Source organism: Zea mays, chromosome 4 (assembly GCF_902167145.1).
Source record: "Zea mays cultivar B73 chromosome 4, Zm-B73-REFERENCE-NAM-5.0, whole genome shotgun sequence".
NCBI lineage: Eukaryota > Viridiplantae > Streptophyta > Magnoliopsida > Poales > Poaceae > Zea > Zea mays.
Genome location: NC_050099.1, coordinates 12,294,720 through 12,366,808, shown reverse-complemented (window position 1 = coordinate 12,366,808; position 72,089 = coordinate 12,294,720). Strand labels below are relative to the sequence as shown.

Here is a 72,089-nt window from a genome sequence, read left to right as displayed (position 1 = left end):
CGGCGGCAGCCGGGTTCAGTGGAGCATTGTATGCCAAGGCGGTGAGGCCTGGACGCGAACAGGGAATCGATGGGGACGGTTGACATGTGTGGGGTCGGAGTACCCTGACATATCGTGTGTTTAGGTTTACCGTGCAAGGATAAAAACCCGATTCGAATCGTCTGCTTCTCGCAACTAATGAGACTGCTTGACCCCTTGTACTACAATGAGTAAGAAGTGAAATGAGGTTACATGAGACAATTTGTTGATTGAACTAAATGCTTGTTACCATGTATGCTTAGAAGGAGCAAACTTAGTAAAGCTAATGATGCTAGAAATGGAAAAGCTAAAACTTGATTTTAAATACAGCTAGTGCTTTTGGCAAACCAAACCCCTCAGCCAAACAGCTGCATGGTCTAGAGGTAGAGGAGTAGATTCCTCACACCGGGTAAGTCTAGCTCAGTATTAGTATACTCAGCCTTGCTTGTGGCATAATTTTTGCAGGTATGCTTTAGGATATGGTTGATGGTGTGACTTGGCCTACCACTCTGCCACCGGGTTGGACGGTCGAGTGGGATGCTGCTCCGGCAGGAGAGGAGCACCAGGAGTAGTGGGCTAGGCCTTGCCCATTCCCTCGCTATCGACGACATCGATTATCCGCTGCATCTTATTTTATGAACTCTTATCAGCAACTTGAAAAACTCCGATTTATGTAATAATTCAGTACTTTAATTTGAGGTTTCCTGCTTTATTGTATTTCTCCTGTGACTCACCTTCGAGTGAGATTCTGGAATTTGATCCTGGTTAAGTGGCTCCATCAGACTAGATCTGAGGGACTGACGGGTTATTCCGATTTAAGTGTGTTACGGCCCCTGAGGCGTGACTTAGGCACTTAAGCTAGAATAATTCGGGCGGTTCTGCCACAGCTGGTATCGGAGCAAATTCCACCACAGAGAAGGACAATAAACCATGAATACCAATTTTCAAAATCTGAAACTTGCTTAGAAACTGCTAAGAATCGTCAGGACTAGACCGCTAGACCTAGGACGAAAGGCCTTAGGGATAGTGGGAGAAATAGGTGGCTAATGAAGTAGGCCCTGTGGGCCAGTACTTAGATTTTTAAAGATGCCTTAAAGCACCTTATATTCGGAGAGGAGACGTTACTTTCAGCATGCATGCATTATAAAAGCTAAAAGGAATTAATACTTGAGCTAACCCGCTTCCTTTTAAAACCATCCAGGCTCTTTTATTTTTCTTCCTTCCACCATAATCTTTAGCTTTGATACCCTTCCGCAGATGAATTCACCCACCCCCGCCAGCGGAGGAGACACTCGTTTAAGCTCTGACTTCCTTTCTCACGATGGCTTTCCTTCCATCTTGTGGGAAGTGCTTAACTCCGCTGGTTACCCTACGCCCCCTTTGTACACGGTGCAGTTGTATGAGGAGCATCAAGTACCTCGTTGCCGAGTCTGGCTGACTTTGGAGGCTCATCCCCTTCAGCCGGGTTGGCGTTCTCTTGACTCCGAGACGATTGGATTAGGAGGGACGACACCACTAAGGCAGCAGCCATGAAGACTCTGACGACTTTCTGTGGCTACCATCCCTTGGAGATGGTGATGCACCCCTTGGGACTCTTCCCTGCTGAGAAGAAGGATGACCCCATGTCGTGTAACCGTGTGAGCCATGTGAAAGATGTGTGGACAATGTATCCTGACTTGGTTGGGAGGGTCACTATTCAGTGCATGAGTGCGCTGTATCGCCTTCAGGCCCTGCAGAGCGACGCTATGGCACATCTTGCTAACATCGCTCAAACCACCAAGCTCACCCTTGACAGCAGAGAAGATTTTGTGGTTGACTTATCCTCCAAGTTGGTGGAGAAGGATTTGCAGGTGGAAAGGCGAAGCCAGCGCATTTCCACCTTGGAGCAGGAGGTGGAGATCCGAGACAACACTATTGATGTCTTGGAGAACCAGCTCCACGATGTGCAGCGGGAACTCGAAGAGGCAAATGACCACCTGGACATGCACCACTTGGAGATGGAGGCCAATGAGGTCGAAAGCGAGGGAGAAGAGGCTCCCGAGGAGTTAGGACCAGCCCCTGGTGCCAATGGGACTACCTCCGCGATGCCCCCTTCACCCGCATCCAGTGTCGCTTCCACCGCTCAGGGTTGATCAGTCACTTTGACGCTTTAGGCAGATAGAAACCTATGCGGGCTTAGTTAATGTTAGATTTTGGACTAGGCTTACGGGTACTTTCCCCTAATTGATGTAACCCTTGTGAACTTTTGAAATCTGTGGGATGTTTGTAACCATGTTATCTTCATTTCGAACCTAATATTATGATTATGGCAATTTTCCTTCTATATGAGATAATAGCTTGTTGTTCAAAATTGTGAGTTGGGATAACAATGGCGACAATCTCTATTTTCAGATGGCAGCTAGGCAGCGTTGCGAGCATAATGAGCAGGTTCCCCCGCCACCTCTTCCAGCTCCCACAGTGCAGGAGCTGATGGCCCAGCAGAATGAGATTCTGCGACAGCTCTTGCAGCACCAGCCCCACCCTCAGCAGCATGGTGGAGGCTAGCATCAGCGACCTCCGTCAGCGGCAACCTACCAGGAGTTCCTGAGCATGCAGCCACCCTTGTTCACCAAGGCAGAGGATCCGTTGGACGCCGACGTGTGGCTCCACGTCATTGAGTCCAAGTTTCCCCTCCTCACGGGAGACTGCCCTGATGATGCCAAGGCTCGCTTCGCCGCGCAGCAGCTTTGCGGCCCTGCTCGGACTTGGTGGGACCACTTCCGTGCTATGCTCCCCGCTGATCATGAGTGTCTTGGGAGGAATTCAAGACTGCTTTCAGAGGGCACCACATTCCAGCCGGGATTCTGGATCGCAAGCTGGATGAGTTTCTGGCACTTAATCAATGAACCCGCACGGTATTGCAGTACGCTCAGGCCTTCAACGACCTGTGCCAGTATGCAGGTTACCATGCTGATTCTAATGAGAAGAAGAGAGACCGCTTCCGCAGGGGTCTCAACACTAAGCTGCGGGAACGTCTTAACACTGTCCGGGCAGATAGCTTCAATGAGTTGGTCAACCTGGCCATCTCCCAGGAGGATTGCATTGTAGCTCACCGGGCAGAGAAGAAGAGAAAGGCACCAATGGCAGCACCATGCGCTCAGGCCCAGAGGTTCAGGATTGTTTCTCACAATCAGAGCAGGGGATTTTAGCAGCAGGCAGGCAGATGGGTGATCAGGCCACCTCAGCAGCAGCAGCCGACACCCAACCGCTTTCCAGCTCTGGCTCCAAGGAACAATCAGCCTCCGCAGCAGCAGCAGTTCCGCTAGGGCAATGGGAACAAGTGCTTTACTTGTGGCAATGTGGGCCACTATGCCAAGAATTGTCCAAGGAATCAGCAGAGGCAGATGCCAGCACCAAATCAAGACAAGGGAAGAAAGCAGAAGGTACAAGTCAGGCAAGGGAAGCTCAACTTCACTACTCTGGAGGAAGACCCCGAGGGAGCCCCCATCATGACCACTATCTTTTCAGTTTATAATCAACCTGCTTTAATTCTATTTGATTCTGGTGCATCTCATAGTTTCATTAGCCAAAAGTTTAGTGCTAAATGTCAACTGTCTTTCTACCACTCAAAAGGGTCATTTATGATAGCCACACCTGGGGGTAAAATTGCAACTAATCAATTAAACCAAAGTGTGCTTATTCAACCGGGAAGCCACATTGTCAAGACTACCCTTCTTGTTTTGGGTTTAGAAAATGTGGATATTATTCTAGGAGCTAATTGGATGACCCTGCACCAAGTAGTGATTGATGTAGCCAGCTGTTGGGGACTTGTTCTCAAATGCTAAGAGTTAAGAACAAGGCAACATAAAAAGTGTTAAGTGTTAAAGTCCTTCGTCCTTCGAAGCATTATGTTCCTTCGGGAAATAATGAGTTTCGGACGAAGGTCATGAGAGACATACCTTCGTAAACATAACAAGTAATGACGAAGGATTCATATAAAGCATGAAATATAATATAAGCATCATCATAGAATCATTTCTATTTTATTAACATGGAAAAATAGAAATGATTTCAAATTACAGATGTACCTTCGGTCCTGAGAGAAGATAAAAAGTACAAGCGTGACGCAAAAGCAAAATGCCAAGTCAGCGTGAACAGTACGGGAGTACTGTTCATCTATTTATAGACGCGGGACGCAGCCCACGTAAAATTACATTTATGTCCATTACATTTGTCAATGACTTATGAAAATCTGACAAGGCCCACGTAGTCTTTTCATCTTTAAGTCGGTTCCCCTCTCTGCTATCGCGACGAAGCTTCCCTGCGCACAGCTTCGGCTGTGCACCATCCTTCGTGGAGCTTGGTAATCAGCCCGTCCTTCGTCTGGTTCAGGCTTCGTCCTGACCGCACTTCATGTTCGTAATTCTGAGTCCGAAGGTACCTGTTCACATAATCCACTTGGAAAACATTGTCAAATCATGTTTTTGAGGACCTTCGGAGGACGAAGGCCCCCAACAGTAGCCCCTCGCAATATTAATTTGTTAATGATAAATTCAGATTGCGAAATGGACGAAGGCCTTGAGCCGAAGGTCCGAAAAAACACCTTCCCTTTGCTAGAATAGCAACTTTCACTGACAAGTGGGGTCTTTCAATTTTCAACGCCCTGGGCGTATAAATAAGATCATACCACAAACTCATTTGGTACGCACACTTGCCATCTGCTTCGGCCCACTAAATTTTTAGCTCTTGTGCACTAAGATTTGCTGATCTTTTTGATTTTGAAGCTTCGGCCTTGAAAACAGTTTTTTAGTGTTTCCGAAGATGTCTGAAGCTGCTAAGAAGGCTGCTGCTGAGATGAAGCTGAGTCTTGATGAAGAGAAGAACTTAGGGTTTCTTATAGCAATGTCGAAGACCAACACAGAAAAGATCACCAGGGAAATTCTGGAAGGGCTGTCTGAAGATACTGGTGACAGTGAAAGTTATGATGTGGACAGCGGTGGCGAAGACTCCGAAGATCGCCCCTGGCGACCAAGCCATTCAGTTTATGGTAAATCAACTATCAAAGAGAATCATCTTGTTAATATGAGAGGAAGGTATTTCCGGGATCTGTCCATTGTGAGGGCGGACGAAGGGGAAAAAACTTGTCCACACCCTGAAGAAAATGAAGTTGTGGTGTACCGAAGCTTTTTGAAAGCCGGATTGCGATTCCCCTTGAGCAGCTTCGTCTCTCGGTCCGGGGCAAGCTGTCCCGTACCATCCTTTCGGAAGAGATGGCCCGGGGATTGGATGACAGAATGGTTTTATGTGAAGAATGACTTATCAGCACGAGAAGACATCAAAGGTATAATTATGCGTCCTATTTGGCAAAGCTTCGGCCTTCGGAGGCCGAAGGTTGAAATGAACGAAGCCGCCGAAGAGTGCCAAAGAGCCTTCGGCGTTGTCTGCTCTTTTATAGGAACAAGGGACTTAGTACAAGAGCATATTGCCTTCAGGGTGTGGCCGCTTGCGGAGAAATGGGAAATGCCACAAGAAATCGTTAAAGAGGCCGACGAAGGTGGACTTGTCAGGTTTAAGTACACTTTTAAATTTGAAGATAAATTTATTGAGCCAGACGATGAGTGGTTGAAAAGTATTGACAATTTAAGTGATGAGCTGCTTGGGACATACTCGAAGGCCGAAGATACTGCAATGTCAGCAGCCTTCGGAGGCCGAAAAAAGAAAAGGCTGAATCGGGTATTTGATGCCATCGGGTTTGTCTACCCTGACTATTGCTACCCCATTCGCAGGCAGAAGAGAAAAAATACAACCTCTGCAAAAGAAGAAACTGCAGCTGCTCCTAGCGAGCCAGAACCGAAAAGGAAGAAGATAAAGGTTCTTACTTATCGACCGCGTTATATTGAACCAGCTTCGGTGCCTGAGTTTACCGGAGAGACTTCTTCGGCCACCGAAGCTGAAAAACCAGCCGAGCCAACTTTGCTGCCAGAAGTCACAGAAACAGCCGAAATACCAACGAAGACAAAATTGGAGCAATCAAAAATTTTGTTATCAGAAACGAAAGAGAAGGCCGAAGCGCCATTCACAGAAAAAATGGAAGAGGTAAAGGAAGCAACCGAGGACTCCAAAACATCAGAAGTTTTGAGTCCTGTGGCAAACATTGAAACAGTAAGTAATCAAAAAGTGCCAGCAGTGACTCCGAAAAGAAGGAGAATGGCTAATGTGCTAGATGTGCTGGAAACGATCAAATCTTCAAGCACCCCTCCGAAGAAGGCTGCCGTCACTCCTGAAACAACAGTCGAAGCTTCGGGTTCTAAAGCTCCAGAGCAAGATACTGAAGCCGAAGCTGGGCCCTCAGAGCCCTCAAAGGCAAAAACCTTGGAAAGTGAGGCAGAAAAAATAACAAAGCCAACTTTTGCTGAAGGAACTGGTGTTGTTACCCCCGAAGCATCCAAAATTCGTGATTATATTTTTCGTCATGCTTCGGGGAAAAAATTAACAGAAAAAGAAGAACAAGAGGCCCAACACTATGCCCAAAAGTTGAAATATCCAAAGGGGGCGTTGATATTTAATGGCAGTGGAGAAGAAGATTTCTTGTATTGCCTCCCCGACAGCAAGGAAATTTCTGTCTGTCGGGAGATGAGCAGAAGCTTCGGATTTCCAACTTTAGAAGACGGACTTTCGGTGCTGTCAAAGAACGATCTGGCTGACAGCCTAGCTTACAACAGTTTAAAGGTGCGACAAATGGAATTCTTGTATTTTTGTTGAATTCAAAATTTTTCGTTTGTTTAAAACTATTGACACAGACATATTCCTGTCTGCAGGGCCTGATACTCAGCAATGCCCTCAGAGCACAGAAAGATGCTGAGGACGAAGGATGTACTATAGCCCTGAGCAACCTTCGTTCCGAAGTAATTGAACTGAGGAACGAAGGTCTCGAAAAAGACAAAATATTATACTCATTGATAGATAAAATAAAGGAGGACGAAGCTGCTTTCAAAAGTCAAGCTGAAGCTCAGAAACGCGAAATTGAAGACCTTCGGAAACAACTGGCCAGAGCCAAAGAAGAACGTATACTTGAAGAAACAAAGCGTGAACTCAGCGATCAATGGGCAGATCATCTAGAAGTGACTGTTGAAGAGCTTCGTTCGTCCAAAAAGAAATGCTACAATAAATCTGTAGATTGTGTTAAAAAATTAAAGGCTAGCTTCGCCAAAGTCGGCGCATTCTCAAGTGAAGAAAATTTTTTGAGGGGCAATCCCGAAAGTGTCATTGAATGGATTGACCACGAAGCTGAAGCCTTCGAAGAAATTTTAAATAGCCGAGGAGATATATGTGCCTTCTCTGGCGCCAGAGGGATTGCCACCATTTTAGAGAAGAAGGGCTGTGAGCATGTGAAAATTTTAGCACAGTCCGAAGCTGCTTTGTCCTTTGAAGATACAAAAGATCCTTCGGCCGAAGCTAGCATAATTGGTGGAAAGTTTTTTACTGATATCTGGGATAACGGTGGCCGAGAAATGGCAAGAGAAATTATTCAGAGAAGTGAAAAGGGCATCCATGATGCTAGAGAAGTAGCCGAGGCTGCTGAGAAAAACGCAGAGCCCGAAGGGCAAATAGGTACTAACGAATAGTTTTCATTGCATTATAACTTTTAATTTTATAGTTCGTTCGCGATCTGTAATAATGATGTAATAGTATCCCGTCCTCACTCAGATCCTACTAAAGCATCTTCGGGCCCTCAGCCTAAAGATGACGACGAAATTAAAAAGATGGCCGAAGCTATCATGGATCAGGTTGTCGATCAACTGCTGAACGAAGCTGCAGAGATAGTACTTAGGGAAGACTAAGTGCTATTGCAAAAAACATTTGATATATGATTTGTGTAATATTCTGTAATCATGTATGTAATATACTTGTTTTATGATTCAATTCTTTACGATGCATGAAACTTTAAACACGTACCATTTTTGAGTCTTCGACGAAAAAACACCTTCCCTTCTTTTCATGCTTCGTGAAGAAGAATTTATCATTTATCACGACAATATCCATAGTGTTCTGATAAGAAATATCCAAGCTTCGTAAAAATAATCTCCGAAGCTATACCTCGAAAATCAATATTGTTTCTCCCTGTAACTTGGCATGATTTGCCCTTTTTCAAAGCATTTTCCGAAGATCGATAACATGCCCCCTTCTTGTGCCACATGCAGCATGATGTATGATGATTATGCTATGCAAAATGATGTGATGATGTTATGTTATGCAAAATGATATTTTGTGCCGAAGATACGCACATTCCTGCAATGGGGCACAATCTTTTGTATCAATACTGACTTTTTCATTATAAGCCTCCCTTAGGAGCTTCTTCGCCTTTTACTTCAGCGGAATCAGCGTTTATTTTTCGCTGTAAGTTCTGCATCCCCTTAGGAACGTCTTTGGAACTTCTTCGCCTTTTACTTAGGCGGTATAAGCTCTGCATTCCCTTAGGAACGTCTTTGGAGCTTCTTCGCCTTTTACTTAGGCGGTATCAGCGTTGACTTTTCGCTGTATGCTCTGCATTCCTTTTGGAACGACTTTGGAGCAGAAAACTTACACTGCGCTCCCTTCGGAACGACTTTTTGTGACTTCGTCAGACTTACTCTGCGTTCCTTAGAACGACTTTTTGTTGCTTCGAAGGATTTTCGATAGTCCGAAGGTCCTTTTTATTATCACAAACCTGTGAAGAAAACATATTTTTCTTGTAAGAATCAACGAAACTAATTACATGAAACCTAAACAATGTCCTTTATTACAAAAAATAAAACTGAATGAAAAAGATTGCTATTAAGGTAGGATATTTGTCAATAGATGTGTTTTGACTCTGGCACGGTGCTGTTGACCGTGCGAGCTTCGGATTGTTCTCTGAAGTCCCTTTGATGTGGAGCATATTGGCTCCCTTCTGGCTGCTGGCCTTGTTGCAACGGAGGTGGAGGCGGGGGCTGTTGCCAGGAAGCTGAAGGCTGACTTGCCGAAGCAGCAGAGACTGCAGGATGGTTGCCCACATATTATGGGATGTAGGGCGAATGATACGAAGCAGTGTGCATGACCTGCTTCGGCTGAGCCTGTTGCGCGGCAGCTTCGGCTATCTCTTTTTGCTTCTGAATGGTAACATGACACATCCTGGTAGTATGACCTTTGTTTTCACCACAGAATAAGCAAAATATTCTTCTGGGTTGATCCCCGAATCTTCCGCCGAAGCCCCTGGCGCCTCTGCCTCTTGGAGCTGGTGGTCGGAAGGAGCTTTGCTGTTGCCCCGAAGCCTGTGAGGAGTACTGTGGCCTTTGCTGCTGGCTCCCCTTATCATCATTTTGATTGGAATTATGAATTGATCTGACATGCCTCGGATAGAATCTTCCTCCGAAGCCCCTGGTCATCTCAGAAAATCTGAAGGCCTCCTCCCTTCTTTGGCGAAAATCATTGTCAGCTCGAATATATTCATCCATCTTCTGGAGCAGCTTCTCCAGCGTTTGTGGTGGCTTCCTGGCAAAATACTGCGCTGATGGCCCTGGCCGAAGCCCCTTGATCATGGCCTCAATGACAATCTCATTGGGCACTGTCGGCGCCTGTGCCCTTAGACGCAGAAACCTTCGGACATATGCCTGAAGGTATTCTTCGTGGTCCTGGGTGCACTGGAAAAGGGCCTGAGCAGTGACCGGCTTTGTTTGAAACCCTTGGAAACTAGTTATGAGCATATCCTTCAGTTTCTGCCAAGAAGTGATTGTCCCTGGCCGAAGAGAAGAGTACCAGGTCTGAGCAACACTTCTGACGGCCATGACGAAGGATTTTGCCATGACTGCCGTATTACCACCGTATGAAGATATTGTTGCCTCGTAGCTCATTAGGAATTGCTTCGGGTCTGAATGGCCATCAAATACGGGGAGCTGAGGCGGCTTGTAGGACGGAGGCCAAGGTGTAGCCTGTAACTCAGCGGACAGGGGAGAAGCATCATCAAAAACAAAATTCCCACGATGGAAATTGTCATACCAGTCGTCTTCGTTGTGAAAGCCCTCCTGATGAAGGTCTTGATGCTGAGGCCTTCGGTGTTGCTCATCCTGAGCAAGATGACGAACTTCTTCAGAGGCTTCATCTATCTGCCTCTGCAGTTCAGCTAGCCTGGCCATCTTCTCCTTCCTGCGTTGAACCTGCTGCTGAAGGATTTCCAGATTCTGAATCTCCTGATCTAGATCATCCTCCGGATGTGTTGGACTGGTAGCCTTCCTCTTCTGGCTTCGTGCCTCTCTGAGAGAAAGGACGTCTTGATTGGGGTCCAGCGGCTGCAGCATGCCAGCCCCTGGTGCTGAAGCCTTCTTCGGCGGCATGACGAAGCTGATGCTTGCCGAAGGTGTCGAAAAGCTCAGGAAATGGAAGTGAGTTCACCGGAGGTGGGCGCCAATGTTGGGGACTTGTTCTCAAATGCTAAGAGTTAAGAACAAGGCAACATAAAAAGTGTTAAGTGTTAAAGTCCTTCGTCCTTCGAAGCATTATGTTCCTTCGGGAAATAATGAGTTTCGGACGAAGGTCATGAGAGACATACCTTCGTAAACATAACAAGTAATGACGAAGGATTCATATAAAGCATGAAATATAATATAAGCATCATCATAGAATCATTTCTATTTTATTAACATGGAAAAATAGAAATGATTTCAAATTACAGATGTACCTTCGGTCCTGAGAGAAGATAAAAAGTACAAGCGTGACGCAAAAGCAAAATGCCAAGTCAGCGTGAACAGTACGGGAGTACTGTTCATCTATTTATAGACGCGGGACGCAGCCCACGTAAAATTACATTTATGTCCATTACATTTGTCAATGACTTATGGAAATCTGACAAGGCCCACGTAGTCTTTTCATCTTTAAGTCGGTTCCCCTCTCTGCTATCGCGACGAAGCTTCCCTGCGCACAGCTTCGGCTGTGCACCATCCTTCGTGGAGCTTGGTAATCAGCCCGTCCTTCGTCTGGTTCAGGCTTCGTCCTGACCGCACTTCATGTTCGTAATTCTGAGTCCGAAGGTACCTGTTCACATAATCCACTTGGAAAACATTGTCAAATCATGTTTTTGAGGACCTTCGGAGGACGAAGGCCCCCAACACCAGCCGCATCGTGGAAATCAATTCCCCATTTTGTGGAGTTTCACCTTAATTTTGCCCAGTCAAGGTTCTACTCAGTCATGTGCTTTCTCTATGACGGAGTTACCTCTGAAGAAGATTCCAGTGGTCTGTGAGTATGCAGATGTCTTCCCTGATGAACTGCCAGGAATGCCACCAGACTGGGATATTGAATTCGCCATCGAGTTGCAACCGGGAACGACACCAATTTCCAAGAGGCCTTACCGGATGCCACCCGCTGAGTTGGCAGAATTGAAGAAGCAATTACAAAAGTTGCTGGACAAAGGTTTTATTCGCCCAAGTACTTCGCCTTGGGGATGTCCAGCCCTGTTCGTGAAGAAGAAAGATGAAAGCTTGAGGCTATGTATAGATTACCGCCCTATTAATGCGGTGACTATCAAGAACAAGTATCCTTTGCCTTGTATCGATGTTCTTTTTGACCAGTTGGTCGGGGACAAAGTGTTTTCCAAGATAGACCTTCGCTCCGGCTACCATCAGATCAAGATATGAGCAAGCGATATTCCGAAGACGACTTTCTCAACCAGATATGGGCTATATGAATTCTTGGTGATGTCTTTCAGGCTGACTAATGCACCAGCATATTTTATGTATCTGATGAATTCTGTTTTCATGCCTGAATTGGACAAATTCGTAGTGGTTTTCATCGATGATATCTTGGTGTACTCGAAGAACGAAGAAGAACATGTCGGGCATTTGCATGTAGTGCTTCAACGTCTGCGAGAGCACCACCTTTATGCCAAGTTGTCAAAATGTGATTTTTGGCTAAAGGAAATCAAATTCTTGGGTCACACTATCTCTCATGCAGGAATAGCTGTTGATCCTGATAAAGTGCAAGAGGTGATGAACTGGAAGCCACCAACGACTATCTATCAGATTCAGAGCTTTCTGGGATTAGCAGGTTATTACCGAAGATTTATTCTGGATTTCTCTTGAATTGTGAAGCCCATAACTGAGCTGTTGAAGAAAGAAGCCAAGTTTGTTTGGGGTCAGAAGTGCGAAGATGCCTTCCATGCATTGAGGCAACATCTGACCACAGCACCGGTGTTAGCGCAACCCGACAGCAGCAAGCCTTTTGATGTGTATTGTGATGCCTCTGGCACTGGACTAGGTTGTGTCTTGATGCAAGACAACCGAGTCATTGCTTACGCCTCAAGAGCACTCAGGCCTCATGAGCAGAATTATCCCACTCATGACCTTGAGTTGGCAGCAGTGGTTCATGCATTAAAAATGTGGAGGCACTATTTGATGGGAACCCACTGCAACATCTTCACTGATCATAAGAGCCTTAAGTACATCTTTACTCAGGCTGATCTCAACATGAGGCAGAGAAGATGGCTAGAGCTGATCAAGGACTATGACCTGGAGGTACATTATCACCCAGGAAAAGCCAATGTGGTAGCAGATGCCTTGAGTCGGAAGTTGCAATGCAACTGTGTTCTGATGGATTCTCGCATTAACACCTTGTGTGATGAGTTGAGCAAGATGCAGATTGAAGTAATTCCTTTTGGTGCTTTGTCTCACATTTCCGTTGAGCTAGCTTTGCAAGACCAGATCATCATGGCCCAGCTCAGTGACAAGGGAGTGCAGATTATCAAGGAGAATCTCCATCAGAAGGTTGAGAAGTATAAATGTTTCCGCCAAGATGGAAATGGTATATTATGGTTTGAAAGCAGATTGGTGGTTCCTAAAATCAAGGATCTCAAGAAGAAAATCTTGGATGAAGCCCAACTCTCCAAATTCTCTATGTATCCGAGAAGCACCAAAATGTACCATGATTTGAAGTCTTTGTATTAATGGACCAGAATGAAGAGGGAGATAGCCCAGTATGTATCAGAATGTGACACCTGTCAGAGGATAAAGGCCAGCCACTTGAAATCAGCTGGAGCCTTGCAACCCCTGTTTATACCTTCATGGAAATGGGATGACATCAGCATGGATTTCATCGTGGGTCTGCCCAACACCTCTCGTCATCATGATTCGATTTGGGTTATTGTGGACCGACTGACGAAAGTGGCACATTTTCTCCCTGTGCACACCACTGATAAGGCTCAAAAGTATGCATAGTTGTACATTGACCGGATCGTGTGTTTGCACGGATTGCCGCAGACCATTGTTTCTGACCGAGGAGCCCAATTTGTTGCTAGATTTTGGGAACAACTGCAAGAGTCTTTGGGAACCAAGCTAATCAGATGTTCAGCTTACCACCCACAGACTGATGGTCAGACTGAGAGGGTGAATAAAATTCTTGAAGATATGCTGAGAGCTTGTGCAATCAATTGTGGCAAGAACTGGGATAAGAACCTCTCCTTGGCAGAGTTTGCTTATAACAACAGTTATCAATCCAGCCTAAGGATGGCACCCTTCGAAGCTCTCTATGGGAGAAGGTGTAGAACACCACTCAATTGGTCTCAGCCTAGAGAAATAGAAGTTTTCGGACCTGACTTAGTGACTGAAGCCGAAAGGAAGGTCAAACTAATCAGGAAGAATCTAGAAGCTGCTCAGGCCAGGCAGAAGAGTTACCATGATAAGAGAAGAAAACCTCTCCTGTTCGAGGTGGGAGATTTCATGTATTTGAAAGTATCATCCACCAAGGGAGTGCAGAGGTTTGGAATCAAAGGCAAGTTAGCCCTCGTTACATTGGACCTTATGAGATCATAGAAGCATGTGGGCCCGTGGCATATAAATTGAAGTTACCTCCAAAAATGTCTGCCATCCACAATGTGTTCCATGTATCTCAGCTGAAGAAGAGTGTTCGATTGCCGACCGAGATCATAGCAGAGCCAGAATTGGAGATAGAGCCAGATCTATCGTACCAAGAGTACCCTTCCAAGATTCTGGATTGCAAAGAAAGATCAACTCGGGCAAAATCGATCAAGATGTATAAGGTCCAGTGGAGTAATCACTCAGAGGAAGAGGCTACTTGGGAGACTGAGGAATTCTTGCGATCCAACTTCCCCGATTGCCTACCTAAGAAAATTGGTACATAATCATACCCAGCCCCTCCTCCTGCCTTTCGAATCTAAATTTCAAAAATATAACCTTAAATCAGAATGAAGTAATTATGAAACAAAACTTAATAGGACTTCCTTCTGAAGTTGCAAAGAGAATGACATTCGAAGAGCAATTTGCCCTAATAATAGAGCACCCACTTCCTGTAAGTCTCACCCTTCGCTTCACCCTGGGAGGACTCTGACCCGAATCTCGGGATGGGATTCCTTTAAGGGGGGAAGGCTGTGACACCCCAGTGTCACCTAGGGTTTCTCTCAGTGCCAACCCAAGAATTAACATTTCATGTGAACCAAATTGAGCATGAGCATCAAATTAACTTAAGAATAAAAGATCTACTAAGTGTATATCTAAAGAATCATGTTTCAAACAAATAAGATTTTTCAAAAGAGCAAAATGTTGAAACCCTAATACCAACCCTAATTGAGCTCTTTAAGTAGAATTGAAGAAAAGGGGCAAAAGACTATGAAAAATATAAAATCATGGCTTAGGCCAAATATAAACATTGAAGTATACTAAATAAGCAACAATAAAGATTATGAAAGATTGTCCAAAATAGTTTAATAAAAACTCTAAAACAAGCTTAAGTGAGGGTTCAATGGGGATTTCTGAAATTCAGAATTCTGAATTTCAGCCCTTGAGCTAAAGACCGAGCGTGTTCACCTTTATCCCTAGCTCAAATCCTAATGACCCCATTGTCAAAATTGTGCCTAACTAATCCCTCTGTCACATGCCAGAAGATGGCATTGGGACGCGAGCCCTAGACACGACAAAACCCAGGATTTGCCTCGGGCTCGGGTAGGGAGATAGACCAGATTTCAGGGCTCCAAATCTTTGAAACCAGTATGCAAAATCCTATGACCCCCACACAAGATCGGTAGCTTGTAGGAAGGAGAAGAGGTTTTGTGCACTCACCAAGGCAATAGCAGGCTCGGATGAATGACCACACGCGCCAGAACTTGGGCAGAATGAACGCGCACACGTGTTCGACCCTGGTCGGCACACCGGCGTTCGCCCAACCCGCACGCGCGCTCACCCCAGCGTTCGGTCAAGTCCGCTGCGCGCCCTCGCCCTCGGTCGTGCCCGCTCATGCCTTTAAAGCCTTCCCGGGCGCGCCTCACCTCACCCGTGCTCACCTTCGCCGGCCAGACGCCGCTCCTTAGCTCCGGCGAACTCTCTTCCACCCGCCATTGCCACCCAAGCCTCGGCCACCGTGGCCAGCCCACTCCAGTTACTTCCAAGTCGTGCCAGCCGCTCGGTTAGCTTCGCCAATAGATTGTGAAGCTTTCCCAGCCCTCGGACCCGACAGAACTTCACCGGAGAACCAAGATCGTCCTCGCCGGACTTCGGCCGCCCGCCTGCGCGCGTAGACCGAGCAATCCGGTGAGCCGTTCTTCAATTCCTCGCGCACACACCTTCCTTGATCCCTGGTGAAGCTCTCTGACCCTTGATCCTTGGTCAATTGTGCCCTGGATAGGTCGGACTCCTCGCCGCCGACGAGCTCCCCCGCCTACGCACGTGGACCGTCCGACTCCGACCATCCCCGACGGCGACCCGCACATCGCCGTGACCCTCAGGACCTCCCCTACACCCTCGACCACCTCACCGGAGCAGTCTAGCCGCCGGTAAGCCCCTCCGCCGCGGGTACTGTTTGATTTGGGGGAAGGACCTCGGGTTAGGATTAGAAGAATCCAGGGGGTTTTCTGAACTGTCAGCGACTCACTTGAATAGTAGCCCAAGGACTAGTCTGTAAGGAAACTTCAAAACACCCGCCAGGGACCCCGTTACAAAGTAGTTTTCCATTTAATCATTTCTGTTTAATCTTTTTAATGAACAGAGAACTTAGAAAATTCATGACTTGAGAAATACTTAACCAAAAATTGTCAAACCAATTTTGTTGGATTCTAAATATTATGGACTACCAACTAAAAATACTGAACTCCATGCTTTCTGTTCTAAATTTTAGAGTTTAGAATTAAATAAAGAAACTGATCAAACCTTGTTTAATTAAAGGAAATTGGTTATGCTTCTGTGCTGAACCTAAGAAAATTTGTAGATGTTCAAACCCCATTTAAACACTGTTCAAAAATAGTGGGAACCCCAGTATTGAAAATTCAAGTAGGGATATCTATTAAAAGCCATTTTTACCCAAAACTTAAGAAAATCAGAAAGGCATTAGGAATTAATGAACAGTGAGTGAAATTATTTTTCCTAGCCTACTTAAGTAACAGAAAACATAGGAAAAATAAAAAAGACCACTAGTCCAGAACAGAATTAAAGTGGAATGTTTTATTTAGCATTATTCCAACTAGAAAATAATTATTGGAGTTATAAAACCAGACTCAAATTTGTTAATAAAAATCCAGTGGACTTGTAACCACCAAAACCCCACTGCAAAAATGATAAACACCCCAGCCCATCATTTTAAGTAGGGTAAACAAATAAAACTTGATAATGAGTCATATTTCAAATAAATCATGAGTAACCCAAAAATAATGCAATAATGGGCAAATATAATTTTGTAAGATCAATAATAAGATAGGCCACCAGAGAAAAATGCAAACCCTTTTGAAAGATGCAAAATAATACCAATTGCCAATACTTCATGAAAAAGGCCATTTAATCCAAATAGTTCCTACCACCCCTCCCTTAAGCAAAAAGATGCCAAACTTTAGAATGATTGCTCTTGCACAAAGAATAAGCTAGGAAAAATCAGAAATCTGTTGTTTGATATTTTTCAATTATAGTGGTAGTAGAAAGCACCCCTTTGGCTAGAAACTTTAGAAAATCATAGTAAAATAACTAATAAGTATTAATGTCTAGAACTTTGTGCAAAGTCATGTTATAACATCTAAATGCCAGCAAAAATAAGTCTTAGAAAATTACCTACTGTTAAATGGTAGTTGTAGTTCAAACCACCCCTTTTGCCCTAACATTTTATAATTTTGTCCAGAGAGAACTATTCACTTTTTAAGCCCCAAATTTTAGGACAGAGAATACACTAGTAAATAAGCCACTGTAATTTTTACATAATGTTTGGAAATTTATTAAGGCAACTTGTAGTTCAAACCCACCTTAAAAACGTAAAAGAAATAAAGGGAAAGAAAGGAAAGATAAACCTCGCCCCAATAAGTTCAACTTGAAATCTTGGCAAATTCTCACTAAGGCTTTAAAAAGAATTCAGTGGAACACCAAAATGAACTTACCACTTAGTTTAACTGAGTGTGATCTAAAATACTAAGTATACCACCAAAAATCTTTTGTAACAAGATTTAACTCTATCTAATTTAAGTGGATCATTCACCATCAAAGTTTAACCGCTAAAGCACATAGCATATCATGCATGTATCTCACTCATTACATTCATTAAATTGGAATCTCGCTGACAGAGAGTACGTGCTCATCCCCGAGCAAGGGACTGTCCAAGAGGAAGACCAGGAGCAAGCTTCCGAGACTGCCACTGAGGATCTCCCCGCAGCCCCAGCAATTGAAGGCAAGCCCCGATTTTTATGCATAACCGTATCTATATATGCTACTTTACTACACTTAATGTTTGTAGGATTGTAATGTGCACTTAAGTGTAGGAATTGCTTGAAACCTCTAGTTGCATGAACTTAGGATTCCTTTTGAGATGGATACTAGTATGCTAGGTCGAGTATCTGCTTTGCTAATCAGGATCTCGGTAGAAGTCGAGTGATTTTTCTAGCACTCGCGCGAGGTCAGGAATTGATTGTATTCATCTTGATAACGGGATCTATGTTAGTCTATGGACTTGGATCCAGGGAGGATGCCTTGTCCATGAGATGGGAAAAAGGAATTAAGGATTAACGTGTGGATACCTGAGTCAAGCTTTTGAACGTACTAAGCACATGTCGGGAAATATGGTAACCGGTAAACCTAGTACCTGAGTGAAGCCGGGCGCGGACTTTATCCCTCACGCGACCTGAGATTGGGTCTCCCATGCTAGCTATGGTGGGTACAAGTGCGGTCACTGCACGGCGGCAGCCGGGGTCAGTGGAGCATTGTATGCCAAGGTGGTGAGGCCTGAACGAGAACGGGGAATCGATGGGGACGGTTGACATGTGTGGGGTCGGAGTACCCTGACATGTCTTGTGTTTAGGTTTACCTTGCAAGGATAAAAACCTGATTCGAATCGTCTACTTCTCGCAGCTAATGAGACTGCTTGACCCCTTGTACTACATTGAGTAAGAAGTGAAATGAGGTAACATGAGACAATTTGTTGATTGAACTAAATGCTTGTTACCATGTATGCTTAGAAGGAGCAAACTTAGTAAAGCTAATGATGCTAGAAATGGAAAAGCTAAAACTTGATTTTAGATACAGCTAGTGCTTTTGGCAAACCAAACCCGTCAGCCAAACAGCCGCATGGTCTAGAGGTAGAGTAGATTCCTCACACCGGGTAAGTCTAGCTGAGTATTAGTATACCCAGCCTTGCTTGTGGCATAATTTTTGCAGGTATGCTTCAGGATATGGTTGATGGTGTGACTTGGCCTACCACCCTGCCACCGGGTTGGATGGTCGAGTGGGATGCTGCTCCAGCAGGAGAGGAGCACGAGGAGTAGTGGGCTAGGCCTTGCCCATTCCCTCGCTACCGACAACATCGATTATTCGCTGCATCTTATTTTATGAACTCTTATCAGCAACTTGAAAAACTCCGATTTATATAATAATTCAATACTTTAATTTGAGGTTTCCTGCTTTATTGTATTTCTCCTGTGACTCACCTTCGAGTGAGATTGTGGAATTTGATCCTGGTTAAGTGGCTCCATCAGACTAGATCTGAGGGACTGACGGGTTATTCCAATTTAAGTGTGTTACGGCCCCTGAGGCGTGACTTAGGTACTTAAGCTGGAAAAATTTGCACGGTTCTGCCACACCGGCCGTGTTTCACACCACCCGCGCGGACTCGGTATTTCTCCCTGGCCAGCCACTCTGCTCTACCACTCGCCCACTCGCCCGCGCTGACCTAACTCACCCTCTCTGCTCTTACCACTGATGGGGTCTCACCTGCCTTGACCTAACTCACCCTCTCTGCTCTTATTGCTGATGGGGTCTCACCTGCCTGGACCGAGTCTCTCGCCTGGGAGCTCGCCAGGGCCGTTGAGTTCGGCTGGGGTCTTCGCCGCGGTGTCCGCGACTACCGGGCGCCCATGAATAAGTAGTGTGTGTGGTGTTCTCTTCTCCCCACTTGCTGCACGATACCCGCACCGCGCCTAAAACCTCGGCACCGTGTGCAGGAGGGAAGGAATCGCCACCGCAAAGACCCCGGACATCGCCTCCGTCGCTCGAGCCTCTCCACGCGATCCGGTCGTGACAATCGAGTCATGCGGGCGCATGCGTAGTTCACCCGAACTGGAAGTAGGCCCGGGGAGAGGCGAGAATCCTTCACCGGCGTGGGTCTACGGCACCGTGCTATGGTGGAGCGAGGACGCTCTTCCTGGCGCCATCCTGGCCTCTGGTAAGTACCCTGGTCTGTCCAGCACATCCGTAGGATCGTGTGACACCAGTAGGGTAGCAGTTGGATCAACGGTTTGCCGGCGATTGCTCACCGGAACTCGTCTGTGCCGCGGGGCCGCCATGGGAGGTAGATTGACGCCGGCCCATTGCGATTTAGCGTGTGAGGTGGTCGCCCAGCTTGGGTGCAATCATAGCTTCGTCTAGAGCATGTCCAATCGGAGATTGGGGGGCTCGGTGTGTGGAACGGGTCTTCCCCGATGAGGCCACCACCGCCCAATCGCTCGCCGGTGTTGGGAGTTGGTCGGAGGAATGGGAAAAAGCGTGTGGCCGTCGATTTCGTAGGTAACGACTGCGATTAGATCTGGGTTCCCTTCTCGCGCGGTCAATCTCTGCCCTCCATCGGAAATCGGTCGGCGGAGAGTGTGTCTTCACTATTTTAAAATCCGGACCGTAGTTGGCTAATCGTAGGGCTGTAGCGTGATCGGTGAAGTGAATCGATCTTGGCCGTTGGATAGAAATCGGGTGGCTACGGGTTCGTACTGGTTCACAATCTAATCCGAACCGCATCCTGGTGATCGGACGGCTAGGAGTTCACGATACACGTTCGTGATGGCGGTTTTTGTTAAAAGTCCCTGACAAAAGTGCAAATCAACCCGTGGTCCAGGCAGGAGTTTTCTGAGTCTAGTATTCCTTGCGCAGAAGCCCCTGCATTCTTCTGTTTTTGCGCACGCAGCCCAAAGAGAGATATAATCAGGGATTTATTTAAGAAATGAATTTTCAGATATAAAAATAATTCCAGAACTTGTATAATTCATAGAAATTTCATACTAGCTCCTTTTTAACCCATTCCAGTTCCTATAATTTTGTTTTAATATTGTCTATAAAATAGTAACACTGTTTAGCTCTGAAACTTGAACTAAAATTGTTCATTTGAATTAATCCATTCTAAGTACCTAATAACTTCGAAAATTCATAATTTCTCTGTTTTATCTCCGATTTGATTCGTTCAAGTTGCGTTAGTTTTGTATAAGTATTTACTACGCAGTAACAACATTTAATACCATGTCTCATTCTTTTATAATTAGTTCTTTATTTAACTTAAATTGGTTAGTCTTGTTACTCTTCTTGTCATTATAATCTATTAAAATCTGATTTATGGTCAATTTAAAATTTATATTAAAGTTAAATTAACTATTACTTTAGGTTATCTTTTCTCTAGAATTATAAAATAAACATACAACCTAATTTTTAATCACATCATAACTTGGTGACCGTAACTCCGATCTTAGTAGCTCTCGATCCCACGATTTCGTAGCTTCGCGTAGATCATTTTTATGCAGTTTGTTCTTATGTTTGGTGTGATGTTAATTTTGTCTATACCATGTTTGTTTGTATTGCTACGACTACCGTGAGGTCACGAGGATTTGTAGAATCATTCTGGTAATTGGAATCTCAAGTGCCAGGCAAGTTGTGCCCTTGATCCACTTTTGTTACCCAATAATGTTCTTTATTATCACTATTCAATGCATAAGTTTAATTTTGATGGGACCCAATAGGTCACCCTAGTTTGTTTATCCCGTTTACCTTGTTTGCCCCTGATTCACTTTGGTAGTTATGCTATTGCTTTATATGGTTCCGGGTTAATATTTCATTATATCCATGTTCCTATTACTTTGTTATGTTATTTATGTTCATGATAAGATCATTATGTTAATGGGAACATGGAGCGACCACCCGGGAAAACAGTGCTACCACAAGGGTTTAATGGGACGCCCTTGGCTGATTAATTAGGAAAGCTAGTGGATGACTACCTTACCTGAAAGGGGCAAGGGCAGTAGGGGAGTGGTCAGTGTAGGGAGGTCCTTGGGTTGATTTTGCTGCGGCGATCAGGCAAGGGATTCCTGCACTGGAGCTTCCTATAAACTGTAGCGGGTTTTCTGAAGCTAGTGGAACTTTGTAAAGGCCTCGTAGTGTTACCCTGCCTCGCCTCCTTGGTAGAGGTGTATGGGATTCATAACCCCTTGGCAGATGGGTAACATGACTTGTGGGTAAAGATGTGCAACCTCTGCAGAGTGTAAAACTGCTATACTAGCCGTGCTCACGGTCATGAGCAGCTCGGACCCTCACATAATTAATCTATGGAATTAAAACTCAATTTGTCATTTGCATTTGCATGGGATTATTTGTTAATTTTGTTCTATTCTTTATTATGGTTTGGTATTTACTTATACTTAGTAATTGCTAATAAAATTTTGACCAACTTATAAAAGCAATGCTCAGCTTTAACCCCTACTGTTGATCAGCTTTACACATCACATGAACTCCCACCTTTGGTGAGTTCATGCACACTATTCCCCATAACTTGTTGAGCGATGACCATGTGTGAGCTCACCCTTGATGTCTCACACCCCCACAGGAGAAGAACATGTGGTTCAAGTGGAGCCACACAGCGAGGAGTTCAATTCGATCTAGGTGGCATCTCCGAGTTGGCTTTCTGGCATCAAGGATAGATTTTAGATCCTGCTATATTTACCTTTTATTTTTGTAAGTCTTTCGCTATGTAATAAGTACTCTGATTATATTGTGATATTTATCTCTATACACTCTGTTATTATATATGTTGTCTTCTTTGGCGCATGTATGAGATGCACCTGGCTTTGTCCTTTAAAGCCCGGGGTGTGACAGCCCGCCGAGAGGAGATCTAAGCATAATTTCAGCAATGGCTAGTTGGGGGGTTTGATCTATAAATAGCCCCATAACCATCCTCCTCTCAATACTAAGTCACTTAAGGCTAGCACATCATTCTTATGCACTAGAGAAACTTGTCGAAGTGATGAGAGCGCCTATTCTTGTGTGATATAGTTGTATTGTTGTGTGCACTTGTGTTCTTGTTCTTTGGTGTTGTTCTTTTAATCCTGTGTGTGTTCTACTCCTCTCTATTGTTGTTCATTGGAGTTCTATATTTGATAAAATTGTGTAGGACTGCAAGAGACTCCAATCTGTGGAGTTCCTTGCATGAAGATACTATAAGGAAGATTTGTGGCCTCAAGTTGATCTTTGGATCACTTGAAAAGGTTGAGTTCAATCCATGTCCTTTGGGACACCACAACGTTGATGTAGGCAAGCATTTGAGGCTTGGTCAAACCACAGTAAAACTCACTATGTCTTGTGTGCTTTACTTTTCAGCGATTCATTCTTCCTGTCTAAGTTATTGATTTTCACTTGAGTTTTTGCCCTTGAACTAATTCCACAATCAAGTTGGGCATCAAGTCAAGAACTTCCCTCACTTCTTCTACTCTCTTGGATCTTGATTTTGAGCAAACCATTAATTTAGGTCCAAGTTTGTTTTGAGTTGTGAATTTTTCAGGTGTCACCTATTCACCCCCTCTAGGTGACTATCAATTGATATCAGAGCACGACACTTCTTTTTGAGTCTAACTACTCGAAGTGATGTCAGGAGAAGATCCTAAAGGGAAGGGGAAGGTGGTGGACATCCTTAAGAGGATAAGGAACTAAAGAAGCTCCAAGAAAAATATGAAAAGGCCATCAACTCGCGTCGAACAAAAAAGGATGGTAAGAAGAAGTGGATCAAGAAGATCTTCTACTACGAGACCGATTCTTCTACATCTTCATCCACATCGAACAAGGAAGAATCCTCTAACCATTGCCAAAAGACGGTTAAATAAATTTATTTTAAACGTCTTTTAATTATCCTCGCATTCCTAGAAATTGAAATGCCTAATTACTTTTTGTTCCTCTTGGAAAACCATCTCACTTTGATGGTTAGGGTTATTCGTGGTGGAGTCATAAGATGAAGAACAATTTATACTCACTTCACACAAGTATTTGGAATTTTTTTGAAATAGGAATGCAGATTCTTGAAAGTGATGATGAAGCATACAATCCCATGGATGTGGAGGAACTAACTCATTGCAATTCCCAAGCCACTACTATTTTGCTTGCTTCTCTATGTAGGGAAGAGTACAATAATGTGAATGGCTTAGAGAATACGAAGGAGATATGGGACACCTTGAAGATGGCACACAATGGCGACAAAATGACGAGAATCACCAAGATGGAGCTCATCGAAGGTGAACTTGGGAGATTCACCATGAAGGAGAAGGGCCACAAGAAATGTACAACCAACTCAAGTCCTTGGTGAATCAAGTTCGCAATTGTGGGAGTAAGAATTGGGTGGATCATGAAGTCATTTGACTCATGCTAAGATCATTTACTGTTTTAGCCGCTATTCTTGTCTCCTTAATTTGCGAGAATCATAGGTATAAGAAGATGATGCCTAAGAAGATACTTCGCAAGTTTGTAAGCCATCAAATGATGGTTAATGATGCTAAGTACATCGATGATTTGACCAATGGGAATCTCACCACCATCAAGCCACAAGTTGTTTCCTTCAAGGCAAGAAGTGACGAAATCCCAAGCAAGGTGGCACAAGTTAAGATGGCACTCATCATCAAATGATTCAAGCAAGCTTTGAAGGGGAAAAAGAATAACGACACCAAACCAAGGGGGAAGCGCGCCAGCTTCATATGTGGTAAGACTAGTCACTTTATTGCTAACTGTCCAGATAATTGATGACTAGAATAAGGAGAAAAAGGGGAAGAAAGTAGAGAAGAAGAAGTTCTACAGAAAGAAGAAAGGTGAAGCCCACATCAACAAGTGGTGTGACTCGGCCAAAGCATGTTAGAAATCTCAATAGGGAGTTTCAAGGAACCATGTAAGGCTTTTCAATGAAGAAGGGGAGTTGGCAAATTGAAATAGTTTAAGTATACTTATAAAAGAAAATAGTACAAAATGTACATAATATTTTTCGTTTTGTTGTACACTAATTTTAGGGATGAGACGAGGGCTTTAGAGATGTACAAAGTTGTTCTTCATGTAGTGGCACATGTTTTCTTGGAAACATTGTATAGACATACACGCCAACATACACAACACATTCCCTCCGCCTATGAATGTTTTTGAGTGACCAAGGTAGCAGATCTTGGGGGTCATAAAGGCAAATATATCAGTCCACCACCAAAAGTATAGTTTGTCCAAAATGTGAAACCTATATATGCTAAGTCAAAATCTGTTGGACCAGGACCACCATAAAGTTTAAACCAAAAGAATGGTCAAACATAAAGAGCAAGTGTGTAAGTATCTTAAATGACAACAACTGTCATGACATGCGAATAACTAGTGTTGACTATTGACCACTTTACTAGCTTGAGTCATATATGTACTTATTCAACCACCACTATAATTAATACTCTTGTGGTTCTATGGTTGAATACATAAGCCTTCTATATACAATTGTCTATATCTATTAGTCAATAGTGTTCTATGAAATTAATATTGGTTGGACACATGTACCCTCTAAGTTGACATGTGTAGGCACATGTTTCTCTCTATGGGTCACCTATATTGTGCATGTGAAGGAACACATGACATCTGGATGTGAAGCCATGAATTCAATTTTAAAAAAAATTCTCTAAATAAGGTATATGCCACTAGTTTTATGGATGGTTTCTTTTATATCATGGCGAAAGGCATAGAGACGCATTATTCATGTTAGTTGAGCTCCATCTCTTATTCTTTTGTGGGACCAAGTAGCTATTAATGTGTTAGTCAACATAGGAAATAGTGTCAGTTATACTCACCCCTTGCTTTCCTCATCTTTTTTTGGCCTTCATTATTCCTTACCAACAACCAAGCCACTATATAAGCAAGGCTCGTTCTCATATTTCTACGTCTGATTACATTCAAGCAATGTGAGTTCAACTTAAACCATCTCAAAATATGTAATGCATCTCCGAGTACATTTTTGATAATTTCAAGTTTTTTGTCACATGTATTTGTTTTATAGTCTTCTCATGGTTGTTGTTGCATCTTTTAGGAGGATGAGACAAGGTGATGCTCTGATGTTGTAACATATCTCGGTTTTAAGTTTCAAGGTAACAATCACATGGTTCTTTGGACCACAACTTCCTTAAAATATGTAATTCTATAATGTTTTGATTCACCTTCTTCTATTGGTGTGTCACTTTAACATTCATTATATAAGAAATTTCTTAGTTTGAGGAATCACTTCATCCTATATGTGGCGGTAGTTAATTGAGGAGTTTGTTCTATGAATGTATATATGTGGGATTACTCTATATCCCTCATGTTTATACTAATAATTTAGATATGAGTAATGAGACAATGATATGATTAAAACCAAACAAAAATATGAAAACCAACATGATAAATTGCCTCATCCCTCAAACCAAATATAAAATTGTTATTTAATTTATCCATATCATTATTATTGTTTTGAAGATCACTCTATGTATTCTGTGTAGTGTTATATCATTTTGTGGGTATATAATAGTTGATATATTATGTCTGAAAAAGATATTATGTGTGCCCAGTTATGTTCATATTTGGTCGACATAATTCACAATATATATACATATATATATATATATATAATGGTGAAAACAACAAATGAATGGTATCCTAAAAGTTGGTTGATGCTATTTTTATGACCATTGTTGTTTTGGGCATATTGTCCGGTCAACCAATTTTAACCATCTATTTTTATCTAATGGAGCATAGGTTGCCTTCTTCTTTCAACCTACTCTTTTATTCTTTCTTTGACGAACAACGCCAACTCTCTCACTCTCACTTCCCATCCTCCTTTAGCCATTCATCCTGACTTCATAGCTACAAGAGTCTCTACCCCCTCTCCAACTGCGTTAAGACTAACTCCAAACATTCTTCCATATTTGTCCTCATATCTATACTCTCTATTATATTTTACATATGAGACATCTCTGACCATTCCCCTTATCTAGCTCCTTTATAGACTAAACTCAGTTATTTAACATTTTTATCAGTTTTTGAAGTTTATAATTCATAAAATATTTGTACTACGATAATACATATTATTATTATGTTATAAATATTAAATAGAGTTAATATCACAAAGAAATAGCATAATTAAAGTATAAGAGACAATAGTGCTCCCCTATTAGGGGTGTGATCGAATCGGACACTATCGGATATTACGTGATACACCCAGCCCAGGTGGGGTTGGCCGAGGCCCAACAAATTAGGGTTGCCCAGAGCCCAACAGTTCATTATGCACACCCAACTCAGGGAAAGGCCCAATCGCCCCAAAATACTAGTCCAATGGGGGAAGGGTGGCTCTCCCTTTTAAAGTGGCTTCCTGCTCCCAAGTTAAGCAAGGTGGGATAACTCTGAGGCTCATACGGTCACTGTCCGACTACAATTGGGCCAACTGGGCCAATTGTGTCTTTACCAACGGATAATAGTGGAGGATGTCCTCATCATTCCCACCTTCTTAAAATGGGCCCTAGCTCTGATACCAGATGATACACCTAGCCTAGGTGGGGTTGGCCGAGGCTCAACAAATTAGGGTTGCCCGGAGCCCAACAGTTCATTATGCACACCCAACTCAGGGAAAGGCCCAATCGCCCCAAAAGAATAGTCCAATGGGGGAAGGGTGGCTCTCCCTTTTAAAGTGGCTTCCTCCTCCAAAGTTAAGCAAGGTGGGATAATTCTGAAGCCCACACGGTCACCGTCCGACTACAATTGGGCCAACTGGGCCAATTGCGTCTTTGCCAACGGGTAATAGTGAAGGATGTCCTCATCATTACATGTTCCGTATTTGTTTTTGTATTTTCTCTTCGAATTCGGATTGAATATGAAAATTATTATGTTGTGTCGGATAAGATCTAAATGGATATCAGCATCTTACATATTCAACTTTGAGAATACGGATACAGATCGAATACTAAATACCTCAACTCGGATACGAACCGGATCTTAGCCCTCTTAGACGAATCGAATTCGAATATGGACGGATAATATCCGTACCATTTACATCCCAGTCCCCATATATGGTGAGAGTTTTTTCTCTTTCCCTACGTGAGGAGACCATATTCGTTTGGCTTTAATCCATATCGGTTTTAATTACTACTTCTACCGTGTTTTATCACTATAATTGCAGCTACAGCAGTCCAAACAACTGACTTTAATTGAACATCCCCTGTAGGGAATTAATAGTTGGAAGGTAAAAAGAAAGACCTCTATCTAGGGTAAACCAACTCACTTTGAACCTTCACCGCTTTGTTTTGGACCTTCTCAATACCAACAAGGTGCAATTAATTGTTGTCCTCCACCACCCGTCCGATGGCGCAAGCCTCTTTCCAAATGTGCAATAACACCTAGCCGCAAGGCCTGCAACAAACCAAAACGTAATCGTTGAACAACACTAGCCATATTCTTTAATCACCTGACAAGCTGTCTAATTTCAATAATCTAACCTTTAGGTACATGCTCTTATTGTTGATCTTCTAGAGTTCATAGGGTACAAGGGGGCAGTGTTGTGGTCGGTGTCCGTCCTCCGCAATATTTTTTCTTGACAAAACAAAAGAAAAAATCACACGCGTTAATGAATACGCAAAAGGAAAATAAAGAGGCTACGCCAATTAATGCATACCTTTCTAAGATGTTCACCTAACCTTAGTCGTTTGAATTGAAAAACTAAGCTTAGCCAAAAAAAGCTAGACACGTTGTGGCACTTTAGGCGCTAAACTAAACATCTCCTAAAAGTAACCAAACTTACACCAACCTCTATATATCATCTGCATTGAAAGAAGACTTTTGTCTCTTTCTTAAATGTTGTAATGATTCTTCAATAGAGTGTTTGATTTATTGGATGCATGAATCCATTTAGAGCCATGCGATCAAGAAATGGGACCTAGCTGCAATGTTTGGTGTTGGGACAAAGGCGAATGTGTCCCCCTCGCTCGCTGATTCCCACATCAACATATCAAAGACTGAAGGCCCCGAAGATGAGCCCTGCAAGCCGGGCCCGAGGACGACGCCCATGCGAAGGCTCAAGCGCTCCCTTCGCCCCGGTGAGCCGGAGCGAAGACCATTAAAGGCTTCGGGGCTCGGATGATCAAGACTTCGAAGACCCTACGTCTTGACCTCCATCCATGTAAAAAGAGGTCTGTGTACAATTCGGCCCATATTATAGGGCTCCGCCCGCAGGCCGCCGTGTGGGCATAGCGGGTCGGGCCACGTCTGTAATAAAGCATGATGTAATGACACGCTATAACCCCCGTGAGGAAATATTCTGGGGATAAACTAGGTAACTGAGGGTCTAATTGTCCTTGGCAGGGCCGGGCGGTCCCTTAGTTACCTATAAATACCCCTGTATTGTGCCATTGTCGGGGACAGAAAAAAAACACTGTTGCCCCAACGCTTTGTGTTTAGAGGCATCAAACTGTTTTCCATTCTCTCACCATCGGAATTTGTTGTCCCCGGATTAGCAAGTTCCAACATTTGGTGCCCACCATTCGTGCTACGACAAAGCATCCCCGCGATGGCCCCCAAGAGAGCGAATTTGAAGGCCACCGCTTCCGTCGACAACGCAGCGAAGGCAGCGCTCCTAGCCGAGAAGAAAGGCAAGGCTCCCATTGCTGACAACATCCTTCAGGAGGCCTTCGAAGATGACGCTGTCAACAGCAAGAGGCAACGCCAGGACAACCACCCTATGCCCGATGGTACTGTGCGCACCTGCAATTCCGAGGGGGCACCACGAGCACCCCCCACCAGGCTTCACTCATCCAAAAGGTGAAGACACCGTAGAAGACGGTGCGATTATGGCATCTCGGCCGAAGATCAGTTAAAGCTGCGAGCCCTGCGCATCAAGAACAACCACCTTCAAAAGCAAAAAGAAATACTCGAAGCCAAACGCCAGCGCATCACCATGCAAGCCAAAGTTCGACAAATGATATTGGACGAGGAACAAAAGTCTCAGGAACTAGAACAAGAAATCGCAGATATACAAGGCGAAGGCCCTTACCACCTGCAGCGTGGCCCCCTCGTGACCCCGGATGCCTTCCAACAAAATATAAAATGCGAAGGCCCATACCCGCAGCGTGGCCCCCTCATCCCTCCAGCCGCTTTCCAGGGAATTAGTTACCTCGACAAGCGAAGCCCGCTCACTCCGCAGCTCCAAGCTTCGCCTTGGCCTGCCAATTTTAGAGCCGACACTTACCCCAAGTACAACGGCAGCACAGATCCGACCCAATACATCATGAGCTACCAAGTCGTCGTTGCATCATCTGGAGGGGACAACGCCACCATGGCCAAGTCCTTCATCATCGCGCTCAAAGGCCCAGCCCTAACCTGGTATACTAGGCTGTCGCCACTATAAATCGAGTCATGGAAGGGACTTCGTGACAAGTTCTTATTGAATTTCCAAGGGTACAGACCAGGCACAGATGCCTTGGCTGAGCTATCACTCTGCAAGCAGCAAGAGAAGGAAACTCTTCGAGAATACTATAAGAAGTTCATCACGCACAAGTCGCAGTTTTAACCACAGTGTCAACCACGTAGCTCTCACCGACCCAGTGGTACAAACAAAGTGGTCCCATGTCCCACTCACCTTCGATGCCAGAGATGTCGACTTACGCAGTGCACCACACGCAGATGCCATGGTGATCAATTGCAGGGTGGCAGGTTGGGATCTAATCAAAGTATTGGTCGATAATGGCAACCAAGCCGACAACATTTTCCTGCACGCCTTCGATCGCATGGGCATCAACCACAGCCTCCTCAAGCCCGCAGACAACCCCTTATACGGTTTTGGAGGCAAAGGCACCTTCCCCGTTGGCAAAATAGAGCTACCGTTGTCATTCGGCACGGCGCCCAATGCGCGAAGCGAACAAGTCACCTTCGATATAGTCGACATGGTCTACCCGTATAACACCATCATCAAAACTGACTCCAAGGTTGTCGCCGGCCAAATCGAAAAAGACTACTTAGCCAAAGTGCACGTGCTAATGTAGTATCATGCTGCCATTCGAAGCCTCGAGAAACAATTCAGGGGCTTCACCCTACAACACATCGAGAGAAACAATAACGAAGAGGCTAACACATTGGCTAAAGAAGCAGCGAAGGGTGAAGCCCTGTCCTCCAACATATTTTATCACATAGTTGGTACACCAGCCGTCAGAAAACCCTAAAGGTCTGCAAATAACGCAAGACATCGATGGACATCGGATCATCAACCTCATAATGGCCGAAGACTGGCGGGCTCCAATAACCCTTTACCTTCAAGGCCACTACCACCCATCCGATCACCATGAAGCCAAAAGGCTTAAACATAGAAGCAAAGACTTCGCAATCGTCAACGGCTAGCTCTACAAGAAAGGAATCAGCCAGCCTATGTTGAAATGCATAACTGAAGCCGAAGGCATAGAGCTTCTCCGCGAGGTCCACAACGGTACATGCGGATCACACTCAGGACTGAGGGCCCTTGCAGCTAAAGTCATATGTTAGGGATTCTATTGGCCTGCAATCATATGCACGACCAATCGAGTAACCCAATCATGCAAAGCGTGCCAGAAATTCTCGCCTCGAACAGGCGCTCCTTCGCAATTCACCAAGCTCATCGCCCATACCTGTCCACTTCAGCGGTGGGGGCTTGATATTGTCGGACCACTGCCCATAACTCAAGGCAACCTCAAATTCACCTTCGTCGCTAACGAATACTTCACCAAGTGGATCGAGGCTAGGGCCGTATCCACAATAACATCCAAAACGGCACAAAAAAATTTTTGGCAGAATATCGTATGTCGGTTCAGAGTCCCATCCGAATTAAAAGTCGATAACACCAAGCAGTTCGACAACCAAGACTTCCGGGAATTTTGCAACTCCATTGGCACGAAGGCAGTGTTCGCCTCCGTTAACCACCCGCAATCCAACGGAGTAGTCGAGCACGCCAACGACAAGATTTTCAGCGCAATCAAGAAAAGGCTACTTGATGACAAAAATGGCAAATGGGCAGACCAACTAAACGAAGTCATATGGGCATTAAACATAACATAATCCAGAGTGACTGGGTTCACACCTTTTCGCTTGATGTACGGATCCGAAGCAATGACGTCGCAAGAGCTAAAGCACGGATCCCCATGAGCAAGCCCCACAGCCACCCCTGACGTCGACGAACCTACCTCTAAAAAATCATTGACGGAGACCGTGTCCTTGCTTTAGAGGCATTGAGCAAATACCAAGCACAGACTAAGGCATGGCGCGACAACACCGTCATCCCAACAGAGTTCAAAGAAGGAGACTTAGTACTCACCAGAACCATCAGAACAGAGTCTCGGGGCAAGCTTGAACCCAAGTGGGAGGGGCTCTACATTGTCAAGACCAAAACATCCCCGAATGCTTACAGGCTCACCTCACCATCCGGCGAAGACTTAGAACACTCGTGGAACGTGGATAACCTACGCAAATTCTTTGTCTAGTCCCAAGGCCTGAGCACCTTTGTAATTCTTATAAACAATGTCAATCAGGCCTGCACTCTTTGCGTCCCAGGGGGTGAGGTTTTTAACGACGCGGAGCCGTGTAATAAACTGCCACAAAAGCCCCCCCCCCAAAGAAAACAAGGTCAAACTGGCACCATGGTTGCAGGTGTCGAAAAAGACCGCGACACCGGTCTTAGGCATTCGACGCATAAACAGTCACCGCAACAGGTAGCCTAGACAGCCTTTGTGTGCGACACCGTTCGAGCAAAATTCGCTTGAGGGTGCAGCCAGAAAAAGCACAATAAGTGTGCGACACCACCCATAGGGTGCGAAGTCTTCCACGAAGACATCGTCCGAGCAAAAGTCGCCTAAGGGTGCAGCCAAAAAAAAGCACAATAAGTGTGCAACACAACCCACAAGGTGCGAAGTCTTCCACAAAGACACCGTCCGAGCAAAAGTCGCCTAAGGGTGCAGCCGGAAAAAGCACAATAAGTGCGCGACACCACCCACAGGGTGCGAAGTCTTCCACAAAGACACTGTCCGAGCAAAAGTCACCAAAGGGTGCAGCCAGAAAAAGAACAATAAGTGCGCGACACCACCCACAGGGTGCGAAGTCTTCCATAAAGACACCGTCCGAGCAAAAGTTTCCCAAGGGTGCAGCCAGAAAAACCAAAGTACGTAACAACACTCGCAGCGTGCGATCTCCCCTACATAAGCCACCATCCGAGCAGAAGTCGCCTAAGGGTGCAGCTCGATAAGTACAACACATGTGTAGTCACCTATCAAGCGCGGAGTCACCTACGAAATGTACACGTCCATCCACACCAAAATCGCCTAAACTTGCAGCAAACTCGCAATAGGCACAACAAATTACATAGCGCAATAGCAAATGAACAAACAAGCGACGGGCTCAAAGGCACCATCGCACAGCACAATAGTACACACTATACAACTTTTACCCCACAAACATGGACATCACAGTTCTATTGCGAAGAGGGGGAGGGCAGCGTTTTCACAGAATATCGCAACAGAATAGCGAAGGAAACAAATTGTCACATAGGCTCCTCCTTTGAAATAAGACATGCCTCTCGAAAATTGAACAACATCAACCTCAACTCTTCCCCCTCAAACTGGTCCTGCAGGTCCCCTTCTCCGATGCACCACCCAGACGTCGATGAAAGTAGCTCGCGCTGAGTACCCCGATCCGGTCGTGGACCACTTCGAAGACGGGTCCTCTCCATACCCATTCGGTGATCTCTTCTTCCACTTCACGAAGACTCATCGATGCCTTGTTTCGACACGTCCATCCTTTTTCGTCGCGAGTCTCCTACTCTCGCATCAATCGAGGTCGCCAGCACCTCGTGAGGGACGGATCACAGAGACTCCGACGCAGCCAGATCCAACGCTGCAAAATAATCTAAGTTGTCCTCAAAAGATTCGTCAACCCACGAGAAAGGGCTCCCCAATTCCCCTTCCTCTGAAGACCACGACCCAAAACCAGACCCCTTCGACACATTGTCGCTAAGAAAAGTTGCATTCGCATCCATCAAAATATCATTAATTTCAACATTATCAGGGTTTGCTTGCGTGAGCCCGGATGCCGGAACCTGCGCAGCAACCGACCTTCAGTATCACAAAAATCAAAACCATCAACCCTAAACCCCTAATGCATCTCTTCAACCTGCGTCGGAGCTACCGCCACCGCAGGGTCTTCGCCAGAACCTCCTGGAGGTGCTGAGAGCCCTTCAACTCCTACCTCCATCGTGCCACCCACCCAGTTCACTGAGCTTTCAAGACTGGCGAGGTCATCAGCTTCTTCTTCATTCATCATCTGCGAAGACAACACAGCATTTCACAGTCGAAAAAAAAATAAAAAATAAAAAATAAATAATATACATATATAATAAAAAATATACTTGTGCCAGCGCTCGGTCGGCCCTCTCCTGGACGATGCCACGACCATGAGGACCCCACATCCTATCATAAAGCACCCCTGCGGACCGCTTTAGCACATCATCTTCAACCTGGAAAACTCCACAATCGAAGTCCTCGTTCGCCTGATCGAAGACTTCGAAGTGCCTACATCCCACTCGGGACAAGGCATCCGCCGCCCCCCTCACAAGTAACAAGGGATGCGTAGGACATAAGGCTCGTTGCGATGGACGAAAGTGACTCCAGCTCCTCCTGTAGCCACCCAAGGAAGCAAAGACCCACCTCCTCCCCCAATTTATCGAAGGTAGCGGTCTGTGCACCGAGCTCACGGTACACTTCCACAAAAAGTGTGTGCGCCCACTTAACCCCGACAAGGGTGGAGGCCTCCATCTTCTCGCAACGGTTGCGGATGTTCCTTAGCTCCGACTCCATGTCAGCGGCGCCCTTGCGAGCGATTTCGGCCTCCGCGTGGACAGCCTGAGCTTCTGCGTGGGTGGCCTGGGCTTCGGCGTGGGCGTCCTAGGCCTCCGCATGGGTTTTTTCAGCGTCCTCCCTTCCTCGGCAAGTCGGCGACCGAGGTCTTCCCTCTCTTTCTCTGCCACTGAGAGTTTCTCCAGGAGATTGCGGCTTTTGTTCTCATCCACCGACTTGTCCCTTACCGCCTCCGTATGTTGCGTGCAGAGGCGCTCAATCCTTCCCTCAAGCCGCCTCCTCTCGGAAGCAAACTCTGAGGTCAGCGCTCCCGAGGCAACCCGCTCAGCGGAGGCACCTGACACCAAAAAAATGCAACATTCAAGACAACAGAGCAAGGAAAACCATACACCTACAAGCACTAATCACACTCACAAATTTCATCTGCTGCACGACTGACACGGCCACACCAGCAGCAGCGGAAGCGGAGGCGATCTCGCCCCCGACACAGAACCTCAACCATGGGTCCTCCGAAGTCCCCATGTCACCCTTCGCCGTAGGTCCCTTCGCCGCGACCACCAGGCCGGCAGCCGACGCTGGCGGCACAACCGTAAATTGGCCAGACTCTTGCCTCTACATCACAACCAAGTCAGAAACATGGACCCCCTTAACCAACGAAAAACCAAGACAACTCACTAGAAGGCGGCAACCCCGTCTAGGCATTGAACATGGTGACCCCACCCACCAGGTAGTCGTCTATGGACAACTCCGTGGCGGCTCCACCGGATCCCGTCACCACCGTCTCAGCAACGCACGGTGGTGAAGGGGGTCTTGGCGCCACAGCAGGCGCAACGAGCGGAGGCATCACGACGCCTGGCGCGGTGGCCTTCGCACTGGGTCGCGCCAGCTTCACTTCCTGGCGCGGGTCCACCAACTTGACGGGGGCCCGGTGTTTCTTCCGTTGCGCATCCTGACGGTCTTTCTCCATCACTGTCGACACAACAACACTAATATTCCTTCCGTAAGGAAAAACTTTAGGTCACGAGCTAATCGAGACGTAAAAAAATCTTCGCCAGCTGCCTGGGGTATCGGATCATTACTAGGCCATCGACCCCCGATAACCTTCAACATTCGCAAAGAGGTTTCTCAGAGCTCGAGCGAAGACATCAATTCCTCGGGAGACGCGCAGGTCTCTAGCAATTCCTCAACAAAATGACCAATTGCCCTCAGCACCGACTCTACAGCCGTCGTACCTAATTTTCTCTTTCTGAAAGCCGCACCTGGAGCCCTATCCCTTGAGGGACCTTCATCAGCCGAGGGCCTCACTTGCTTCCCTCAGGCGATCAGCGGTGTCGGCAGAGTCTCCCTTCGGGTAAGAACCATAAGGCAAATTATTTAGCTCAAACACACGGTTCAACCTGGCGCTGGAACCACGGATATCCCAACTCCTCAATGTTTCTGTCCTCGGCGCGTATTTACCGACAATCTTGACGGCTTCAGCCTCGACTTCGTGCACAAAAGCAGTCGCATCTCGGCCGCGCAGGTCCACGACAAAGGCCGGACTTCGCACCAATTGGCCACCCAATGTCAGCATTCGACGGGGGGTAACGTCGCCCAGTGCCCAACCATGCGCCAGGGGCCACACATCGCAGGCAATAAACTCTTCGTCTAAATCACATCCACTACTCAAGCGGACTGCATATCGAAGGGCCCCTCATCTTGATCTTCTTCTGCCACCTCAAAATGTGGAAATGTCACATAGCAATGCGAGCACAGGATGGCAGGGGGCAAACTCGGCAACCCTTCGACATTTCTGGGAGCCACATAAAACCAAAATTCCCACCAATTGCCCCACTTATTTCTGGCACATGGGACAATCTCGATAACTTTAGCCGAGGTCTTCCCAGTCCTCGTTGTGAAAGTGCATGATCCAAACTGAGCAATCTTATAACCTATTTTCCTTTTTTGCCAGCGCAGACAGTAATTCTTCGCGAAGACCACTACAGATGGATGCCCCTCGTATGAGGAGACAGCCCAGGCATACTTCGCGAGCGCCACTATGGAATTTGGTGTCAACTGGTGAAGTTGTACTTTGAATCTCTGAAGAACCTCGACTACAAACCGATGCGCCGGCAGGCGAAGACCAGCAGCGAAAAAAGCTTCAAAAATGACCAATTCACACTCCGGCTCAGGGACATCTTCAGCCCCTGGAGCTCGCCTGATGCCATTCCCAAAATAACCTAGTCGTTGCATCTCCAGCACACAGCCCAAAAATATCCTCGAGGTCCCGAACTCGACTGTGTGGCCGGGCTGCAGTTCTACCACCACCGAATCGCTCAACGTCTTCTCAGACGACAGCATGGTCGGCGATGTGCTCGTAGTGGACAAAGAAGAGGATGGCATGGTCACGTACCGTCGGCGGTGGCACGCGGTTTTCTTGATGCGAGCCAGATCACCGGTGGAGCGAGAGCAGAGAGGGCAGGCGAGCAGATGAAAAACTAGGATTTTGACAGCGCGAACTCGAGCAGGTAAAAAGCCTCAGCCGAGCTTACCTTTTTATAGGCGCGGAACGGTGCCTCGGGTAACCAGTAGTCCCACAGTAACACATCCCATCAACGGTCACATTTCAAAAACCCCGCGGGACCATTTTGAGCGAGGACAGCGTCTTCACCATCTTACGACAGTCTTCGGTACCAGCTGACTTAGTCGAACTGGCCCCTCGGAGGGCAATTGTTGGGACGAAGGCGAACACGTCCCCCTCGCTCGTCGATTCTCACATCAACATATCAAAGACTGAAGGCCCCAAAGATAGCCCCGCAAGCCGGGCCCGAGGACGACGCCCATGCGAAGGCTCAAGCGCTCCCTTCGCCCCGATGAGCTGGAGCGAAGACCATTAAAGGCTTCGGGGCTCGGATGATCAAGACTTCGAAGACCCTACGTCTTGACCTCCCTCGATGTAAAAAGGGTCCCATGTACAATCCGGCCCATATTGTAGGGCCCTGCCCGCAGGCCGCCGTGTGGGCAGAGCGGGTCGGGCCATGTCTGTAATAAAGCATGCTATAATGACACACTGTAACCCCCCGTGAGGGAATATTCTAGGAATAAACTAGGTAACTGAGGGACTAATTGTCCTTGGCAGGGCCGGGTGGTCCATCAGTTACCTATAAATACTCCCGCAATGTGCCATTATCGGGGATAGAAAAAAACATTGTTGCCCCAACGCTTTGTGTTTAGCGACATCAAACTATTTTTTCATTCTCTTACCGTCAAAATTTGATGTCCCCAGATTAGCAAGTTCCAACATTTGGTTCATGTGGCGCCAGACGATCGTGAAAGGTCCCATTACGAGAAAAATGGCCTGCAAACCCATTCTGCTTGCGTGCGGGAGCAACCGATGCCCGATGAACTTACTATCCGTGGACCAAACGCATAGGCCAGTCATCATCATCTCAGGGTCAAAGGTGTCAGTGCACTTGAGCGCATATGTTGTGACAGCATCAATTTTAAAGTCACTAGAGTACCAGGCTCTCATTTATCTCTATTTAGGCTATGTGCTTCTATGAGGTTGAAATGCGTTCACGGTCACTATATCGACTCGATATAATAATTATGAATCAATATAAATCAGGCCGCCTCTCCATCTCCCTCCTCCCTCAAACCCTACCTGCCACCACCTCTACATCTTCCTTCTCCCCCTCACTGTCGCCATAGGAGGCTGCTAGACACTGTGCAGACCCCAAGAAAGACAGCAGCAAGGGGCTTCTTCCTCTTTTGGCTGCTAGGGTGTTGTGAGGGTGGTTGTTGAATGCTTCAGGAGTGGCGATGTTCCAGGTGCTGGGGCGCGAGTCCATGGCGACGTGGTCGGCCAGCAGACGGCTGCGCCGGGTTGTCATCGTTGAGGCGTTTGCGCACGGCGTTCTTGCAGTCGTTGTTGACTCAGGACCTCTCCCGGATGCTAGAGTCTATGGCGCTGCTCGTTTGCACTCTAGACGAGCTCAAGGCTGCCATCAGCCCACTAGGAACAACTCGACATGTCTTCATCGGCTTAGTCAACGGCGAGGGCAACAACTCGATCTGTGGCATGTGGCGACAGCGGGTGCTCATCGTGTAGCCTGTGAATGAGGTGGTTTGTCCTGCGTACTATGGCGGCGGGGGTGAGGAGGGGCTCATCTCGTCACTGGCAATGGTGGGGGCTCATCCTATTGCCGTTGACGGTGGTGCCTCGTCACGTGGCCTGTGGTCCAGTGTCCCCCCTCTCACCTTGTGCGGCATGGTGACTCGGTATTGTGGCTACATTTATATTCGGTGGCTGGATTTGGTGCCCCACATATTGTAATCATCCCTCCCACCCTGCCCCTATTGTGGTGCTCATTTGACCGTGGCGAGACAACACGCCCTATGAGATGGCGGCCATATCCAATGGCTTCATGCTCGGGTTAGGTGTCTCGTGTTCAGCGACCATCAATGGATTTATCATGGTGTTTATGCCCCTAGGGTTTTGGCTTCGGTGGTTCCTGGAGCTGGCCCTATGGCGCCACCACCTTTGGTGTGACGGATGGTATCCAGCTCGTGGCAGATGTGACTATATCTCGCTTCTTTATCTTCATATCTTGTGCGTACCATCCATACAAACCTAGGGCTCGAGTCATCTTGGAGTTGATTCACAAAATCCTTTGCTCGAGGGACACATTCTATTTTTAGATGCAACATATGGACTCTGTTTGTGTGCTTATTGGCTAGTTCGCAACTCTGTCTTCATAGGACGGTCTACCTAAAAATTGGATGTTGTCATAGAGCTCATGGTCGTTTGATATAAGCCAAGATTTGGTGGTATACCGGCATGAGCATGGAAAGAAGGTGGAGGCAAGGCTAGTGATCTTTGATTTTGGTGGGACTTTTGGGTGCCAGGCTCGTCGACTTTGAGGATAAATCTCTAGGTCTAATGTTAGTTGGTTGTGCTTAGCATTGACCTTGATGAAGGCATTGTCTAAAGTATCGAGAGTCTTTTCTCTTGATTGAAAACCTTTGATCTGACATTTTTTGGTTGGGTCATCGAAAAACGTATGTCTTATTCTTCCTAAAGACGTTGCTAAGAGAGCCTCAATCTCAGTTCTTGTTTTGCCTGGTTAGTAGTTGGCTTCAAGATTATGTTGTGAGTGTTAGCTCGCTTTGAGATGAGTATGTTTCTCCTTTTTTTTCTTTTCTCTCTCTCTTTGTTTGGCTGTGTACACCTTAGTGTGTAGAGGCCCGGAGTAATCTTAGTAATCTTGTATCATCTTGATATAATTGTCTAAGATTAATAGAGCTTCATTTATCGAAAACATCAATAAAAATCAATTTTAAAGGTTTGACTAGGAGTATCCTTTAACCCACATAAAACTCTATATCCTAACAAAGGTCATATTTAGATTCAGTCTAGGTAAACTTTAATAAACTAATTTGACCAGCTAATGTTTAGTTGGGGTCGTTTGGATTCTTTACTTAATTGATGTTTATTTATCGCGTTCTCCTTATTTGTATTTAGCGCAATTATATGGACATGAAAAAACAGAAGGGTAATTTAGTCATTACTCATGTTTTAGTTGAGTTTAACTAGGTTGGAACAACTAAAAGGATTGTGTAGGAACTAAATTTTAGCGAGTTGATCCAAACAATTGCAGAATGTTGATTGCGCTTGGGTCCACTTCAAATTATATAACCTTCGAGGAATTTATACTATCATAACAAAACCATAATAATTAGGAAAAAATTTCGTCTTAGGAATGAAGTGTTATCAAGAAGACATTTAGTTAATATTATACTACCACTCCTAAAAACCATACAATTCAAGACAGTCTCAAACAGATTAGCGTGGGACTCAAATTACCATGTTAATATGTTATCCTTATTTATTAGACATTTTCTATATAAAGAATTAAAGATGGCTTGTTACTTGTTAGATGGTTAATTGCCTTTGACCTTAGTTATTTGTGCATGCAGCTATAGTTAAAAAGTTTGCATGCATATGTGGGATCGGTCAAATAGAGAAAAGGTATATACAGTCGAGTTTATATACGTGGGACAAAATTTGAATCCTGGAATAAAAACTTTTGGCTGATGAATGGAGTATAAAGGAAATGTCGTCATGCTCCATTATTTAAAATATATATCGAGATAAACAAAGAAAAACTCCAGTAATTGAAATCTATGGTATTCGGAAATAAAAAATGTATTTTATAAAGATTTTCTTGCACGAAGCAACACATATATTTTATAAACCAAATTAAAATGTTAAGAACGAAACAATGAACAATTAACAAGGCCAGATCCAAGGGGGCTGCCTGGGCTCCCCGTGGGCCTAATTCCCAGAGAGATCAACCGAGTCCAAAATCCATATGACAACCTTTAAGCTTCAGCCCTTGCCTTGAGCCCTTGACCCATATGACAATTAACAAGGCCAGATCCAAGGCCGCGCTGCGGTGCTCCACAGTCCACACCCGATCTCACGAACTCCGCTCTTCAGCATCCGCATGTAGCCCCTCATTATTTGACCCCACCATTTCGCGTTGTTCGCTTCAGATTAAAGTCAGTTATTGGAATTGTTGTAGCTGTAATTTATATTGACAAAAATATTGTTATAGAAGCAGTAGAAGACGATATGGATTAAATCCAAACGAATATGCACAATATGACAGTTGTTGCGCCAATTAGATCGGTTAATGACTAGGCAGTGGCGAAGCCACCAGGGGTGCCGGAGTGGGCATGGCACCCCCAAGTCAGATTAATGTATCCTATAGCCTATTATCTTACTGGCAGTTTATTATTTAGTAGCCTGAAACCCTTAATTTTTCCATCAACACACGACGGACCTTTTATCACTTTGTGCTTCCTTTAATCTAGTACTTGGCTCTTTTGACATGGAAAAGGTATGCTCTCTAATGGAAAAGTATTATCCTACAGATTTCTCAAATAAAAAAAGAATGCAATTAGAGTGCCAATTGCCACATTTTCAACTTGATGTTTGCAACTATCCAGAACTAAAGGGTTTATCATCTTTGGCTGATTTAACAAGTGGATTAGTTAAGCTGGGTAAAGATTCTTCTTATCCGATGGTAGATAAATTATTGAGATTACTCTTAACTCTTCATGTGTCAACTGCGACCACAAAGAGAGCCTTTTCAGCTATGAAATTTGTGAAGACACGTCTTCGAAGCAAAATGGGAGATGCTTATTTACGAGATTATCTGGTCGTTTATATTGAAAGGGAATTAGCGGCAATGATTTGTTCTGATGATATTATCAAGGTCTATGATCTAGCTAATACACGTAGAGCTAAATTCAAAATAACTGAGATGTAATTTTATTTTGTTTGACAAAATAGATGTTGTTTTATTATACTGTTTTTAATGAAGATTATATATCAATATATATATTATGGTTGGTTCCCTTGCCATTTTTATATTGTGTCCTTTCTAATTTAGTCGCTTAGAGGCTAAGCCTGCCCCCTCTGCCTTCGAATCCTGGCTTCGCCCCTGTGACTAGGGTTGAAATGGCACGTAGGTTGAAACATTCAACCGGCGTGATTCTCAGCTGTAGCACCTACCCAGTCCTTGCCCAAAACGATCATAATCGGAGCCCATACGGGCCCAACTTCAACTTGGCATGAACCCAAGCAGATTCAGAAATTCTAAAGTGGGAGTTAAATATCACTTGGGAAATACAACAACATATGTTTGTCATTGACATGACAACTCTTCAATCCTGAATTCAGCAACCTAAAATTTACTCCCTCCGTCCCAAAATAATATTCATTTTAAGGTGTTAGTAAATTCGTAAAATATTTAATGTATATATTTTATATATGTGTCTAGATTTATTTTCATCTATTTGAATATAGACACAAAAATTTGGTGCTAAAACGAACAGTAGAATAAAACGGAGGGAGTATTTAGATACACAAAAGGGATCCATACATAAATAAATTTGTCCCCGTTGGTATGCAATGCACATCACGCATAAATAAATAAAATATGAATACATATATGACACTGTTTTTGTTTTAAGCTTTTATGCCCTGTAATAATAATTTTGCATTGGTCTGGTTTTCTCACTTGTGGTGATGATGCTTGATGTCCTTCCATTATCTAAGAAAGCGTCATATATATTCTTAACATATACTGCAGGCACAGTAGAATTTCGCTGACACTTTTCAGTAATTAAATACTCAGTGAAATAACATCAGACAGACATAGTGCCAACAAACAAAAGGAAAATTATCAAGCAAAACAAAGATGCACAGATCGAAGGTCTGCAAAAGTAGCTAGAATGAGCGAGGTTTAAGTGAGAATAAAGCAGCTGGATATCGAGGAATAAAGTGATAGGGATATGCAAGGCCAGTGGGAGAAAAACGAAAGGCCAGGCAAAAATGCCCATTCACTAGTACAAAAAGGCTCAAAGCCTGCGGCACCCATATATTTTTACAGGCGGATCCGGTTATCCACCGACTGTGCTATTTTTAGTGGCGGTTCCTTAAGAAAACCGCCACTAGAAATCGTATTTCTACTGGCGGTTCCTTAAGAAAACCGCTAGTAGAAATCCATGATTTGTAGTGGCGGTTTTCTTAAGGAACCGCCAGTAAAAATACGATTTCTAGTGGCGGTTTTCTTAAGGAACCGCCACTAGAAATCATTTTTATCCTTAATTTTTCGAGTTTTTCAAACGACCTCGTATGATAAAACCACCAAAATAAAAGTTGTAGATCTCTAAAAGTTATGAAACTTTGTAGTTGACAACTTTTTTATTTGAACTCATTTCGGTTCTCAAAAATTGAATCTAAGTATGTCAAATTTAAAATTCAAATTTTGCAAACTACCTCGGATGAAAAAAGTGTCAAAATAAAAGTTGTAGAACTTCAAAAGTTATTTATCTTTGTAGTTGACAACTTTTTTATTTGAATTCGTTTAGGGTCTCAAATAAGCAATTTACACTCAAATGGTTGTAATATGTGGAGAAAACAACTACAAACTAGACACAAGTCATGTCATAGACGGAGTGGTAGTGGAGGGTACGCGCAAGGGTGAGGTCTACGGTTCGATTCCTAACAACCGCGTAGCGCGCGAATTTTGCGCGAAAAATGTCGCGACTTGCGACTATAAATTTTTTTACTATTTTTAAAATCTGTTTTATGTTTTCTGGAAACGATTTGCACTGGCGGTTTTATTATGTCGACCGCCAGTGAAAATCGATTTTCACTGGCGGTTTTATTACGTCGACCGCCAGTGAAAATCGATTTTCACTGGCGGTCTTCAGTTACCCGCCTGTAAAAATGATGATTTCTACTGACCTCTAGCACTGGCGGTTACGAAAAACGTCACTGTAAATATGTTTAGGACCGTCAGTATAGAGCTTCTCTGTACTAGTGATTATTGCATTACGTACGAGAGCTGAGCCTGCCGAGGCTAGGAACGAGCCAGGCATGCATGAAAACAAGGGAGGGGAAAAGGAAAGGAAATTTATTTCTTTTATAATAATAATAATAATAATAATAATAATAATAATAATAATAATAATAATAATAATAATAATAATAATAATAATAATAATAATAATAATAATAATAATAATAATAATAATAATAATAATACAGAGAAAGCTAAGGTTGTGTGCCTTTAAGCTTTTCCCCTTGGGAGACAGATATTCCTGGATCATCCAGCCTTATATATTGTTCTAAAGATCTCATGGAGGAAAGAATGGACATTCCTTGTGATCTATGGGGGGACATTCAGTTGATAGAAAGAAAAAGTAGGGCGTCTTGTATGTACCCTAAAGATCATTCTGCGTGCGCTTTGCATGCTTAGGCGGCACTTTATAATATTCACCACCAAAAGAAGTGATTAGGACCTTTCTCCCTCCCACACGGAAAAAAAGGGGGGTGTGTGGGGAATCTAATTCCCATGCAGCAAGGTGATATATAATATATAGCCGCAGATGATTCCATCATGCGTGTGACCTATAGCTAAGTGCGACTTGTGGTTGCTGTTAAAGAAAGACTTGGCAATTTTAGCTTTTCTTTCGAGGCAGTCAGAGGGGCAATGTTTGTGCAGCGAAGGAGAAGAAGAGCACCCACTGATCATCCATCCACTAGTGTGACTAGGCATATATAGACGACGTACGTAGCCATGCACAGGCCCAGCGAATTGAAGGAGAGAGAGAGAGAGAGAGAGAGAGAGAGAGAGAGAGAGAGATTGAGAGAGAGAGAGAGAGAGAGAGAGAGGAAAAGTTGCAGGATCCAAAGATTTGGGTTAAGTGGGCCTATAAGGACGGCAGGAATGCATATACCCCTTTGCACACCCCAAGGTAAGGCGTGATGCAGTAGGTGCTAACTCAAATCATGCCACTGCCCAATTATGAGAATCTTTGAGATGACATCTTGTACTCACTCTCATCTATGAGCACATGCTCGCTCCATGTCTGTTGTCTGAACTGAACTAGGTTTTATTTTTTAAAAGAAAAAATGAGTGTAGGATTTGTCTTGATCAGGGTATAATAATAATCATATATATGTAACTAGTCTAACCAGTGGCTCTGACCAAAACAGAAAGTGTGTCAATCTAACCATGTCCCCTAATCTGAACTTTGTTGATTGCTAGCGCCACTGCTTTTATGCTAGAGTACATGCCGTTTTGACCCCTCCTCCCCCAGCCTTGGGGGCTGCAAACTGCAGACCTCATGCTGTGTGTTGCGCATTTCTAAGGAGGCCCAAGGGGGATTTGATTGGTTAGTGGCGTGGTCATTGTTTTTTTTTCTCCTTCCCTGTAGAATGAAGTGGTGTGGTCATTGTGGGGTATACCATGCATTAGGACGTGCGTGGGGGGGGGGGGGGGGGGGGGGGGGGGGGGGGCACGGTCAACTCTCAGGGCACAATGATACGCTTCTCTGTGTGATACAGACAAACCCACTATACATGCTCTGCTACAGTCTCTTAGCTCACATTATGTAAAAAAAAATACAGTCTGATTGCTGAAACATATATGCTTGTTGTTAATACTGTTACTTATATATCACTATAATTGGAGCCTTAAACATTTGCAAGCTGGTAGCAAATTTTTTTTGGCAATTAAGCATGATATAGAACTAGTATTAAATAATAATTATTTGTGTGATCTTTAATAACATTTAGAATATTGTTTTTGGTTTCCTTATTCTGTTATTGTTGTTGTTGTTTTTGTTGTTGTTGTTGCTGCTGTTGCGGTTTGTATTATTATTTAGATTAGATTGATGAATCAAGGTTAGACACTTAGAGCCATTCCAAGCAGTGTCAAACTAGCAATTGCTCGGTATTCTTCGGGCCACCAAAGATTAGTTTATCACTGTGTGTGTCGTTCTTTTGTGCTGGTTTGTGATATGTTTCCGTTGGAAAAGTAGTGTGGGAGTCTGGGAGATAGGGAAGCCCTGCCATGCATGTGGGCTTTGTGACTCATCAAACTATTCTTCTACTTATCATAATCCTAAATAAGAAAAATGTCTACTCTTGCCATTTTAAATTGTAAATCATTTTAGCCTTTTTTTCTATATACATGGTAAAAAAACAGTATACCTGCATGTATATTATAATCTCGAATTATACAGAATAAACAAATCGAAGAAAGAGAAATAAATACGGACGTGAATAGGCTCCGACAACCGAATTGATATTATCCCTCTATCACGCATGAGAAATAAATACGGACGTGAGCACAGGGGTTGTGTGAAATGGCCCTTGAGGCATTAATTGAGTGCTTAGCAGCATTTTTTCCCTTTGAGAGAGAATCTGAGAGAGAGAGAGAGGAGGAGGGTAAAAATGTCAGTGCCTGGCTATTTTTCCTCTCTCTCTTCTCTTCTCTGACAGGCCGCTGAGAGACTCCTCCCCCCTCTCATCCATCTTCTCTCTGAAATAACTTTGAATATCTGACAGTGCAAGCAAAGCAAAGCAAAGCGAGCACCAAACACTACTGATATTTCTCTTCATATAATTCCTACTGGAAAACAGATAACCCCCTCATCCATAAGTGCGTCTCCCTCTTTTCCTCTCTCCGGCTTTCTTTTATCGCCACATCGCAGCAGCTAGCGTGCCCTAGCGAGGCCCTCTAGTCACCTCACCTCACTGCAATGGTGGAAGCTGCAAAGGCTGAAGCCCTTGCCCCCCTGCTCCTTTGTCCTCTCGATTAGCCCTTGACGCAACAAGGTTGGTTGGCTTTTGGTCTCTTGGTCTCTCTCTCTATCTCCCTTTCTCTCTCCTCCTCCTCCGCTGTTCAGACAGGGAGAGCACAGAGCAGCCTGCTAGTGGAAAACCTCTTGTGGCTTCCGAGACTCACACACAAACAAACAAAAAAACAAACACTGCACTAGGCTTAAACACAAAACATCTGCAGCAGCATGAGAGCTCCTCCTCTTCCTCCTCAATAGCTTTAATTTAGTCCGTGTCTCGTTCAAGGAGAGGGAGTTAAGAGTGAAGTGGTGTGTTGTAAAGCCTAGGATTAGAGAGAGAGAGAGAAGGGGAGGTGTCAGAGGCTCGTCCATATAGCTCATACATATACACATCTAGTGGGGGAGGAAAACAGAAGAGTATAAGAGTAGGTGCAGTATATCAGTAACCAGTAAATACTTGGACCCAGCAGTAACCAGGACCAGGAGAGATCATCAAAGTAACCTTGCTGCCTTTTGGTAAGAACAACATCCTCACTGTTCATCCTTCTTCCTTCCACTATAGCCGAGTAGCTTTCTCCTTCCTTCCGTCCTCCCTTGCTTCCAACTTGTATGTAATGTAATCTTGTGCGCATTGCATTGCATTGCATGGGGAAGAGCCCAAGAAAGTAGCAGAAGAAGAAGAAAGAAGCTGGCAAGATAGATATGTAGTATAGGGCATGGCAGCAAGCACAGATAACAATATGCATTATTCTATGGCCTCAAAATTTAGCAGCTTGCTTACAACCTCCCTCCTGGGGTTTGCAATTGCAACTAGTATCTTGTTGATAAGGTCCCAAGATCCCCCACCAAGCACCTCACCGCAGGAGCACCCTTTTTGTTCTCTCTGATCCCTCCTCCTCCTCCTCCTCTCTCTCTCTCTCTCACAGTCTCTCTCTCTTTCCTTCAGTGCCTTCTGCCTGTGTTGAGAGTCCCAAGAAGCACTGAGAATTTTGTTGCATCTACCCTTGAGAGTGAGGGGAGCTAGGAGCTCTCTGGGCGCCATTGGCCTTTTCTTGCTCGCTCTCTCATCATGGTTTCCATTGTGCCGCTGCAGAGAACAGAAGCGTCAGCAGCACCAGCAAGAAGCATCTTCTCTCTGGAGCGGCGCCTCCGAGAAGAGGACGACGGATCGGGACCAGGAGGCATGGATCTATCTGGCACGCAGGGCGAGCTCGCGATCCCAATGCACGCCAACGTCGCGTCGCCCTACGGAGCCGGCGTCGGCGGCCATGTCCTGCAGCTGCACCGTGACCACGGCAGCAACAACGGCCAGTCTCCGGCGCCGCCGCTGCCACCACCGCCTGCCGCGGCGGAGGAGACGGAGAGCTCGGCGAAGAAGCGCGGTCCGGCAGCCGGGGCCGGCGGCGGCGGGGGCAGCTCCACGGTGAAGTACCGGGAGTGCCTCAAGAATCACGCGGCGGCCATCGGCGGGAACGCCACCGACGGGTGTGGCGAGTTCATGCCAAGCGGCGAGGAGGGCTCGTTGGAGGCGCTCAAGTGCTCCGCCTGCGGCTGCCACCGCAATTTCCACCGCAAGGAGGTGGACGACGAGGACGACGACATGTACGGCGCCGCCGAAGGCTTCAGCGGCCTCGGTCTCGGCCTCGGCCTCGGGCACGGCCACGGCCACCGTGCCGCCCGCCGCCTCCTGGCCCCCGCCATGGCGCACCCGCACCACAAGAGCGGCGGCGGGGGGCTCCTGATCTCCGGGGCCGACCCCTACGCCGCCTACGCGTCGGCGCGCGCGCTCCCTCCGGCGCTGCCGCCGCCGCCAGGGCACGCCCACCACCACCACCAGTACGTGATGCCGCTGAACATGATGCACACCTCGGAGTCCGACGACATGGAGGGCGGCCGCGGCGGCTGCGGGGACGCGGCGCGCGGCAGCGGCGGGTCGTCGTCGTCCAGGAAGCGGTTCCGCACCAAGTTCACCCCGGAGCAGAAGGCGCGCATGCTGGAGTTCGCGGAGCGCGTGGGGTGGCGCCTCCAGAAGCTGGACGACGGCATGGTGCAGGCCTTCTGCCAGGAGATCGGCGTGAAGCGGCGCGTGCTCAAGGTGTGGATGCACAACAACAAGCACAACCTCGCCACCAAGCGCCTCGAGGCCTCGCCGGCGCAGGAGCAGGCGATGGCGGGCATGGCGTCGCCGCCGCCGCCGCCGCCACCCCCACAGCTGCACTTGCCTCTGCAGATGCCCGCTGGAGTCATGCCGCCGCCGCCGCCGCCGCCGCAGGCCGGGTCGTCCTGTCACCGCGGCGGTCCCGGCTCCCCGCTGCCGCTCAAGCTCGAGTGACCACCGACAACCTGACAAAAAACAAGAAGAGGGTGACCACCATTGGTGGCCGTTGATCCGTCCTGGTGGTAAGTGGTAAACTAGCTAGCTAGCAGACCGACGGACCGCATCGATGGCTATTTCACTGTTCCATTAGTCCATTCCTTCCCAAGTGATCTATCTACCGTCGTCGTCCAAGCAGGGAGAGAAGTGGGTGATGAACTTTTCTTGAAACAACAAAACGAACAAAGTCCAGGTTATTATCGTCTCTTTTTTTTCCTTCCCTTTTCCGGTGCTCGTTGCTTTGTCACAAGGTAGGGGAGCAAGCAACCAAGCATGCATGATAGTAGTAGCTGATTTCGACTGGACTGGACTGATTTCCTTCCAATTTTTTTTCCTGATGGTGAAGAAAACTAAATATCCTACTAGTATCTATCCTCCATTTATGTTATGTGTTAGTATTCATTTTCTTGGCTGCTGACCTCTTACTCTATTTCATCGTTGATCGAAATTGGGGGATGAAGACGAATTGAGGTGTCGTTATGGACAACATCTTTTCGTTGAGTTCTGTGCCGGGGATTTGGAATTGTGTGCGTGCATGATGGCATGACGCGGCAGAGCGAGGGTTCAGGATCACTGTTTGCTCTTGTGCCATTGATTTTAGATGCCAGCGTAGCGTCGAGATCATCCATACTCTGCATCTGCATATGGCGGTCCCGCATGATCCCATATGACTAGTTGCCAGATGCCAGTGTACTGGTTGCTAAGGGCCTGCATGCAAATATTTTGAAAGCTAATTTTAGCACATTAGGCTCAAAATAGGTTGCTCATAAATTGGCTAATTGTTAGCTAGAGGCTTGATAATTTGTTTGCAGATTAGCCATTTAATCTTTACTAATAAGTGTTAATACATCATAAAAAGATAAAAAGACGATTCATGCCTTAGTTGGTTTCATTTCTTTCTTTTGTGCCTATTTGTTTGCCGACTATTTATTATATTTTAAACATCTATTAGCCAGGACTACATATATATTCTAGATAATTGTTTGTCAGCTAATTATTAGCCACTAGTCAATAACTAGTAGGAGGATCCAAATAGGACCTAAGGGGGTTTTTGAATGCACTAGAGCTAATAGTTAGTGACTAAAAATTGTTAGTAGAATTCAACCGCTAGATCATCAAAGTTTAGTTCTTTGTACGCTGCTCCTACTCCTAGTACTGAATTATGAAATATTTTGAATTTTTAGAATATTATTTTTATTATATAGTACCTAGATATAGTGTATATCTAAATAGTAAAAGCTATAAATGTAGAAAAAAAACCCTTATAATTTAGAACTAGTTGCTATTAGTTCACTTTAGCTCATTAAAGGTCTGTTTGAACTATTAGCATAAAAATTAGCAGCTAAAATTGATACTATCGATTCAAACAGACACGCTGCTAACAAAATCTACTCATTATTAGCTAGAGGTTCCAATAGCAAGTTTAGAGTCGATAATAGACCCTAAAAGTTCGTTTCGTATACACTCACCGTCCAACCCCTATTAACAAGTGGATCTACACAACCTTCATCTAAAAATTAGCTATTAGCTAGCTAACTTTTAGTGCTAATACATCCAAACAGGTCCTGACTTAATAAAACAAGTGTTAGTTGAGGTGCAGACTAAATTTTAGTCTTTTAATTAGTCCATCCGATTTAATGTTCTATCATCGTAATTTCGATGGCTACAAACTAGTGATGGCAATGTTATCAGATGATCCTTATGTATTGTCTACTCTATCCGTGTGTTTGGTTGTCTGTATTTGCTGGTGCTTATATCGTGGGATGCAATGAGCTGGTGTTTGGTTGTTGTCAACTAGTCTCTACTCGTGCGAGGTGTGTGTTTGGTTACTTGCGTGCAGATGTGGAGCCAGGCTCGCACGATATTCAAAGCATCCTGGTCAGGTTCTGCAGACACGAGTGAATTGATCGCATCTCTGCAGGCAGGCTCCCGCCGGCCTGACTCATGCAGCCAGGCTACGGAGAGAAGCCAACCAAACATGTTGTATGTGATCTTAGTGCTTGGTCTCATATCAGCAGGACCAAGAATCATAAAGAGCCTATTAGCTACTACTTGGTTTCATCAGTGAAACAGTTTTTGAGCTTGGATTTCATAAAGCAGTTTCACCGGTAAAATTTAAAACTATTTAAAAAAACACGTTTGTAAAACATTTTCACAAAAAAGAAGATAACAGTGAGAGCTTGAAGAAACTAGTATTTTTAGCTAAGTAAAATACATCCGCAGTCTTTGAACTTGGCACGCTTTGTTACTTAGGTCACCGAACTTAAAAACCAGGAAAAGGATCCTTAATTTTTCACAAAAGTTTGAAACGAGGGATAAGAAGATAGGGGATGATAGAGAGCAGCTGGTGGGATAGCCTAACCCGATTTGTGTGTTGGTTTTAGAGTGGGGGGTTGGTTTTTGGGGCGCTCGCAAATTACAGATGCAAGCGCGTCGTGCAACCAGACGGACCACCGCCTGCAAACCAGCCAATCCCATCTCGTCCAGACCAATCCATCATGTGTGGGCGTGCAGGGGGGCAGGGGAGCATGTGGCCACCGAAGAATCTCCCCAGCCAGCGGCGAGTAAATTCCTTGGTGGTTGGCCGGCGGGGCTACTCCTGCTGTTTCTTCGAGGGAGGAGGGGCTAGGGAAACCAAAGAGATGGGAGGGGGAACTGAAAAAAAAAACGAACGCATGCTGTGTAGTAGTAGCAGTAGTATGCTCCCCGCAGCACAGGAGGGGTTTCTTGGACACACGTGCTGACATTCTTCTGTTTCTTGCCATCGGAAACTCGCGGAGGACGGGGAGATGCTCCTTGTCCGTGGAAATTTCGCTGGAATCAGCACTCGGTTTATGCAAAGTTTGAGTACCGCTGATACGTTTTACTCATTTTACACGGGTCGACCAAGTTTATGATTTGTTTTTATGTTTTTTTTTTAATTCGGGAATCCAAATAACACCTCCTACCAAGTTCGACATCTCTTACTCTCGGTTGACAGACAATTCAAGAGTTGTACTACCTCTGATCTTTTTTTACTTGTTGTTTGTTAGTGTAAAATTCATCTATCCAGCGACAAGTAAAAAGAAATGTGACGAGTGTCACGGTTTACAAACCGTTTTAGGTGGGAAAACCGGTACCTGCCAGTAACTGTTTATCGCCGGTAAACCGGTGAAAACCGATAAAAACCACCTGGTTTGGACAATCCAAACCAATTTGAATTTGTACCGGTTTACCGACGAAAAACCAGCGGTAAACCGCTCTAAACCGCCGTTTTTCCACGAAACAAACCCGTTTTTGCTGTTTTTTACAGAAAAAATGGAAAATTTTGAAAGAGATTTATTTGTAATATGCTCAATTCACATTGCAAAGTAAATATTAATTGATCCACACGACATATGTTCACCAAAATAACATACAACATACATATGTAACCACAAACTCCAGTTCTCATGCAACAAACAACCAACAAACTTCGCAATACTCAGATACAAGTTCTTTTACAGCTCTCCAACGACACATAGGTCAACTTGTTTTACAATACTCATATATTCATCTCGAGTCATATAACAATAACTAAAAAATAGCTCATTTGGGGCCAATACTAACTAAACCTTAAGCCATAACACATTTATCAATAACTAATACATAAACCATAAGCCATGGCATATATAACAATACTAACTCATCTTTACACATGGCATATAACATCTTCATATATAGCATATAACAATAAACAAGACTAATATACCTAAATTGACCACTAAATGCATAAACTGGATCTCAATCTTGGCATTAAATCTGGTTTCCCAACAAAATATGTGGTTTACCGATTTAAAATGATGGTTTACCGGTCAAAAATGGTTTACCGATGGTTTTCATTTTTATGAATATTGTGGTGAATTTTAAAAAAAACCGGGGTTAACTGAAACCGTGTCCCGAAACCGTGTCCCGTCGGTTTCGGTAAACCGATGGGTTACTGCCAAAACCGGTCGGTTTTATAAACCTTGAGTTGCATGAGTGTGTTAAAGCAAGTGGCAACCACGGCCTATAGGAAAGAGAGGGCCTGGTAGGCTGTAGAGCAGAGCCCTACGTGCTCAAGCGATTGTGTTGTGTACTTTGAAGAGAGGGGACGCCCGTGCATCCTTTGTCCGCCGCGCCCACGGTGGTGTCGTGTCACGATCACGACGTGCGCGCGGCGCGCCCACGTCTCTTCTGTTTTTGCTTCGTCTGCAACGCCGCGTCGCTACAAAAGGTGTACTTGCAAAGACAGAGGCAGGTTCGTTTCGTTTCACAACAACACGTTTTGTGTTTCCATCCGTGAAGCGAGTTCCACTGAGAATCAAATCTCTGTTTTGTGCTAGCTGATGGTTTTTTTATTATATATATTTCATTATTAAGAATAGAAAGTATTCCTACCAAGCTACGATGTACGAGCGCTGGAAAAATTCCGCACATTCGATCGTGCACGGATTCTGGCTCGGTCAAATTTCAGCTTAAAACGTGAACCAAAACAACGTAAAATAGGTACATATTTTAGCGTACATCATCAATCTATTTCGTAACGACGAATGATGTCTAAATTGCGACGTGAAAATCGCGCGCTCCGATCGTGCTCGGGTTCTAGCTCAGGTGGATTTAAGCGTAAAACATGATCCGAAACAGCGTAAATCAATACGAATTTCAGCGTAAATCAACGATATGTTTTGTAACGACGAATGTGGCACTTGCTTTTTAGTGGAAGCGTAAAATGAAATAAGAGGTATCGTAAAATTTTGTTTGAAATGTATAAATCACGATGGTCATAGAAGTCACTTGTTTTTGTGCATAGTATGCCAAAATATAAATTAGATCATACACGACCACAACAAATTCTATATATAAATTAATCCTTGACGCGCTTGAGCAGCCGCTGACTCCTTGACGCGCTCGAGCAGCTCGCACCCGGTCATCCCAGGCATCCAGTAGTCGGTGATGATCAAGCTGACGTCGGGGAGCAGGCCCAGCGCGAGCAACTCCACGACGGTCACCCTGTACCTAGAGCCGCGCAGGATCCTGGCGATCACGGCGTGGTCCACGAAGCTGTCGTCCACCGCCAGCACGTGCTTCTCTAGCTCTGACGCGTCCATGGGCACCACCGCCTTCCTGCTGTCGTTGGCCTTGGGCGCAGGGGACGGCGCCACAGACGCTGGAGCAGTGGTGGCCATCGCAGAGACGGACAGGACAACCATCGTTGCCACCGGGCCTAGCTGTCGCCATCCGTTCGCTTCGAGAGCGCCGTCACCTCTTGCCCACCCGCCTCGGGAGCGTCGTCGTCGCTCGTTCCTAGTGGAGCGCCACCGTCGGTCACCTGCCTCGGGGCGGCACCGCTGCTGGCCCCTAGGATCACCGCCGCTCGCACGTCCGAGGGAACCGTCGCCGCCGCTAAAACCTAATCCCTGGCGGCGTGGAGGTGTTTTTATAGTGGCGATGTGGGACTGGATAATTGCGAGCGCGTGGGTGGGATCGTGGGCCCGATGCACGTAATATACGGGACGAAATCTACGCGATGTACCATAGACCGACACATGCATTATTGTTTCGTAAACTGAAACATATAACATCGTAATACCAATATTTATGTGGGGACTAGTACGGATGCCCAGATTGCGGGAGCACAATCTTCTCGTGGGCCCGGATACCCAGATCGTGTGCAGACTATATTTGCATAAACTGATACACACATCAGCATAACTCGTATTATAATTTGGCGTAAGTAGTTAGGTACAATACGCCAAAAAGGGTTCGGTGCGGTCTGCGCACCTGGTCGGTACGTGGTCAGGGCTTCCTGTAGTTAAACAGAGCCCAGAGCTCTAAATACATATACTATATATAGGGGTATATTAGGAGCCATGGGCTTACCCTAGTTAGAGGAAGATCAGCCCGACCACACCTGCGACCTGGTCCAGCCCGGCGCGTCTACTGCACCCACTCGTCAAGCCAGGCTGTCGGGTGCGCCCCCCACCTCACGTCTTTGCATGCAAAAAAAGGAAGACATGCATGAGCCAAACACGTTTCTCTGCATGCGCGTAAATTTATAAAAGAGATGTGTGGCTGTTTATATTTTTTTAAATGTTTGATTTCCTTCATAATTATAGGATCGCTGCAACATACATGCAACTAGACTCGTCAGGACCAATTTATGATATATATTGATACTAATTATGATAAATAGTGTAGATATTTATGCAATTCAGTACACTACGTAAAAATCTGTTACATGCTGCATGCACAAAATTAAGATGACAAAAATGTATGATGAAAGGAAATGAACTGACATGTATGGAAATAAAAAAAATCATATTTAATGCTTTATTTTCTCCATAAATATAGGATTGCTCCAACAGCCATGTAGCTAGGCTCGTCAGGATCAGTTTATGATATATACTAATAGTAATTATGGTACACGGTGTAGATATTTATGCAATCCGGTACACTGCGTAAAAATCTGTTACCTGCTGCATACACACAAAATTAGGATGGCAAAAATGTACGATGAAATGAAATAGATTGGCATGCATGGAAACAAAAAATCGTATTTAATGCTTTATTTTCTCCATAAATATATGATCGCTCCAACAGCCATGCGACTAGACTCGTTAGAACCAGTTTATGGTATATACTTATACAAATTATGTTACACGATGTAGATATTTATACAACGTTGTACACTGCGTAAAAAATTCTAGCATGTGGTTCACTGGTGGACGCATCTTCAGGTTCGAGCGTAAAAATCTTAAGTTTTGAGCATAAAACCCCTCAGTTATAAGCGTAAATACCGAGCCAATATGAGAGGTTGTGTCGGCGTTTCGACCCCGGGGGGTCCCTGGACCGACGAGTAAATTGTCGCTGCGTGTCCCAGCCCAGATGGGTCGGCGCGAGATGGAACACAAAGGGGGGAAAGAGTAAGGGGAAACCGCGGCCTTCGTGTTGTCCTGCGCCCAGGGCGGATGCGCTTGCAGTAGAGGGTTACAAGCGTTCGCGTGGAAGAGAGAGAGAGAGCCTTGTGCGCCGGCCCGTTATCCCGCGCGCGCCAACCTTCTCGTACGAGAGCCCTGGACCTTCCTTTTATAGACGTAAGGAGAGGGCCCAGGTGTACAATGGGGGGTGTAGCAATGTGCTAACGTGTCTAGCAAAGGGGAGCCAGAGCCCTATGTACGTGCCGTCGTGGCTGTCGGAGAGGTTTTGGCGCCCTGTTCATGTGATGTCGTGGCCGTCGGAGCAGCGCTTGAGCCCCGTGGAAGTACAGCTGTCGGGGCTGTCGGATCCTTGCTGATGTCTCCTTGCTTCCGTAAGGGGCTGAGAGTCGTCATCGTCATGGAGCACGCGGGGTGCCATTATTACTTGCTTACCGGGGCGAGCCGGATGGGACGCCGGTCTTGTTCCCCGTAGCCTGAGCTAGCTAGGGGTAGGGTAATGATGGCCCCCCTGTGACGTGGTCGGTCCGAGCCCGAGGTCGGGCGAGGCGGAGGCTCCTCCGAGGTCGAGGCTGAGTCCGGGCCCGGGGGTCGGGCGAGGCGGAGATCGTCGTCCGAGGTTGAGGTTGAGTCCGAGCCCCTGGGGTCAGGCGAGGCGGAGATCGTCTTCCAGAGTCGAGGCTGGAGTCCGAGCCCTGGGGTCGGGCGAGGCGGAGACCGTCTTCCGGAGTCGAGGCTGAGTCCGAGCTCAGGGGTCGGGCGAGGCGGAGTCCGTCTTCCGAGGTCGAGGTTGAGCCCGAGCCCTGTGGGTCGGGCAAGGCGGAGCTTCCTATGGCACCTGAGGCCGGTCTTGGCGGCTGTCAGCCTCACCCTGACAGGTGGCACAGCAGTCGGAACAGCGCAGGCGGCGATGTTTTCCTGTAAGGTCAGCCAGTAAAGCGGTGAGGTGGGAGCGGCTGCGGCGGCGCGACGTCGGATCTCAGGGGCACGTGAGCAACGATGGCACCCCTAAGGAGTGCATGGCGATGAGGTGGGAGCGGCTGATTCGACGGTTCTTGGGATGCACGCGCACGAGGGTCGACCCTTGAGCGCATATGACTGTGATGCCATCCAAGCTGGGAGCGACGATGGCGGACTTCCTAGGCGCGAGCGACAACGGCAACCTCCCCTAGGCACGAAGTGGTGGTGCATCCAGATGCGTGGCGGCGGTTCTATTTTATGCTATTTTGTATACATATTTATGCCAATGTCATTAGATTTTTACGACCTATATTTCAGTTCATGGCTCTGCTTCCATCTATTTGTCTGTTTATGATATTTCTATTCACATTTTACACAAACGATTTATTGATTTTATGCATTATCTCGTTTACTTAATCCAGTGTGTATTGGGTTCCTATCATTTATGTCATATGTATAAGATATATTTACGACCCACACATTTACTCAACAAAATAGAAATTTAGAAAAAGGTAACTGCTCTAAGAAATGAGGTCATTTGTCATGATTCCATAAATCTCGCTTATGCCGATCCATTTCCTTTTCAACTCACATGCTTGTCATCCTAAATTTGTGCACATGCAGTAGAAAACATATTTTTTACGCAGTCTGCCGTAGTGCATAAATAACTTCACCGTGTAGCATAATTAGTATCATTATATATCATAAACTAGTTCTAACGAGCCTTGATGCATGAATGTTGGAGAGATCCTACATTTATGGAAGAAATAAAACATTTAAATCAGATTTTTTTTGTTTCCATACATGTTTTCATTATGAAATAGATCGATGATTTACACTAAAATTCATACCAATTTACGTTGTTTCGTATTTTACGCTGAAATCCGCCTGAGCTCTCACGCACGATTGGCTCCATATCTTCTGTTCCGATATATACGGTAACTTCCAGCTTCGTAGGCACGCTAATCACGGTGGTGTGTGGACCCACCTGAACGGACCAATGAAAGGTTTGTTGCCGCTCTCATGTTGTGCAAGTCTGAACCATTAAATATTCTAGCATAAACATGGGTAGGAACCAACTACCCGACCAGCGAACACGACGCTGGACCACCTTCGTCCATCCCACCACATGCGCACCTTATGTTTACGCAAAACATAACACATATTTACACATGCATAGACGTGCCCCACAATCGCACGGACGCACGCGGCCCACTGACCCGACCTGACCACCCGCGTGACCACTAACCTAGTTGGAGCTTCCCCTGCCTATCGAAAACTCTGGGCTTCCATTAATAAATAAAGACCTGTGTGGTTGCGCTGCCTACACAGCTAGCGATGGGAAAGCCAAGCCAAGCCCCTCCCTTGTATAGTGCTCCTGCCGAACATGCATGCATGCATGCAGCTAAAAGACCGCCGAGAACAGCCAAACAAAACTTTAGCATACTTGCTGCGGGGTGTCACGTCCCACTATTATTATCTCATGCACCACGGTGAACAGAGACAGGCATGGGATCTCTTTAATCATGGCGCTGCTGAAACACTGCCAACAACACACGCACACACATGCATGATAGTAAACGTTACTACACTTTTAGCTAGCCAGAAGCCATCTAGATCAAGGTGTATGAAAAGGGGTAGTCCATTACATTTATATATATATCACAAAGAAAAAAAAAGCTTTCTAAGGATTGGCCACGCAACTCATTTTTACAGTGCTGTACTGTACCACACAACATGCATGTGTAGTGCGTAGCAAGTTTTATGGTCGAAAGTTGAGACCAAAACCCAGAAGAAATAAATGAAACTAGGCAAGGTAAGTAACCCATGACGAAATGATCGCGCAGGAGGCTTTGGTCAGCACAGGCCACAGGGCAGAGGCATCATGCCCCGCTTCTTTTGTTTGTCTCTTCACTTCACTTGGCTGGCGAGAGAGCAAATGCAGCAGAATTCGATTGCCGTTCTCTCCCTATCATGGGTCTGCTTCGCGATGCGAGACGAGAGGCAGTGCAGCGCTCCATCACTTGCTGCTGCAGTGCAGCCGGCCAGCCAGCCAGCCAGCCCATGTGTGTCAGTCAGCTCGCTGAGCTGCCGCTGCTAGCTGGCTGCGTGCGCCTCTGGCATGCCGTGTGTGAGACGGACTGAGAAAGGGTGGTTGCCGCCAAGGCAAGTCATCAGACGGCAGCAGATCACTCCCATGTTCTCGGCAGCAGGCAGAAGCAGAACACACCACACCACACCAACGATCGGCAACACCGTGAATTCTCCTCATGGATGCGTGCCTTTGCGCTCTCTCTCTCTCTCTCTCTCTCTCTCTCTCTCTCTCTCTCTCTCTCTCTCTCTCTCTCTCTCTCTCTCTCTCTCTCTCTCTCCTGCTTTTGCGATGGAACACGACGCGCAGCAGCAGCAGCAGCTGAAGCCCATACTTCCAAATAGTGAACACGTTAGAGTACGAGTACTTGATTTTTTTTTCTTTCTTTAATTTTGTGTACAAATAAGGAGTACTCATGGTAGCGTACGTGCACTCCAGGCGAGAGAGAGAGAGGCGTAATTAGGCGCGGATAAGCAAACATGACCGCTAGGTCTCTCCAGACGACGAACGTACGTCCACTAGCGGACGATCTCTAGCAGACTCTCTCGTCCTATCTCACTCTTTATTTTAAACTCCACTTTATAAACAATATAATATACAGTATAAAACAATATTTTACACGGTCTATTAAAATAATATAATAAATTGAAAGCAATATGGAATTAAATTATATCATACATTTATATACATCAAAGTCTTATGTTTAGTACAACCATATAAGCATCACACATTCTATACATTAAAGTTTTCACCTAAGCTCTAATAACTATCTTGGCTAAAATATAGTCTACTAATTTCTATTAGTACTCTACATTTTGGCCTAGCTAAGGTACCGTCTCCATCGTGATATTTTCCTTCAACGGAAATGACTTCTTTCAATATAAATGTGCATAGATCCTCAATTATGACATACAATGCACCTTCGATCATGTTCTCCGTCTTTCCTCATAAACATCATATATTTACACTCGATAACACATTTGCATCTTTAATGTCATAAATACATACATGACTGTTACTAATAATACCTGGCCAGGGTTCGTGATGGATCGTCCATTCTGTCTCATGAACTCGCACACATAGAACCCACATAGGACCGATCCGGGTGGTTGCCTGTGGCACTACGTAAGGGGAGATTGGTTATTTAGTGGTAACATTGTCCTATGTACATACATGTATGGTATGTATTCATAAATTCACATACTTACCGGCCATTTATAGTGGATGTCAAGTGGCACACGTTGTTTCAACGTATCGTACTTTCCATCTCTCATCTTATAGAATCTAAAAGCCCTGTGATCTCAAATAGAATCACCATATTATTCTCAAATTTTCATCGATAAAAGTATGCATGCATAGAAAAGGCTTACAACTCTAAGTTGTTGAGGAATTTTGCGTAGGTTGAAGAGTCGTAATCCAAGGATTCAAGCACCAACACCTTTCCAATCTCGAAATAAAATGAGGAAGCATATCCAGTAGTCCCTGTACGAATCAAATTTGTGATGCATGTGTATTTAAATTATTAATTTTAGTTATGCAAAATTCACACTTACTTAAAGATGTACGGGGCCACTATGGCTTACGTGTCTTGAAATTGAAGCATTGTGTGTCCTATGTAGGTGGCGTATCGAGCTTCAAAATATTTCTTCATATCTTGTATATGCTTCTTAACTCTTCGTTTGTCTTTCCCCGTAATTCTTTGTTGCCTTTCCCGATTATGAAAGTGTGATTTTGCTCAGATATCTATATTGGGTTGAGGTACCTGACCCTTTTACCGGCACTAGCATCGGGATTGGGACTGTAAAGGATCTCCTACTGATCATGTTGCATTCTGCAAGGCAGACGTGCATGTCAGATATTGAAAATTTATACAACTCACTAATAATAAAACATATATGTGGAAGTATGAGTGACACTTACAATGCAAACACCGTTACGAGTTGCACGTCGAGTCTTTGAAAGTTCATCATTAACCAGATGTACCCAAAGTCGACGGTCTCTCCTCCCTTGGGTGTGCCAACAGAGAGGATCTCCTTATCCTCGGTCACCTTCACCTTCCCTTTAGGATCCATCTCTTCGGGCAGTTAGTCCCATGATGAAGAGAATGAGTCCGATACAAATTGAGAGCACCTAGAGGGGGTGAATAGGTGATCCTGCATTGGTCTATAAAAGGTGTTAGAGCAAACTAAAACCAAGTTTGGATGAGAAGATGAGAGAAAAATAGACTCTTCACTTGATTGCTCTCTTGGGATGTGTATCAAAGTAGGAGCAATATGTTATTGAAGTTTAAGCACTAAGGAAGACAGAAATCGTAGTAAAGTGAAGTGGACAAGAGACACAACGATTTTCCCGTGGTTCGGCCAAAGCCTACTCCACGTGTAGTGACCTCCTTTGGTCAAGAGTTGCACTCAACCCCTCTCAAGTGATCCAAAGATCAAACTTGAGTGCCACAATATTCTTCCTTATATCTTAACCCGTTTGTGATGAATGTCCACATGATTGGAGTCTCTCACGGGCTTACAAAAATGATCACAATAAAACTTAGTGTCGGGGACCATAATTAGGGGTACCCTCAAGGCTCCTAAATCTCAGCTGGTAACCCCCATCAGCACAAAGCTGCAAAGGCCTGATGGGTGCGACTAAGTCAAGGATCGGTCCATTCGAGGGACGTGATCACGCCTCGCCCGAGCCCAGCCTCGGGCAAGGGCAGCCGACCCCGGAGGATCTACGTCTCGCCCGAGGCCCCCCTCCAGCAACGGACACACCTTCGGCTCGCCCGAGGCCCAGTCTTCACCAAGAAGCAATCTAGGCCAAATCGCCACGCCAACCGACCAAATCGCAGGGGCATTTAATGCAAAGGTGGCCTGACACCTTTATCCTGACGCACGCCCTCTAGTCGACAGAGCCAAAGTGACCGCAGTCACTTCGCCGCTCCACTGACCGGTCTGACAAGGGGACAGCGCCGCCTGTGCCGCACTGAAAGTCGCCTAGAGGGGGGTGAATAGGGCGAAACTGAAATTCTCAAAATAATCACAACTACAAGCCGGGTTAGCGTTAGAAATATAATCAAGTCCGCGAGAGAGGGTGCAAAACAAATCGCAAGCGAATAAAGAGTGTGACACGTGGATTTGTTTTACCGAGGTTCTGTTCTCGCAAACCTACTCCCCGTTGAGGTGGTCACAAAGACCGGGTCTCTTTCAACCCTTTCCCTCTCTCAAAAGGTCCCTCGGACCGAGTGAGCTTTCTCTTCTCAATCACTTGGAACACAAAGTTCCTACAAGGACCACCACAAGATTGGTGTCTCTTGCCTCAATTTACAAGTGAGTTTGATTGCAATAAAGAATCAAGAAAGAAGAAAGCAATCCAAGCGCAAGAGATCGAAAGAACACAAGCAAATCTCTCTCTCTAAGCACTAGGGCTTTGTGTGGAATTTGGGAGAGGATTTGATCTCTTGAGTGTGTCTAGAATTGAATGCCTAGCTCTTGTAAGTGGTTGGAAGTGTGAAAACTTGGATGCCTTGAATGTGGGGTGGTTGGGGGTATTTACAGCCCCAACCACCAAACTAGCCGTTTGGTGGGGCTGTCTGTCGTATGGTGCACCGGACAGTCCGGTGTACACCGGACATGTCCGGTGCGCCAGCCACGTCACCAAAGCCGTTGGGTTCCGACCGTTGGAGCTCTGTCTTCTGGGCCCGCCTGGATGTCCGGTGGCGCACCGGACATGTACTGTAGAGTGTCCGGTGCGCCAGTATGGGCGTGCCTGACTTCTGCGTGTGCTGGCGCGCATTTAATGCGCTGTAGGTAGCCGTTGGCGCCGAAGTATCCGTTGCTCCGTTGTCACACCGGACAGTCCGGTGTACACCGGACATGTCCGGTGAATTATAGCGGACTAGCCGTTGCGAATTCCCGAAGCTGGCGAGTTCCGGAGCCGCTCTTCCTTGGAGCACCGGACACTGTCCGGTGTACACCGGACAGTCCGGTGAATTATAGCGGAGCGCCTCTGGATTTTTCCGAAGGTGACGAGTTTGACTTGGAGTCCTCTGGTGCAACGGACACTGTCCGGTGGCACACCGGACAGTCCGGTGCGCCAGACCAGAGGTGCCTTCGGTTGTCCCTTTGCTCTTTTGTTGAACCCAATACTTGGTCTTTTTCTTGGCTAAGTGTGAACCTTTGGCACCTGTATAACTTATACACTAGAGCAAACTAGTTAGTCCAATCATTTGTGTTGGGCAATTCAACCACCAAAATCATTTAGGAAATAGGTGTAAGCCTAATTCCCTTTCAATCTCCCCCTTTTTGGTGATTGATGCCAACACAAACCAAAGCAAATATAGAAGTGCATAATTGAACTAGTTTGCATAATGTAAGTGCAAAGGTTGCTTGGAATTGAGCCAATATGAACATTTATAAGATATGCATGGATTGTTTCTTTATTTTTAACATTTTGGACCACGCTTGCACCACATGTTTTGTTTTTTGCAAATTCTTTTGTAAATCCTTTTCAAAGTTCTTTTGCAAATAGTCAAAGGCAAATGAATTAGATTTTGTAAAGCATCTTCAAGATTTGAAATTTTCTCCCCCTGTTTCAAATGCTTTTCCTTTGACTAAACAAAACTCCCCCTTAATGAAATCCTCCTCTTAGTGTTCAAGAGGGTTTTGATATTAATTTTGAAGAGGGTATACCAATTTGAAATTACTCTTTGAAAAACTAAAAGTTTAGAAATTGGTGGTGGTGCGGTCCTTTTGCTTTGGGCTTATACTCTCTCCCCCTTTGGCATGAATCGCCAAAAACGGAATCATTAGAGCCCTTTAAATTACTCTCTCCCCCTTTGGTCATAAGTAAATGAGTGAAGATTATACCAAAGACGAAGTCCTTTTGCTTTGGATTCTCCCCAAAAGACGGAGAGATGCGTGGAGCGACGGCGAAGGATGAGTTGCGGAGTGGAAGCCTTTTGTCTTCGCCGAAGACTCCAATTCCCTTTCAATACACCTATGACTTGGTTTGAAATTCACTTGAAAACACATTAGTCATAGCACATGAAAGAGACATGATCAAAGATATATAAATTAGCTATGTGTGCAAATCAACAAAAGAAGTTCCTAGAGTCAAGAATATTTAGCTCATGCCTAAGTTTGTTAAAAGTTTGTTCATCAAGTGGCTTGGTAAAGATATCGGCTAATTGATCTTTAGTATTAATGTAAGAAATCTCGATATCTCCCTTTTGTTGGTGATCCCTTAAAAAGTGATACCGAATGGCTATGTGTTTAGTGCGGCTATGCTCAACGGGATTATCCGCCATGCGGATTGCACTCTCATTATCACATAGAAGAGGAACTTTGGTTAATTTGTAACCGTAGTCCCTAAGGGTTTGCCTCATCCAAAGTAGTTGCGCGCAACAATGTCCTGCGGCAATGTACTCGGCTTCGGCGGTAGAAAGAGCTACGGAATTTTGCTTCTTTGAAGCCCAAGACACCAAGGATCTTTCCAAGAACTGGCAAGTCCCCGATGTGCTCTTTCTATTGATTTTACACCTCGCCCAATCGGCATCCGAATAACCAATCAAATCAAATGTGGATCCCCTAGGATACCAAAGCCCAAACTTAGGAGTATAAACCAAATATCTCAAGATTCGTTTTACGGCCGTAAGGTGAGCTTCCTTAGGGTCGGCTTGGAATCTTGCACACATGCATACGGAAAGCATAATATCCGGTCGTGATGCACATAAATAAAGTAAAGAACCTATCATCGACCGGTATACCTTTTGATCGACGGATTTACCTCCTTCGTCGAGGTCGAGATGTCCATTGGTTCCCATCGGTGTCTTGATGGGTTTGGCATCCTTCATTCCAAACTTGCTTAGAATATCTTGAGTATACTTCGTTTGGCTTAGGAAGGTGCCCTCTTGGAGTTGCTTCACTTGAAATCCTAAGAAATACTTCAACTCCCCCATCATAGACATCTCGAACTTTTGTGTCATGATCCTACTAAATTCTTCACATGTGGACTCGTTAGTAGACCCAAATATAATATCATCAACGTAAATTTGGCATACGAACAAGTCATTTTCAAGAGTTTTAGTGAATAAAGTAGGATCGGCTTTTCCGACTTTGAATCCATTTGTTATGAGAAAATCTCTAAGGCATTCATACCATGCTCTTGGGGCTTGCTTGAGCCCATAAAGCGCCTTAGAGAGTTTATAGACATGATTAGGGTACTCACTATCTTCAAAGCCGGGAGGTTGCTCAACATAGACCTATTCCTTGATTGGTCCATTGAGGAAGGCACTTTTCACGTCCATTTGATAAAGCTTAAAGCCATGGTAAGTAGCATAGGCCAATAAAATACGAATTGACTCAAGCCTAGCTACGGGTGCATAGGTTTCACCGAAATCCAAACCTTCGACTTGAGAGTATCCCTTGGCCACAAGTCGAGCTTTGTTCCTTGTCACCACACCATGCTCATCTTGCTTGTTGCGGAAGACCCATTTGGTTCCTACAACATTTTGATTAGGACGTGGAACTAAATGCCATACCTCATTCCTAGTGAAGTTGTTGAGCTCCTCTTGCATTGCCACCACCCAATCCGAATCTTGTGGTGCTTCCTCTACCCTGTGTGGCTCAATAGAGGAAACAAAAGAGTAATGCTCACAAAAATGTGCAACACGAGATCTAGTGGTTACCCCCTTATGAATGTCGCCGAGGATGGTGTCGACGGGGTGATCTCGTTGGATTGCTTGGTGGACTCTTGGGTGTGGCGGCCTTTGTTCTTCATCCTCCTTGTCTTGATCATTTGCATCTCCCCCTTGATCATTGCCGTCATCTTGAGGTGGCTCATTTGCTTGATCTTCTATTTCATCAACTTGAGCTTCATCCTCATTTTGAGTCGGTGGAGAGACTTGCGTGGAGGAGGATGGTTGATCTTGTGCATTTGGAGGCTCTTCGGATTCCTTAGGACACACATCCCCAATGGACATGTTCCTTAGCGCGATGCATGGAGCCTCTTCAATACCTATCTCATCAAGATCAACTTGCTCTACTTGAGAGCCGTTAGTCTCATCAAACACAATGTCACAAGAAACTTCAACTTGCCCAGAGGACTTGTTAAAGACTCTATATGCCCTTGTGTTTGAATCATATCCTAGTAAAAAGCCTTCTACAGTCTTAGGAGCAAATTTAGATTTTCTACCTCTTTTAACAAGAATAAAGCATTTGCTACCAAAGACTCTAAAATATGAAATGTTGGGCTTTTTACCGGTTAGGAGTTCATAAGATGTCTTCTTGAGGATTCGGTGTAGATATAACCGGTTGATGGCGTAGCAGGCGGTGTTGACCGCCTCGGCCCAAAACCGATCCGAAGTCTTGTACTCATCAAGCATGGTTCTTGCCATGTCCAATAGAGTTTGATTCTTTCTCTCCACTACACCATTTTGTTGTGGGGTGTAGGGAGAAGAAAACTCATGCTTGATGCCCTCCTCCTCAAGGAAGCCTTCAATTTGTGAGTTCTTGAACTCCGTCCCGTTGTCGCTTCTAATTTTCTTGATCCTTAAGCCGAATTCATTTTGAGCCCGTCTTAAGAATCCCTTTAAGGTCTCTTGGGTTTGAGATTTTTCCTGCAAAAAGAATACCCAAGTGAAGCGAGAATAATCATCCACAATTACTAGACAGTACTTACTCCCGCCGATGCTTATGTAAGCAATCGGGCCGAATAGATCCATGTGTAGGAGCTCCAGTGGCCTGTCGGTTGTCATTATGTTTTTGTGTGGATGATGGGCACCAACTTGCTTTCCTGCTTGGCATGCGCTACAAATCCTGTCTTTCTCAAAATGAACATTTGTTAGTCCTAAAATGTGTTCTCCCTTTAGAAGCTTGTGAAGATTCTTCATCCCAACATGGGCTAGTCGGTGGTGCCACAGCCAACCCATGTTAGTCTTAGCAATTAAGCATGTGTCAAGTTCAGCTCTATCAAAATCTACCAAGTATAGCTGACCCTCTAACACACCCTTAAATGCTATTGAATCATCACTTCTTCTAAAGACAGTAACACCTACATCAGTAAATAGACAGTTGTATCCCATTTGACATAATTGAGAAACAGAAAGCAAATTGTAATCTAAAGAATCTACAAGAAAAACATTGGAAATGGAATGGTCAGGTGATATAGCAATTTTACCCAATCCTTTGACCAAACCTTGATTTCCATCCCCGAATGTGATAGCTCGTTGGGGATCTTGGTTTTTCTCGTAGGAGGAGAACATCTTCTTCTCCCCTGTCATGTGGTTTGTGCACCCGCTGTCGATGATCCAACTTGAACCCCCGGATGCATAAACCTACAAAACAAGTTTAGTTCTTCACTTTAGGTACCCAAATGGTTTTGGGTCCTTTGGCATTAGATACAAGAACTTTGGGTACCCAAACACAAGTCTTTGACCCCTTGTGCTTGCCCCCAATATATTTGGCAACTACCTTGCCGGATTTGTTAGTTAAAACATAAGATGCATCAAAAGTTTTAAATGAAAAGTTATGTTCATTTGATGCACTAGGAGTTTTCTTCTTAGGCAACTTAGCACAGGTTGGTTGCCTAGAGCTAGATGTCTCACCCTTATACATGAAAGCATGGTTAGGGCCAGAGTGAGACTTTCTAGAATGAATTCTCCTAATTTTGTCCTCGGGATAACCGGCAGGGTATAAAATGTAACTCTCATTATCCTGAGGCATGGGAGCCTTGCCCTTAACAAAGTTGGACAATTTCTTAGGAGGAGCATTAAGTTTGACATTGCCTCCCTGTTGGAAGCCAATGCCATCCTTGATGCCAGGGCGTCTCCCACTATAGAGCATACTTCTAGCAAATTTAAATTTTTCATTTTCTAAGTTATGCTCGGCAATTTTAGCATCTAATTTTGCTATATGATCATTTTGTTGTTTAATTAAAGCCATGTGATTATGTATAGCATTAACATCAACATCTCTACATCTAGTACAAATAGAAGTGTGCTCAACGGTAGATGTAGAGGGTTTGCAAGATTTTAATTCTATAACCTTAGCATGCAATATATCATTCTTAGTTCTAAGGTCGGAAATAGTAGCATTGCAAACATCAAAATCTTTAGCCTTAGCAATTAATTTTTCATTTTCATTCCTAAGGCTAACAAGAGATAAGTTCAATTCTTCAATCTTAGCAAGCAAATTATCATTATCATTCGTAAGATTGGGAATTGAAACATTACAAGCAATAGAATCAACCTTAGCTAACAAATTTGAATTTTCATTTCTAAGGTTGTCTATTGTCTCATGGCAAGTGCTTAGCTCACTAGATAATTTTTCACATTTCTCAACTTCTAGAGCATAAGCATTTTTTACTTTAACATGCTTTTTGTTTTCCTTGATTAGGAAGTCCTCTTGGGAGTCCAAGAGATCATCCTTCTCATGGATGGCACTAATCAATTCATTTAATTTCTCTTTTTGTTGCATGAATAAATTGGCAAAAGAGTACGCAAATTATCTTCCTCATCACTAGCATTATCATCACTAGAGGACTCATATCTAGTGGAGGATTTAGATTTAACCTTCTTCTTTTTGCCGTCCTTTGCCATGAGGCACTTGTGGCCGACGTTGGGGAAGAGAAGTCCCTTGGTGACGGCGATGTTGGCGGCGTCCTCATCGTCAGAGGAGTCGCTAGAGCTTTCGTCGGAGTCCCACTCCCGACAAACATGGGCATCGCCGCCCTTCTTCTTGTAGTACCTCTTCTTCTCCTTTCTTCTCCCCTTCTTGTCATCACCCCTGTCACTGTCACTAGAGATAGGACATTTAGCTATAAAGTGACCTGGTTTACCACATTTGTAACAAACCTTCTTGGAGCGGGGCTTGTAATCTTTCCCCCTCCTTTGTTTGAGGATTTGGCGGAAGCTCTTGATGACGAGCGCCATTTCCTCATTGTCGAGCTTGGAGGCGTCGATTGGTTGTCTACTTGGTGTAGACTCCTCCTTCTTCTCCTCCGTCGCCTTGAATGCAACCGGTTGAGCTTCGAACGTGGAGGGACCATCAAGCTCGTTGATCTTTCGTGAGCCCTTGATCATAAATTCAAAGCTCACAAAATTCCTGATTACTTCCTCGGGGGTCATTAGTGTATATCTTGGGTTGCCACGAATTAATTGTACTTGAGTAGGGTTAAGGAAAATAAGAGATCTTAAAATAACCTTAACCACCTCGTGGTCATCCCATTTCTTGCTCCCGAGGTTGCGCACTTGGTTCACCAAGGTTTTGAGCCGGTTGTACATGTCTTGTGGCTCCTCCCCTTCGCGTAGACGGAAGCTACCGAGCTCCCCCTCGATCGTTTCCCACTTGGTGATCTTGGTGAGTTCATCACCCTCGTGCGCGGTTTTGAGCACGTCCCAAACTTCCTTGGCGCTCTTCAATCCTTACACCTTGTTGTACTCCTCCCTACTTAGAGAGGCGAGGAGTATTGTTGTGGCTTGGGAGTTGAAGTGCTCGATTTGGGCCACCTCGTCCTCATCATAATCCTCATCCCCTACGGATGGTACATGTGCTCCAAACTCAACAACATTCCATATACTTTTGTGGAGTGAGGTTAGATGAAATTTCATTAAATCACTCCACCTAGCATAATCTTCACCGTCAAAGGTTGGCGGTTTGCCTAATGGAACGGAAAGTAATGGAGTATGTCTAGAGGTACGAGGATAATGTAAGGGGATCTTACTAAACTTCTTGCGCTCATGGCGCTTAGAAGTTATGGAGGGCGCGTCGGAGCCGGAGGTAGATGGCGATGAAGTGTCGGTCTCGTAGTAGACCACCTTCCTCATCTTCTTTATTTTGTCGCCACTCCGACGCGACTTGTGAGAAGAAGTCTTCTTTTCCTTCTTCTCCTCCCTCTTCTCCTTGTTGCGGGACTCTTCTGATGAAGCCTTCCCGTGGCTTGTAGAGGGCTTGTCGCCGGTCTCCATCTCCTTCTTGGCGAGTTCTCCCGACATCACTTCGAGCGGTTAGGCTCTAATGAAGCACCGGGTTTTGATACCAATTGAAAGTCGCCTAGAGGGGGGTGAATAGGGCGAAACTGAAATTCTCAAAATAATCACAACTACAAGCCGGGTTAGCGTTAGAAATATAATCAAGTCCGCGAGAGAGGGTGCAAAACAAATCGCAAGCGAATAAAGAGTGTGACACATGGATTTGTTTTACCGAGGTTCGGTTCTCGCAAACCTACTCCCTGTTGAGGTGGTCACAAAGACCGGGTCTCTTTCAACCCTTTCCCTCTCTCAAATGGTCCCTCGGACCGAGTGAGCTTTCTCTTCTCAATCACTTGGAGCACAAAGTTCCTACAAGGACCACCACAAGATTGGTGTCTCTTGCCTCAATTTACAAGTGAGTTTGATTGCAATAAAGAATCAAGAAAGAAGAAAGCAATCCAAGCACAAGAGCTCGAAAGAACACAAGCAAATCTCTCTCTCTAAGCACTAGGGCGTTGTGTGGAATTTGGGAGAGGATTTGATCTCTTGAGTGTGTCTAGAATTGAATGCCTAGCTCTTGTAAGTGGTTGGAAGTGTGAAAACTTGGATGCCTTGAATGTGGGGTGGTTGGGGGTATTTATAGCCCCAACCACCAAACTAGCCGTTTGGTGGGGCTGTCTGTCGTATGGTGCACCGGACAGTCCGGTGTACACTGGACAGTCCGGTGTACACCGGACATGTCCGGTGCGCCAGCCACGTCACCAAAGCCGTTGGGTTCCGACCATTGGAGCTCTGTCTTCTGGGCCCGCCTGGATGTCCGGTGGCGCACCAGACATGTACTGTAGAGTGTCCGGTGCGCCAGTATGGGCGTGCCTGACTTCTGCGCGCGCTGGCGCGCATTTAATGCGCTGCAGGTAGCAGTTGGCGCCGAAGTATCCGTTGCTCCGTTGTCACACCAGACAATCCGGTGTACACCGGACATGTCCGGTGAATTATAGCGGACTAGCCGTTGCGAATTCCCGAAGCTGGCGAGTTCCGGAGCCGCTCTTCCTTGGAGCACCGGACACTGTCTGGTGTACACCGGACAGTCCGGTGAATTATAGCGGAGCGCCTCTGGATTTTCCCGAAGGTGACGAGTTTGACTTGGAGTCCTCTGGTGCACCAGACACTGTCCGGTGGTGCACCGGACACTGTCCGGTGGTGCACCGGACACTGTCCGGTGGTGCACCGGACAGTCCGGTGCGCCAGACCAGAGGTGCCTTCGGTTGTCCCTTTGCTCTTTTGTTGAACCCAATACTTGGTCTTTTTCTTGGCTAAGTGTGAACCTTTGGCACCTGTATAACTTATACACTAGAGCAAACTAGTTAGTCCAATCATTTGTGTTGGGCAATTCAACCACCAAAATCATTTAGGAAATAGGTGTAAGCCTAATTCCCTTTCAGTTCCCTACCCTCTCCCTCGCATCGACCAAATCGTGGATTCCACTGATGGGTGTGAAACCCTGTCTTTCCTCGATGCCTACTCAGGGTAACACCAAATTAGGATGAAAGAGTCCGACCAGCTCGCGACTTCTTTCATCACACCCTTTGACATGTACTGCTATGTCACCATGCCGTTTGGTTTGAGGAATGCGGGTGCGACGTACCAACGGTGCATGAACCATGTGTTCGGACAACACATTGGCCGAACGGTCGAGGCTTACGTCGATGACATCGTAGTCAAGACGAGGAAAGCCTCCGACCTCCTTTCCGACCTTGAAGTGACATTCCGATGTCTCAAGGCGAAAGGCGTGAAGCTCAATCCCGAGAAGTGTGTCTTCAGGGTTCCCCGAGGCATGCTCTTGGGGTTCATCGTCTCCGAGCGGGGCATCGAGGCCAACCCGGAGAAGATCGCGGCCATCACCAGCATGGGGCCCATCAAGAACTTGAAAGGCGTACAGAGAGTCATGGGATGCCTTGCGGCTCTGAGCCGCTTCATCTCGCGCCTCGGCGAAAGAGGCCTACCTCTGTACCGCCTCTTAAGGAAGGCCGAGTGCTTCACTTGGACCCCTGAGGCCGAGGAAGCCCTCGGGAATCTGAAGGCGCTCCTCACGAACGCGCCCATCTTGGTGCCCCCCGCTGCCGGAGAAGCCCTCTTGATCTACGTCGCCGCGACCACTCAGGTGGTTAGCGCCGCGATTGTGGTTGAGAGACGAGAAGAGGGGCATACATTGCCCGTCCAGAGGCCAGTCTACTTCATCAGTGAGGTACTGTCCGAGACCAAGATCCGCTACCCACAAATTCAGA

The 72,089-nt window shown here is 45.5% G+C and overlaps 1 protein-coding gene across 7 annotated transcripts; it reads left to right on the top strand.

The window, feature by feature from the left end:
• The first annotated feature begins 25,536 nt into the window (after positions 1-25,536).
• Positions 25,537-49,259, top strand: LOC103652837 (zinc-finger homeodomain protein 4). 7 transcript variants are annotated; one of them, XM_020552470.2, is made up of 2 exons: positions 25,537-25,594; positions 47,577-49,259. In XM_020552470.2, the coding sequence occupies exon 2, from the start codon at positions 47,667-47,669 to the stop codon at positions 48,813-48,815; it is 1,149 nt and encodes a 382-aa protein (XP_020408059.1). In that variant the 5' UTR covers positions 25,537-25,594; positions 47,577-47,666; the 3' UTR covers positions 48,816-49,259. The 7 variants fall into 7 exon arrangements, with proteins under 7 accessions (XP_020408059.1, XP_008678044.1, XP_008678040.1 ...); XM_008679822.4 differs by lacking the exon at positions 25,537-25,594 and adding an exon at positions 46,199-46,520; XM_008679818.3 differs by lacking the exon at positions 25,537-25,594 and adding an exon at positions 46,203-46,999.
• Positions 49,260-72,089: the final 22,830 nt, after the last annotated feature.

Bases quoted from the DNA above. Each gene is read 5' to 3' on its own strand.
- LOC103652837 (XM_008679817.3), top strand. From the start codon at position 47,553: ATGGTTTCCATTGTGCCGCTGCAGAGAACAGAAGCGTCAGCAGCACCA.